The 68,798-nt window shown below is 56.8% G+C and overlaps 3 protein-coding genes across 3 annotated transcripts; 2 read left to right on the top strand and 1 right to left on the bottom strand.

The window, feature by feature from the left end:
• Positions 1 to 5,996: 5,996 nt before the first annotated feature.
• Positions 5,997 to 6,917, bottom strand: SPRY3 (sprouty RTK signaling antagonist 3; the record flags this gene model as incomplete). Its single annotated transcript, XM_084269192.1, has 1 exon — positions 5,997 to 6,917. One exon carries the CDS (start codon positions 6,915 to 6,917, stop codon positions 5,997 to 5,999), a length of 921 nt encoding a protein of 306 aa, XP_084125318.1.
• A 20,612-nt stretch (positions 6,918 to 27,529) lies between these two features.
• On the top strand, positions 27,530 to 43,356 carry TMLHE (trimethyllysine hydroxylase, epsilon). Its single transcript, XM_084269017.1, has 8 exons — positions 27,530 to 27,601; positions 32,392 to 32,558; positions 33,684 to 33,860; positions 34,606 to 34,885; positions 35,942 to 36,061; positions 39,045 to 39,281; positions 39,837 to 39,975; positions 40,765 to 43,356. Exons 2-8 carry the CDS (start codon positions 32,393 to 32,395, stop codon positions 40,894 to 40,896), a joined length of 1,251 nt encoding a protein of 416 aa, XP_084125143.1. The 5' UTR covers positions 27,530 to 27,601; position 32,392; the 3' UTR covers positions 40,897 to 43,356.
• Positions 43,357 to 49,641: 6,285 nt separating this feature from the next.
• Positions 49,642 to 58,571, top strand: LOC311195917 (uncharacterized protein; the record flags this gene model as incomplete). The annotated part of the gene is made up of 7 exons (XM_084269364.1): positions 49,642 to 49,693; positions 50,571 to 50,759; positions 53,895 to 53,975; positions 54,653 to 55,060; positions 56,202 to 56,300; positions 56,962 to 56,996; positions 57,962 to 58,571. 7 exons carry the CDS (start codon positions 49,642 to 49,644, stop codon positions 58,130 to 58,132), a joined length of 1,035 nt encoding a protein of 344 aa, XP_084125490.1. The 3' UTR covers positions 58,133 to 58,571.
• Between the last annotated feature and the right edge of the window lie 10,227 nt (positions 58,572 to 68,798).

Here is a 68,798-nt window from a genome sequence, read left to right as displayed (position 1 = left end):
CCTTTGGGAATGTGTTGAAATCTCTGTGGAGTGGCTGATCCCTCCCCAAATCTCAGGAATTTCTTACCTTGGTCCCTCCCTGTTTGCTCTGTCCTCAAGCATCTGGGACACTCACAGCAGAGAGGCACATGCTGAGAGTTTGAGGGGGGTTTTTAAGCATCAGGAGAGGGTTACCAAGAGAGATCTCATGGAGCTGACAGCCATGCCCCAACACCCAGCCCACGCCAGCGCAAGCCCAGCCACCCAGCACCCCACAGCCAGTACCAGCCCTGCTGAAGCAGGAGCCATCAGGAAGACAAGAGTGAGACCACATTCAAAATTAATATATAATTTTATTGAATAGTTGCTCTAAGTGGGCTTGTGAAGCCACCCATAGAATTACTTCTTTCATCTTAGCAGTGGTTCAGTAACATTTATTTAGCTTTTGCAAGAGAAGAAAACCAAACAGAAGAGGGTGCATTAAAATAAATAGGTTCTTTTTTTTTCCTTTTCTTATCTTTAAAATAAACTTTTCAAATAAATACTTTGGTGGTTTTTTTAATTTTTTTTTTTCTTTTTTTTCCCCTTAAAAGGTACAAGAGTATTGTCAAAAAACAGCCATCAGGTTATAAACATATATTATACCTTATAGAAAGGAACCCAAATAAAGACAGCTGGGGGGTGTTTGGTGGGGGGGGGGGGTCTCTTTATACACTGTACAGAATGCCTTTGTACCAATGAAATGGAGAATTAGAGGCTTCGGTTCTTGGTACAAGGCTCTCCTGGAAGGCAAGGGTGATCCATCTTCTAAGGAGAGCTTTGTGCTGAGGGCACCTGGGGAAGCAGGAGGCTGTGGCAGAGCATTGCAAAGGTCTGAGGGAGCGGCTGGGATGGGGTGGGCAGCAGGGAAAGGCAGGGGAAGGGGGAGAGGGGCTGCCCTGGGGTAGCACGGGGAAGGCAGGAACCTGCCGTGCCAGCTCTGGGATGACCACACTCCTCTCGTCTGAGGTGGCTGCTGGGACAGAGGGTGGGAGAAACCTCCTCTCCTGAAGGCCAGGGTAGATCACTGGGGTGGGTTTGGTCCTGAAGATGCTGAAGCCCTTCGGGGTGCTGCAGGAAGGTGGAGGGACGCCCAGTGAGACACCTCACACTGCTTCCCCTCACACAGCACCCACACGTTCACTCTATTCCATGGAGGTGTGTGAGCTCTTCCCACCCATCCAAAGTCCCTCCTGCCTGCAGACCCCCAGAAGACCAGCATTCAGTCTCCCTGGATTACATCCTCAGGGGATCCTTCTGCAGCACCACCCCAAGCAGCACAACAGATCTCACCTGCACAACCTCCACTCTGGCAGAAGGAGTTTGCAAGACACCCCAGTGCTCACCAAGACACACCCCTGACACAGGCTGAGCTCAAGAGATCACAGCTCTGGCTTATCCCACACTGACCAGATGCAGTCCCAGGCACTGCAAGCACCCCACAGGTTAGGGCTCCGGACACTCCTATTAAAGACCAAGAATGGGCTTTGGGGTGGGGGTACATCTCTTATCTACTTTCCTCACATGCTGATCACCAAAAGTCAGACCTTCCAGTACCTGAAGACCTCCTGCCTTTCCCCAGCCTCAAAACACCCAAGGGCAAGAGACAGAGCCAACTGTTTGGGTGCTGGAAACAGTGATTTTTGGGGCACGCTGTGCTCCGTACAGTTCAGCCCTGCAAACCTTGTGGCAGCTCCTCCCAGCCCTCTGCTCATCCCTCTTTATTGCACTAAAGCAGCTGCTGACAAACAGCTCGTCTGTGCTTTGGCACCTTTCTGGTTGATGACGTTGCCCCGACAGTCTTTGGGTTCACACATGAGGATGGGGAGAGCAAACCCCGTGGGACTTTATGGGGACTGAAGAGTCCCAAAGAGCTTCCAACCCTCTTTTTTTGAGGTATTTGGCTGGTACCAAGGTTTTCTAGTGGCAGGTAGACAGCTGTCCATGGACCACTTTGGCCCTTGCTTTGGGGGAGCTGGGATGGAAGGGAGACTCCACCTCAGTCTCCCAGCGACCCCTCCCACCTCACTGGTGCTGGGACTGACCACTTCTTTTCCAGTAGCAATGGAGGGGAGCAGGATCAAAGGAAGCCTTGGAGAGAATGAGCACCAGCAAGATCTCATACATGGATAGAGGCGTGGAGGTCTGGGCAGGAAGAGGAGACTCCTGTGTGAGGAGCTCAGGTCCTGATCAGGAGCTCCTGCCTCCTGCTCCTTTGGCACCTCGGTCTCCATTTCCCTGCCTAAATCTGCCTGAAATCTGCAGGTTTCCTGGCAAAGGAGCCCACAACTGGTAGAGACACAGACCAGAGAGAAACGTTCCCGTGCAAAGCAGATCCATCCCTGACAAGCCATGGGGCACAGGGAAAGGGGAGGACTCGATACCCGACTCTCCCATAAGAAAACCAAAAAGACACGTCAGGACAGAGAGAAACCCAAACTGCCAGGACAAGCAGCTGCAAACAAACATCTGGAGCAGATGTTATCTGACTCATTGCAGGGTGGGGCAGGAAAGGGGCTCACAACCCCAACCAAGGCTGGAGTCGTCTCTGCAGGGAAACCAAACTATCTGGCAGCCGGAGACGGGGAGGGAGCAGGATGGAGCTGGTCTGAAGATGTCAGGAAAAGCTTAGGGGGAAAATAGAAAACAACCACAGCTGGAGGCTACCCACAGCCTTCCTGACACCAGACGAGCACAGTGAACCAGTGCTGGCCTCCTGGGAGAGCTTTTGGCACGTCCCAACCTGTCCTTTTTGCTGAGAGCAAGGGAGCAGGAGCTCGCTGGGGCCCCCCAGACAGAGAGGGAGGCAGCAGCCCCCACATGAAGCCACCTAAGAGCAGGGCAAGGACACCTCCACACTTCTCCAACATCGTGGGGCTAGATGCAGCTTTGCATTTTGCCCTCACCAAAGCCCTGCAGTGGTCTGGCAGCCCCCAGCACCCATCTGGGGCTGTCTACCTCCCCCATGCCATCCTATGTGTCCTGTATCTCATAAAATATACCTCACAGGCTTGTCATTTCTTGGAGACGAGACGTTCAAGAGACCCAAAGGGACTCCTCAGCCCTGCACCCAGGCTGCAATTCCCAGGTAGAAATGGGACTTCAGCACCAGCCCAGAAAAAAAGCCCATTAGGTGGAAGGCTCCTGGCCTCCTACCAATTACTGAAGGTAAATATGCTGCAAGAGTAGCACGGGGCTGTGCCAGTGCCAAGCAAAACTGGCTCTGGGGAGCTGGTATGTGGACAGCCATCTCCTCATCCTACAGCTCCAGCACCCGGGGGAGGTCACCTCGCGCTCGCATGACTCGGGAGGCTGTGAAAATGATGAAGCCTCACATGTTGAGTCATTCCACCATCAGGAGAGGAAGCAATGAATTGCAAAGATACAGAGGTGGTAACTAAATTTACAAGTAGGATCCATTTAAAAAAAAAAAAAAAAGAAAAAAAAAAAAGGAGGAGGGAAAAAAATAATTAAAAAAATCCAAGTGGAGCGAGTTGGGAAATTCTGTCCATTAGTTTTCTTTGAGAAGTTTCAATGAACTATTCCACATTCCCATTCAAGTGAGGCAGTTCCTCAAATCCTCAGTGAAAAAAGGACCGTTTTCCCCCTAAAAAAAACCCCTAAAAACCAAACTGACATTCTTTAGGAAGAAGGTGTAGCACCAACAGAAAAGTGAACTGTGCAAGCAAGAGGAAGGGTGTCGCTTGGTGGAAGCCTCTCCCCAAAACACCACGTGCAAGGAAGGAGCCCAGTGAGTCCTGGCTTATTGGTGAATGTGCTTGCAGTGTGTTTTATAGCTGCTGCCAGAGACATGGACTGATCTTATGGGGTATACACACCTCTGGGGCATCCTCTGAGAAGGGCATCGCCTTAAAACCCAAGCGATCGATTTGGGCCCCAGTCGGGTCAAGGGAAAGAGGCATTGCCAGAACATGGCTTAATGAATAATGTTTTCAAGCAGGATGAATCACTCTTTCCTCTGCTCTTCTCCACAACGGAGCTGAGCTTGGATCAGCCACGATTTTGAGATAGCAAGTGCACGGGCAGAGGAATCCCATCATCTACCTCCCTCCTCACCTCCCCAGCCAGCACTAAACCTTACCCTCTCCCTGCAAAGCAGACCCTCCCCTCCCAAGGCCAATCTGCCAACCTTCCTTTCTGCCCTCTCCCGATTACCTAGGAACTAAAGGTCTAGGATTAGCAGTAAACAGACTGGGAAATCATCCTCCAGCACGTGTGAGGGTACCAGGGGGCCGAACCTTGCACTGGGCACCATCCACAGCAGTATGGCAAGTGTTATTAGCAATAGGCCTAGCTGTTCTAACCTTATATTTATATATACAAAAATAGATCCACAGAACTCTACGTAAAGAGATGGCTGAGGGAAGGCAATGGACGAGCCCTGGGCAGCAGGGTCTGGGAGGAAGCCAAGGGATGTGTTGCATATATTTCTCTGGGGTCAGGGGAAACATTTGCTTCCCTCAGCACTCACACACCTTGGAGGAGGGACAGATGGGCAGAGCAGGGTGTCAGGAGATCATCCCAGCTCCAAACTCCCACAACCAACGTCAGCAGGGTCACAGCTGCAAGCTGGCGCTGGACACTTGCAAGTGGAGATGGGTCTGAGCCCAGGACCAGGAAGAGCTCCCCACAACCATATCAACAGGTTTGGCTTATTATCATCACTGCAAGTGAAGCACGAAGCCCTGACCCCCATTTGAGTTTCCCCCCATCCCCAGCTTGGTCCAGACCCATCTCCAGTTTGCTGCCAGCAGCTGCTGATGTGGAATACCCTTCGGCAGTGCTGGCACAAGGCTGGTGGTGGTGTGACATGCCAGGGTGGGGGGCCCAAGGAAAGCGAGGTGAGAACTCAAAGGCAACTGCTGCAGGGAAGGAAGGTCAGGCTCCCATCTTCCAACACCTACTCCTGCTCTCTGCTCCACCCCCCCCGCCCAAAGCAGGACAGCAGAAGCCCCCACTGGGGACTCCCCTGGGACTGGCACTATCTGGCAGAGGAGGGGTACGAGCAGCAGCATCAGCAGATGTGTTCAGGTTATTGTATTGGTTCGTTTGTGGGGTTTTTTTAAAGTGATTTCAGTGCTGGTGGAAGGTACCAGATCAGGGACTCAAGCACGGAGCCAGTGCCTGCAGCATCTGCTGGGTGGTGGGATGGAGCTGGGTTTGTGCTCCGGAGGCAGCCCTCTGAGGCACCGAGAAATGAATGGCAATTTCAAACCAGCTTCTTGTTCTCAGCCAAATCCCAGAGGGGACCTTTCCCTCGCTGCAGTCGGGCAGAAGCGAGTGGGCTGGGCTGCCTCCGATAGCTCCTTCCCCTGCCAGAAGGTTTCTAGAGCTTCCCACACCTTCCCTTCCTCTTTGAGACAGAAAAATATGATGCCACCTCATTTTGTAGCTCACTTTCTTCTCCCAGCAACTTCCAAGCCCAGAGGGAAGCCACTGCCAGCAGTGGGACCCCGCAGCACCCCAGCCCCTTGGGGACAGCGGACCTACTGCTGTGTGAGAGGAGGGAGACCACCCACAAAAAGTGCTGGAGAAGGAGAGAGGAGGAGGTCTGGCTCCTGGAGGACTCTTGCACATGGAATGCGTTGACCTGCCTCTTCTCCCCATCAGGAAGGACTACACCGTGGGGGAGCAGCACCTCTGAAACCCTTCTGAGAGCAGAGTCCTGAGGACACGCCCCTCCCTGGGGCACCCTTCCCCACGGGCAATGGCCAGGGAGGGCACCCACAGCTCCCTGCCGCTCCCCTGCCAGGGTGTGCAAGCCCACCATTCTCCACCAGCTGGTCACCCACCTCCTTCCTGCTGGACCAGGGGACCCCCAGGTCACCCATCCCACTCCCAGGAGGTGATGGCAGGCAGGGGGGGGGTGTTGCTGCAGAGCAAAAGGAGATGAAGGAGAAGGGGGATGGAGGGGAGAGGAGGAAGAGGAGTGAAGCCTGCTTCTCCTCCCAGGAGGGTCATACCGGCTTGTCCAGCGTCTTGGGGAAAGGCGTGCCGCTGGAGGAGGAGATCTTTCTGCAGACCGTATTGGTGTGGCTCTGGCAGCGGCAGCCGGGGCGTTTCAGGCCGTCATAACCGCGCTGGCAAAGTTTGAGGCACCCCAGGGTGGGAAAGTAGCAGCAGAGGCAGGGCATGAGGAGGGAGAGGAAGCTCATGGCAGCCCAGCGGGCGCAGCAGGACCCCGGCCCGCAGGAGCAGGGGTCGTCGGCGCACGTGTCCTCGTCGTCGGTGGAGCAGTGGTAGAAGAGACCCTTGACGCAGCAGAGGCAAGTCCCGTAGTCGAGGAGGCTCTCAGGGGAGCAGAGGCAGCGCTGGTTGCAGAGCCAGCAGGAGGGCAGGCTGCGGGCGGCCGTGCAGCGCGCGCACTTGCACCGCCCGCACTCCTCGCAGATGAAGAGGTGCCCGGAGTGGAGGGTGGGCTTCTCCGACACCCCCTTCAGAGGGGATTCCTCCGCTTTCAGCTCGCCAGCTCGGGGCTGCGTCCGGATGAGGGAGTGCCCGGAGTGGGAAGGCGTGAGGCTGCTCAGGAGGCGCTGGTCGGAGGCGGTGGTGCTTTGGGAGACGGAGCTGGCCGTGCTGGAGTGGCTCATGTGCTGCTGCAAAGGTGGCATCTGGTGCTGTTGGCTGTGGCTGCGGTGCAGGTCCTGGAAGGTGGAAGACACCAGGCGGTCCTGGGACCACTCTTGCTTGTGTGGTGGCTGGGACAGGGATGGGTTGGAGCGGGCTTGCTGGAAGCAGACAGCCGGTCTCTCCACGTAGTTGTTGCTGGCACGGATGGAGCGGATTTGGTCGATGGACAGGACCTGCTGGAAGTCCTCAGCAGGTGGGTCCATCGTCTCGTCGCAGCGGAGTTCAGCCACGCTGGAAGAGAGCTGCATTTCCAGGAGCGAGGAGGCCCTGCAGCATCAGGGCACATCTAAAAATCCTAAAGGATGGAGCAGGAAGACAAGAGAAAACATGAGTGTTATGCTTTAGAATGGATCCACCCATGCAAAGCAGGGAGCAAAGGCTGGCTGGAGAGCTCCTACTGAGGACACTTGCAACAACCAAGCTCAAAGTGCTTCTGGGCATGGGGAGACAGGCTGGACACATCCAAAAGGCACGGGATGCAAGATCTGTGTCCTGAAACAGGTGGACAAAGCATTTCCCTACGCCTTTGACCTCTCCATGTCCTTCCAGAGGATTTCCCATCCCCTTGTCAGCACCAATGGGCTCCATCTGTCCTCCTTCTCCTCCCCCAGGGGGAAAAGTGCTGGCCGTCTCCAGAGGAGGGGACACTTGAAGCTGCATCTTATCCAGAGTCACAGGGAAATTGCTGGCAATGGCATCTCCTGCAGAGCAGGAGACTCTATTCTGGGGCTTCCCAGCACACCCCATGCAGCATCCTGGTACCCTGTACGCACCCAGGGGCACTGAGACAGAGGGGAGCTGAACACATTTCATTTCAGGCAGCAGCATCAGCAATAAATTGCAACTAAGGAGACACACTTGGCCAGGGACACGCCAAGCACAAGGGCTCCCCGAGTCCTGGCCGCTGCCACTGCAGCATCCCGTTTTTCCAGGCATAACCCGATGACGGCCCAGGACTCTATTCCCCCTCCATCAGGGCAGGTTTCTCTGTAACCCCAGCTGAGACACAGGGCGGAGCAGGGGAAGCAGACTTTGCGTCAGGCAAGCCCCGTCTTGCTCCTCGCACCGGGGCTGCCGTGCCGATCGCTGCTGCTCTCAGGAAATGGCACTTCCCCGAGTCCGCAGAGCTGGCAGCGGCGCCGGCTTTATCCAGAGGGAAGGTCAGGAACATCCGAGGGCTGTGGGCTGGGAGCACCCCCATGGCCCACAACTCCCCCCCCCCCCGCCAGGTTTGACCGCACGGCATCAGCGCCGTTGCCAAAGCCCTCGGGCTGCCGGACTTTGGCGCCGGTGGCTGGGTGAAAGCTCTGCCAGGGGGGTGCTGAGCAGGAGAGGGAGCAGAAGGAGAGGGTCTGCACCGGAGCCACGTCTTGGGTCTTTGGAGGGAGGCAGAGAGAAACTCCCCAGCTGTGCTGCCCGCAAAACGGAGCTGCCCAGGAGCACGCAGAGGACGGAAGCTACTCGTTGCATGCCAGCCCCCGGCGCAGAGCGTTCCCCCAGCACTCCCAATCTCAGGGTTGGATACGTGCTTTCCGTGCTCAGCCAACTTCCCCGGGACAAAGCCATTCTCTGGCAGATCAGATGAGCGATCCCTCAGCGACACAGATATTGTCACAGTGCCCGGGCCCACAGGAAGACGCTGTTTTGATGGGAAGCTCCCCACCGGCCTTGCACATGGTCAGGCGGCGGCGGTGGCTTTCAAGTAGGTGAGGGGCCACAGGTAGAATCTGCTCATGCAGCAGAGAGAGGCAGAGGGAAGATTGATTTTCATTAGCTAGGCTGACCTTGAAGAGCAGGGAAAAGCAAAGGCAACTTACTTTGACTGTTCAAGCAAGATCTGGCCTCTCCCATCCCCCTCCCCGGAAAGAAAAGGCAACTGATCTGCTGAGATTTGGGGTTTTTTTCCTGCACACGGAGCCCACCTGCCACCCCCTCCATGTGATCTCAAGCGAGATGCTCACCCCGTCCAGGGAGATGCAGACAGAGAATGAGTCACTCTCCCAGGACACCCACAATTGATTTGGACACCAATTTGTGTAACAGAAATATCAAGGTGAATTAGGAGGGCAAGGCTGACCTGGGGAAGGATGTTTAAGCATGCTGCCAGGATGGGAGTGAGCCACAGAGGCACCCTCTCATGAGCTGCTCCTCACGTGGGAAGGTCCTACTAAAGCACAGGCTGGTGAGCCAGAGCCCTCTGGACCCCTGAAGGGTACATGAAACATCTCAGTCCGTAGCTAGGACCGTGCAGAGGGGAGCAGAGAGGGGCCGTGGTGGGTTCCCGCATCCCTGATGACACAGATCCCGTCTCAGGGTGGGATCATTAGGGGATGATGCTGGCTTCCACCCAGAGAGGAACTGCTCGCATCCGGGCGGCCCTTCCCTCCGAGCTGCGTGCCAAGATTTGGCACTAGGACTTGGGCATTAGGATGTGGCCAGCGAGACTCCCATGAGGTTCCCGTGTGGGACCTGGACCAAGGTGGGACCCAAAGGGAGAGACCGAGGCAGCAGAGGGTCCCGTTGTGATGGAGGTGGTGGAACTGGGAGGTGAAGAGCAGCCAAAGGGCAGACCCACTATCACTACACCCAACCCTGGAGCTTAGGAGATGTGAGGAGACCCCAGAGCTGTGCTTAGGCAGGAGGAGATGCAGAGGGGACACTGTGGGGAGGAACAGAGAGAGCCCTGGGGAGAGCAGGCAGTGAGGAGCTGGCAATCGGGACATGCAGCAACCCAGTCACTTAGGGTCTGGAGCCTGGACACAGCATCCCAGGCAGGACAGGTCCCCCCAGCACCGACCTGGGGCCTGCATGCTCCCGGGTGTACAATCCCCAGGTGTAGGGGTTAGAGATGGACCCAGATTTCCCGGCTTGGGGGCAGAGGTCCACCTGGGACCCAAAGGGACGTGAGCCTGAGGACCTGTGCATCCTCCATGCAGCAGGGCAGAAGGGAATGGTCGGAGCTGGGCCCCTACTCCTGCCCTGACACCGTGGGGGACCCAGTGCCCCCCACTCCCTCCCAGCCCTCCCTGCTCCAGTCCAGTCCTGGGGCTGCAGCCAGTCCACATCCCACTGGTGCGACCATCCCCGAGCGCTGCTGCACCCCTCCCTGCCTACCTGCCCGCCCGGGGGGAGCGGGGCAGCGTGTCCCCAGCCTCCTCCTCCTCCTCCTCCTCACACCCTGCCTGCGAGGCAGGCATGCCAGCCCCGGAAACCGGGCGCGCTTTATGGCCGCCAGCAGCCCCAAACATATAAAGTTCGTGTGATAATGGGCCAGAGGAGGGATCGTAAAAGCAAATGATTTACAGGCTGGAGGTGGTTGCGAGCCGGGGACGAGCCGCGCAGGGCGCCCAGGTGGGGGAAAAGGGCTTTTCCCCCGCGGAGGGACCCGCTCACTCCGTCCGGGTGGATGGGGGCGGTGGCGGGGGGCTATACCCCCCCAGCCCCGCTCTGTGTGCAGCCCACGCGTGGCCGGGATTCGGGCTGGAGCCCCGGTGCACAGACCCGCTGGGTGCTGCACCCCGCATCCCCCTTCCCCCCCCCAGCCCAGCCCTCCGTGCAAGGCAGCCCACGCGTGGCTCGGGACCGGATCCGTCCCGCAGCCCCCAGCCCCACCGTGCGCCCAGCCCACGCCTTTCCAGGACCTCCGAGCCCCGCCGTGCTCGCAGCCCATTCACATCCAGGACCTCCAGCCCCGCCGCGCACACCCCACGCGTGCCCAGGACCCCCGGCCACGCACTCACCCCACGCGTGTCTCCGCGACCCCCCGCCCCACATACCGCGCACGCAGCGGGGGGGTCCCGCGGCAGCACATCGCAGCCCACCCCCCACGCGTGTCCCCTCCGCGTCCCGGCGCACTCACCCCGCCGCCGCCGTCTCCGCCGGTCCATCCGCCCCGCGGAGCGCCGAGCCCGGCCGGGGCCAGCCCCGGGGCACCGGCCGGCCCGGAGCGGGGCTGCCTTAGGGGCGACCGGCGACGGGCATGGACGCAGGGCACCGCCCGCCCGCCCGGCCCCGCAACCGGGCCGTGCTCCGCGCCCCAGGGAGCGGGAGCGGGGCCGGGCCGGGCCGCCCGCGGGGGCAGCGAGGGAGAGCCCGGGAGCTCTGCCCGGCTCCGGTTTGTGAATGCGGGCGCGTCCCCGGCGCTCCTTGTGAATGGGGGCAGCGTGGAGGATGGGAGGGAGGGAGGGATTTATCGCTGCCCGTTAGCATCTCTCCCTCTCTCTGCCGCTCGCCTTCCCGGAGCTGGAGCTCTTAACGCTTACCTAAGTGGCGTCATCCCGCTGAAATTGAATCGGCCCATTAGCAGTCCCCATAGAGCCCGGGCATCCGCTCCCCAGATAATGACTGCAACGGAGCCCGGGGCCGCGCCGGGCTGCGGGATGCGGCAGGCACTATTTAAACATTTCCGTCTGCCTCGGGCTCTGCTTCCCCCCCTGCGCCCACCGGGACAGCCCGCCCCGGGACCCCGCCGCCCCCCAGCCCTTCGTGCGCACCCCTCCCCACCTCTCCAGCCCATCTGCGGCGACCACGCCGTCCCTGTGGCGGGTGCCGAGGCGTCGGGGTATCATCCCAGCCCGGCAGCGCGGGATGGGGTCGGTTGGGTCGGAAGCGCAGCGGGTTTGGCTGCCAAGGGTTGGTACTGACTGACTGTGGGGCTCTGTCACCTCATGAGAATCACTTCAGCTGTGGATCGTGGGGACACGGTCACGGTCACCTTCTCCCCTCACACACCTGGCCAGCCCCATGCCCTCCACCCCCTGGCACCACCAAAAAGCCTGTACCGAGACCTGAATTCACTCCGGTAACGGATGCTCAGGGCAAAGGGGCTGGAAAGGGGCTTTTCTGCACCAAGAGGCACAGAACCAGTCCACACACTCCCCCAGAAGCAAACCCCTCAGACTCAAGGTCCAAGCAGGACCCAGACTTTCCACCCCAGGCATTTCCCAGAGTCTCTGCACACTCCCTCCTGGTGCCACTTTCCCTAAGGGAGCAACCAAGGATCCTTGTGAAACCCCTCAGCCCCATTCATAAAATAACTGGACCTGGTTTGACAGTCCCAAAGACATGAGGCCTCTCCTTGATGGCACCAGACATTGGCCATGGACCCAAACAGCACTCCCACCCTCATTTTACTCCTCTCAACACTTCCAGGTTGGTCACTCATCCTCTCTGGTAGCATTTGCCTCAAGAACAAAGTGATGTTACCAGCCCAGAGAGGGCTGAGAACCCATCACCAAGAAGCAAAGATGAAGCCATCATGCCCTCAGCTATCCCAGACAGGTCCCTCACAGAGCCAGAACCCGCTGCCCCAGGGCAGGCAGCTGCCAGAGGCTTGGCCATGCATGTTGACTGCCGATGGGGGGGAAAGGGAAGAGGAGGCTAAGCAACGAAACCAGTGCTCGTTGCCCTAACAGGCAGGCAGGAGCCAGGACGATCCCACTGACCTCAGTGTCTGCCTCCCAGTTGATGCCAGCAGAAGCACTGGAGCCCTCCCCGGCAGAGGCCAGTGACTCTCTGCTCTCCCCACGTGGTACCCAGAGCTGAGCTTTCCCAAGCTCATTTGCCGGCATCTCTAGGCTGAGTGTTTCTCCATCTCCACGGGATCCCACCAGAGATGCTCCTCCAGGAGGGGCTTCTCCAAGAAGAACGAATCCCTGACAGCACCCCGCAGCTACAGCCCAAGGCTGCATCCCTCTGAGCTCCCAGAGCCCCTCCTCTCCTCCCCAGGGCTCTCAGTTCCCTCTTTAAAGGCACAGAAAGGATGCGAGCTGCCCGACTCCCAGCGACTGCCAGCTGGCTGCCGGCACCTGACTCCTCACAGCACGTGTGATGTCCTCCCTTTCTCCCGGCCCAAATCTATCACTCCCACCTTGAGGTGCCGGTGATTCAGGCTTCCCTCGGCTGGCTCACAGCATCCCTAGCACAGCCTGCGTCGTGCTCAGCCAGCGCTGCTTTATTCCTCACCCGCTGCTGAGGGAGGGCCAAAAAGGCATGAATGCAGAGATACCGAGACGAGTGGGAGGGTGGGAAGCAGGGGGAGAATAGCAGCCTCCTGGTGAGTTATTGACCGCAGCATCTCTGAAGAGGAGGGCTGGGAACCCGAGTGCATCCTCAAAGCAGAGAAGTTTAGAGGAAGGGGCTGGGACAGAACCTCTGGCGGGTTTTTGGAGGGGTTTTGGCTGTCAGAAGAGGGATGTGGTTACCCGGCGGTGCACAGCCGTGGTGTGAGCCGTGTCAGAGGGAGGTGTGAGACTCTGTTAGACTTGTGATGCTCTTTCCCTACGCGGGGTCTGCGGGAGGGAGCGGCTGTGGGAGTGAGGATTTCACATCCCCGCCTTGCCCCACGCACCGCTGCCTCTGCCCTTCCTCAGCCGCTGCCTGCAGCTGGTCCCAGCATCTTAACCGCCTCTTTGGATTGATTTCCCTCTTCCTCCCACCTCTTAACCCCTTGGACACCCCTGGGGTCCTGGCCAAAGGAATAGGGAGAGAAGCAGCACCCAGGAGTTCCCCTCTCTGCCCTTATTTTAGGTGCTGTCAGCACATCGCCCTACCTGGGATGGCCAATAGCACTGGTGCTGGGATGGCAGCAGCACATCCCCATGTTCCCAGCTCCAGCCAAGCCTGGAGTCTGCAGCAGATCTCTGCCTTGGGGGAACCCCGTCCCTGGGAACCCCCACAGGCCACCAACCATTCCCCTCTGCTTCTCTCTCTCCCTCTGCTCATCCCATTCCTCCCCTGTGCATCCCTCAAAAAAAAAAAAAAGGTGAGGAGTTATTCCCCTTCCTTTCCCTCCTCCAAAAATGTTTCTCTAGCTACACACACACATTCCACTAAACCAAAGGAACCAAACCTGGAGCTTGAGGAACTTAATTGCCTTTTTCACCCAAGGAGGGGAGCTCAGCACTATTTTCTGGGCACATTGTCCAGCCGCCTCCAAGCCTGACCACCTCTGGTCCTGCCAGTGCAGACAGACGAACAATTAAGTGCTGTGAATCAGTCTGGAAGCGGGCAGCGGAGAGGAGAATATCCCAGAGCAAGGCTGAAGATGTCTGATCTCTCCTGATGCTATTAGCCAAGCTGGGTTACAGGGGGAGGGCAAATTCATCTTCGGTTAAAGATGATGAGGTGGGGATGGGGGAGGGGGGAGGAAAGGCAGGGGGAGGAAAACAAAAAGGAGGGGATAGAGAGAACATGTGATTCCCCTGATTAAATCAGCCAGAAACAACGAGGTGGTGGTGCCCTCTAATTTTTAGATTCACAGGTTTTAGGGCCAGAAGGGACCGTGATGTTCACCCAGCCTGACAGGCTGTATTATGGAAAAGCCACTTGAAGCCAGACAGTGCCACTGGCTTTTTAGGAGCCACAGCAAGCGCTGGGGAACTTATTAAAAGGCTGGGATTCTCCTGGGCTGGAGGGATGTGTGGCTCTGCTCGGGGCAAAGCCAGGGACATACGCCCCAGCAGGCTCAAGCTGAATGGATGGCAGCACTGGAGGGGAAAGAAAGCATCATTTCCCTTCCATATCCCAGAGCTCCTCTGCCCAGCAAAGAGGGATAAGCAAGCAGGAACAAAAAGCCAGCCCTTCCCTGTGTTTTCCTTTCCAACCTTCCCTAGTCCCTGGAAAGAAAACGCCCCACAAGGATTCTGGCCCCATGGCGTCCCCTGGCCGCTTTGGGGTGAAAAGCCCTCTCCGTGTGCCGTGATGCTGCTTCACAGCAGTGGGAGCAGAGCCGGAGCCTCCCCGCCAGCCAGATCCTGAGCTCCTTTACTCAGCCTGCAGCACCGCGGAGGTGTAGTCATTGACTGCAATGTGAGTTTTCCTCTGAAGATGGAGCCAGGCAGCATAAAACATCAATAAAGAGCTCAGGATGCGTCCCTTTAATGAGATGAGATTGTAACACGCTGACGGAGCTTGCCAGAAGCTGCCCATTCTGTCAGGAGGAGTAGATCCTGCTGGAGAAGTGTTAAGTGGGTCCTGCTGACTCATTGATGCAGATGGCTCCGGTCCCCACACCGACAGCGACGGCGGCGCTGCCTCCGGGGAGAGCATCCTGCATCCAGCACAGGGGCTGAGCTGGTACCCAGCGTGTGAACCCAGCCCGAGGGGGACACAAAAGCAGATGTTGGGTTGGGCTGGGTAGGGTTTTTCTTCCCAAGCGTTGGGCAAAGCATTGAGGGGCTCCCTGTGCTTCCACAGCAGCTCCTCTCCTATAGAAAACATGTTTATCCACATGAAGTCCCTGACCCAAACCCAGAAACCAGAGCAGAGATGTGACTCGAGCAGCAAGTGTGGCTCCAAACACTCAACACTGAGCCCCAGCCCCGAGCTCCTAGGGAACTGGTGAAGTCAGGTGGTGCATTGGTGATAGAGATATGGGGAGGGGGAGATGTTGGCACAAGCATTCCCAGGCTGGGACATTAACTCCATCTGCCAGTTCCCTGGAAGGTCTGGCAGAAGCCTGAGCACACATTCTGCCTGTGGTACAGGCATCCAGTGCTGGAGCTGGATCCCTCACACTGTGTCAGCTGGGCGGCTGTGGGGTCCCTTCCTTCTGCAGACAAGGGGTGAGGAGCTGCAGGCTTCTCATTCCTATCAGGAACAGGCTATCTTCTGTGAGCCAAAGCCTGAGGTCTGTGTGAGGTGCTGCAGGTGGGTGATGTGTATTTTCCCACCGGAGAATCGGGTGTGCAGCTTCCAGACCCTGTATGTCCCCAGAAAGCCCACGGAGCTCCGGTCCCTCTTGCCAGGTCTGGCCCTGCACCTGCAGAAGATGTGGTCTTCATCCAGCCTGGGTCTGTACTGCACATTCCACCCCTGGTGTGATGGGGACATGATGCTCCCACACTCACCCCTTCTGTCCCCAAGCCCCTGGGGCCATCTCTTCCCCTGGCTCCTCTGCCGCAGTGATGCTTCTCCACTACCCTCATCTCTGCCAGGAACAGTCACCCCCACACTGTTCCAGGTCTTCAGGCTTTCCAGGGATCCCAGACCCAGCTCCATCACATGCATCAGGCATCCCACCTGCAGACGCCCTGATGTGCTCAGCTCCCCACAAACCTGCCCATCCACACGCACCCAGCAGATCTTCCACCTCCCCTTCCCCTCCCAGCCTGGATACTTGCCTCAAGCATCCTCCCTCACCTGGGTACCACCCTCCCCGCTCCAGACCAAACCCTCTCATGCCCCAGGGAGCTAAACCTCATTCCCTGAGGATGGAGGTGGCGGGTTGGGGGGAGGCAGCTCCCCCCAATTCCTTTGCCTTCAGCACTTTGAGTTCCCGTTTCAATGTCACTTTAACTCCAGCGTGTGCGAGCGCAGGGAAGAAAGGCTGGGGATTAAATTGCCAGGCTGGTCACATGTTGCCTGGGATTTGGCCGTAGCTAAGCAGCACCACCCCCGCATTCACTTTTTTGGCTGGTGACTCCTCTGCTCGGCGTAAGGCAGAGCTGGGGAAGAATAGGAGAAACTGGAGGGGGAAGGAAAGGGGGGGGGGAAATTAAAAAAATAATAATAATAAAAAAAACCTCAGGCAAGTCATTGTGAATGTCAGGAGCTCCTCAGCTGCGGGTGTGACAGCGATCCTCCCCCTCCAAACTCGCTCCGGGTGAGAGCCAAAGAGAGAGGATTTCATTAGGATCTGGTAGCAGGCTATTTTCAGAGCTGACATCCTACCCACGACTAAAAATAGCTGGTCCCCTCCACGCAAAGCAGGGTTTCTTTTCTGTTAAACTTTAATAAACCTCAGCAAGGCTCAGACCTTGCTTTCTCCCCACACCTGGCTCCTTGGCTTGCTCCACTCTCTTTCAGCATCCCTCGCTTTGCCTCTTCACTGTCCCCTCATTTCTCGCTGCCCAGGTCTGGTCCCAGGTTGGAGAAGTCACTGCAGCAGGGGGAGTAGAGGAATGGGGTAACCTCCTCCCCAAAAGCAGCATCCTGCACACAGAGCCAGGGGCTCTGGGAGCCCAAGCAGCCAGCAAGGGCTTGAGATCCCCAAGTTTCTGCCAGGCACAGGCAAGGAGCATCAAGCATCTCTCTGGAGCCCAGCCCCACTCCTGCATGTTCATCAGAGATCCCTGAAAGGAGGGACTACGTGCTTGCACCCCAGGAATGTGCCAAAACACAGCAGGAGCAGGGGAAGAGCCAGCCCCAGGGCATCACCTGCACCAAAGGGAGATGCTTTGCTTGGCTTTGCTCTGCTCTGCTTTGCAGGTGAAGCTGTCCCACCTGCAGAGTCCAGCTCCCGCACTCAGCCCCGGTCCCCTCCAAGAGGGGTCTCCTAAAAAACATTGCCTAGCCTAAAAACCCCCTCCCTTCTCCATCCCCAGGGCCCTCGGAGCCACCACTGCTGCTGGCCCCTCTCCAGGGGGCTGCTCACAATTCCCTCCCTTCATTAGCACTGCCACCTTGGAGGTATTTATAGCCAGCACCTGCCCCCTCCTCCTGGCTTTTGGCAAGACAACACAAATTTAACTCCTTCCCATGCCCCTCTGGACTCCAGCCCAGCCCAGCAGCCTGACCCCCCCATGGAATAACTGACCTCTGCAGAGACCTTCCCCACTCAATGCATTCACCCTCCCTGTCCCAGCCCCAAATCTTCCTCCCTGCCCCAGTCCCAGCATGGCTGAGCCTCAAGTGCTGCTCTTAGGATGGAGTTGATCAGCAGATGCCTTCTCAGCTCATCCCAGCTTCCCAAAGCAGCACGGAAGGGATCCAGCCCTGCCAGCTCGGAGCATCTCCCAGCAGTCCACCCAAGGTGCTGGCGAGCACCAGGCTGAGCTGATGAGCCCAGTCCTGGTCATCCTGGATGTCCCCAATGGGGACTCCAGCCCAGCCCAGCAGCCTGACCCCCCCATGGAATAACTGACCTCTGCAGAGACCTTCCCCACTCGGTGCATTCACCCTCCCTGTCCCAGCCCCAAACCTTCCTCCCTGCCCCAATCCCAGCATGGCTGAGCCTCGAGTGCTGCTCTTAGGATGGAGCAGAGGTTGATCAGCAGACGCCTTCTCAGCTCATCCCAACTTCCCAAAGCAGCAGGGAAGGGATCCAGCCCTGCCAGCTCGGAGCATCTCCCAGCAGCCCACCCAAGGTGCACGGACAGAGCTTTGCACACTGTTGGGGACATCCAGGATGACCAGGACCGGGCTCATCAGCTCAGCCTGGTGCTCGCCAGCACCATGGGCTCTGCTCGCCTTCTCCCTCCGCGCCGGGTGCGCGCCGGCCCTTCGGAGGCCCTGGCTGCCGGCCAGCCAGCCATTTCCTGGTAATCTAATAGCTGCAGCAGATGAACTCAAAATGCATTTCCTGCCACCCTGCTGTAAAATTTTTATTAATGTAAGGAGAGAACGTAGCGCTGGCTCGAGCTGCCCGGGGCTGCAGCGGGGCGGAAGGCAGCGGGGGCCTTGGCAGAAGAGCTGGGGGTTGCAGGGATGGCAAGCGGTGTCCCTGTGATGCTGTGGGGAGGTGGAGGTATGGGGATGCATCCCCCACTGGCAGCGTCACAGTGCGGGGAAACTGAGGCACGGGCAAGGGCAGCGCTGCCCATGGAAGTAGAACTGGGCAGCGGAGAGAATGGAGGCAGGCTGAGCAGAGCTGGGATGCCCCAGCAGATGGGCACTGCAGTGGGAGACCTGCCACGTGTTCCTGCCCCTACAGCATCTCACCCAGCTCCTGATGGTCTCCATGGCCTGGGCTGACCCCTTCCTGGCTGGCCAGGGGAAAAAATCCCCCCTGAAGGTGCTCCTGGGTCAGGAACAGCCCACAGCAGCCAGCAAATCATGACCACCAGCCCCTGACCTGGCCTGGGGAGGGGGCAGAGGTGCTTGGTAGGGAGGACCAAGGTGCCAGAGCTGGAACACAAGTGTCCTCACAGCTCTGTTTTGGCAGCAGTCACCGTGTCCACACAGGACCCACACCCCTCAAGGGCTTTGCAAAGGACCTGCAGGGCCAGCAGCCAGCTCAGCATCCCCTCCACACCCCATTCAGCATCCCCCTCCCCATTCACTCCCAGCCCTGCATCCCACCCAGACCACGTCACCACCCCAGGACACCCATTGGGTGACACCCCTGCAGCGATGGGGAGCTGGCAGCCCCTGGGGCCGTGAAGCTGGAGCTGTTTGGGGGGCCCTTTTCCCACCCAGAGGCTGCTCCTCACACTGAGGCAGAGCTAAATTGGAGAAACACACACAATGACCTCTTGTGGAATGTAGTATGAATATTTGATAGGCCTAATGTAATCATATCCAATCGATACAGGCAGGAATATCTCTGTCCCTCCCCGCGCTCTCACTCTGCCCTGTCCCTTCCTCTCTTTTCCTCTCTCTCCCTCACTCTCCCTTTCATTAATGCATTCTCCACTTTACATTATTTATTAACTTCCTTCCTTTTTTTTTTTTTTTTATTTAGAAAAAATAAATTAAATAACAGTGGTTATGGGGAGGCTCAGCCCCTCCTGCCTAAGAGCTTTTGGGCCAGGCAAAAACTTTTCTGACCTTCTCTCAGCTCCTTGCCTTCCTCTGCTGAGACAGAAAGGCTCTGCCCCATGGCTGGGACCCCTTCACACTCCCATCCCTCTGTGCAGCCCCATCTCCCACCTCCCTGTGGGCACCTGCTCTGGTGTGAGCCCCAAAAATCCCCTGGGGATGTCCACCCATTGCACGTGGCTCAGCAGAGGATGCCCAAAGCCTGTAACTGAGCTGCTGAGGTGCAGGCAATGTCTTGGAGGTTGGGAGTTTCCAGGTCTGGGCAGAAAGGCTGGCTGCTCCCATCTCCAGCATGGCAGGGCCAGAGGATTTTGCCTGCTGCACCTGAACTGAGCCCATCTGGAGCCAGCCAAGCGGGGCGGGTGGTGGTGAGACCCATGGTGAGCTGGTGCTCTGCTCCAGGGCATCCCAGACCCAGTTCATCCATCCCTCCCTGTGCTTCCCAGGAAAAGCATCTTCCAAGGCAGGCATCAGGACTCCAATGGCAAGGTGGGGGGTGATGCCAGAGTCCCCCAGCTGCCCGCACCCCCAAAAAAATCACCTTTCAGCAGCAGCTGCAGCTCATCCAGCTGCAGAACCTGGCCACTGGCACTTGGCATGGTGGGGACCCCCCAAGCAAGAGGAATGGGGGCCAAGCATGTGATGAGGAGGGGGCTTCTCACACATAGGCACCAATGTGGGGTGAACTCCAGCCCCACACCTCCACTCCTCGACACCCTTGGGGCCGGGGACAGAGAGCAGCAGCGATGCTTAAAGCCCCTCAGTGGGCTGAGAAAGGGGAGGAGGAGGTTGAAGCTCCCTGGATGGGGCTGGGCTCTCCCCTCAGCTGTGTCCAGAGCTTCCCAGAGCAGCAGGGTATGTCCTGGCAGTCCAGGGATGCTCCCCAGGGATGCTGCTGCTCTGCACTGCCCTACCAGGGTGGGCTGAGGACAGGGGCTTGCCTGGATGGGGACAACCCCAGGGTCTGCCTTTGCACCAATGCCCCTGACCCCCCCACCTCCCAGGGCCATAAAGAGCCCCCTGGGGCTGGAAAGCCACATTCCTCTGCTCTGAGCAGACTCAAGGAGCTGGGGCAGGGCTGGGCTTGGCTGGTGGCAGTGGGAAAGATGGGGCTGCTGGGGAAAGGGACTGTGCAGCACCTAAAGCAGGACCTGCAGCTCCACAGTCAATTGGCAATGAAGTCTGAAGGAAAGGCTTGTGTTTGCCCACACTGGTCAACTCCTCCATCCCTGGAGGACATCCCCAAGCACATCATGGAAGTCCCAAAATTACATCAGTTTGTGGTTCCTGACTCAGTTTACCTCCTCTGATAGGTGCAATGGCTTGTTCTCTCTCTGGGGTCATTTGGGATGGATCCTCCCCGCTCCCATGTTATGGGAGGTGTGGGAGACCACCAGGGCACAGCCAGAGGAGGAGGAGGATGGCCACTGCTCTCCAAGACCTCAGGATCCAAAGCATCTTTGCCCAGGTGTCATCACAGGAAGGAGGGACATGATCCAGCCTCAGTGCTGGACAGAGCTTCTCCAGACTGCCAGTGTCCCCGGGCAGGTCAGAGGGACATGGGGGATTTCAGCTGGGAGTGGGTATGAGAAAATCCCAGGCTGCCTGGGGAAAGCACATCTGGATCTGTGTCAGTCTGAAGAGAGCAAAGGACCATTCATCCCCAAGGCAGGGAGGGCTGAGGGGTTCCTGCATCCCCATGCAAGGGTTTCCAGAAGGGGCTCAGGGAGGAGCTGCTCAGGGCAGAGGGGAGGAAGAACCACCCAGACCTCCCAGAAAACCAGACACAGCACTGGTGGGGACCTGGGTCACCATGACAGCTCCCCCCAGCCCTCACACCCAGCTTGCAGACACAGCCACGCTGCCACCGCAGGTGTCACCACTGCCCAGCCCCAGCTCCCCTCATCAACCAGGAAAATCGATGGCAGCTGTCTGCCCAGGGCCAGCCCGGGGAGAGGGGGGGATCAGACAGAGGAGAGGGGGGGCTGAGGCAAGGAGAGGGGAGCAGGGGACCCCAGGGGGTTGGGGAAAGGCAGCAGTGTCATGCAGCAGGAGAAGGTTTGGACGGAGGAGACCTGCAAGGATTTGTCTCCCATCCCCGGAGGGTCTGGAGGACTCACCCTGCTGATGCAGCCCCCTCCTCCCAGCCCCCCCGGCAGAGCCCCGGCTGCCGTAGACACAGGGGAACCGAGGGAGCCTCTGCTGTAATGCAAATCACTTACTGACCCTGCAGAGCCGAGGGCGGAGGGAGATTGAAAGGAGGAAGCACAGGGAAAGAGCTCCAATTAGCAGCACCAGAGCTATATGTTATCCTCTGGAAGGAGTGCCCAGGCCAGCTGGCACCGAGCCAACGCTGAGGATGCTGTGCTGCACAGTGCTGGGTGGCACCTGGCCTCACACACAGCCCTGGGACCCCCCCAACAAGAGCATCCCCACTCGCTCCCCAGGAAAGACCCTGGCACCCAGCACCTTCCTGCACAGGGAGAGGCTCCACGGCTCAGGGTGGCTGTTTTGGCAGACAGCCAGGGTTGGGAGAAGGGAGCTGGAGCCAGGAGCCTGCCAAGAGAGTGCCAGGACCATGGGAGGGGGTAGGTGACGTTGTGCCCAAGGATGGGGCAAGACCTTCCCCCTCGGTGACTCTCCTCTCTGGATCCAGTGGAGCTCTGCATCATCGCAGCTATTCCCTCTCTCTTTCCCAAGACAATGGGGTGCTGGAACGACAAGGAAACTTGCTGGGAGCCCTGGGAAAACCCTCTCCCTGGCAGACGAGCAAGAGGCAGAAGAGCTGCTGGGATGTGGGGCCCAAGGCTGGGGGTTTGGGAGCTGCCTTGGCTGGGAGAAGTTGGAGTTTCGCCAGGAGGGAGTGTGGGGGTGTGGAGGGTGACCCCCTGTATTTCCCACTGTGCTCTCCCAAGGGGGGGTGCACCCCAAGAGTATCTTCAGGACCCCTCCACTGCTGCAAAGACAAGACCACTGAGAGCAAATGCTCCATGTCTACCAGACAGACAACCCCTTCTGCCACCTTCTCCAGCAGTTCCCACCACGTCTCTCCCTCTGGACCTCCAGCAGCCTCCTTAACCCTGCAAGGATCCCAGCAATTCATGCCCTTATCCCACCCCAATGGGTCTCTGAGGGACCCCAAATCTACCCTGACATCCCTGGGCAGAGGGTCTTCCTAGGAGAGCTTCCACAGCTTCCTGAGCTGATCAAGCCCCTGTTGTGCAGTCCCCTTTCCTTTGAACTGCGTCCCCAATGGAGCAGGGAGCCAGAGGACCACAGAGGCTCCAGATCCACCCCCATCACTCACTCCTGGCACATAACACTCCCAAAATATTCACTGCTCATGGCCACGTTGAGCCCATACTCCAGCTGGGAGGAAGGGGAGACTTTGCAACCCAGTGGCTCACAGCAGGAACAGCAGGATGAGCTCCTGACCAACTGCTCAGCCTTGGAGCCCCCCAATTCCTCCCTGCCTGGGGTCTGTAATGGCCTCGGACATCACTGAATGCCCGTGGCTGAGTGGGACCATCCTGGATGAAGAGGGTGAAGGTCTGGGAGAAGAGCACAGCTCACACTGCAGCCCCTGCGTGGGTTCTCCACTGCCAGGGGCAAGCTGTGGGTCCGAGCCGTGCCATGGGTCAGGGGCTCAGAAGATGACACCAGGGCAGGGTGAGGGGAACCTGCACTGTGGGGAGAGGCTCTCCTTGCAGACATCCCACCAAGAACAGTCCCGTGAGCTGATGACAAGGCGCTGCCTGTCCGAGGGTGAGTGTGGCAGCGCAGGCAGCTGGCAGCACAGGGCCCCAGCCCCAGCTCAGCAGAGAGAAACCCTGACGTAAGGCTGGGGGAAGCAGGGTCCCGGCCTTTCCCAGGCTCTGCCGTGCTCCACACGCCAGTTCCCTGCCAGTTTATCAGCCACTGGAGCACGACCAAGGGAACATCAGCCAGGACAGAACAAACAAACATCCGAGTTTGGGCTTCCTTCCTTCCTTCCAATAACCAAGGAAAAAAAAAAAAGGGGGGGTGGGGTGTGATTAAAATAAATTTAACCCCCCCCCCAACAACTGAAACAAGTCAAATAAACAAGGCTGTGTGTTTCCATGGGGACACGATGCGTTCTCTGGAGCAGGAGTTTAGCCTCAAGGAGAGGGAACAGCAGAGCAGTGAAGCCAGTGATCATAGAATCACAGAATCACGGGGGTTGGAAAGGACCTTGAGAGCTCATCGGGTCCAACCCCCTGCCAAAGCAGCTCCCCAGCTCATAGTGCACAGGTCGGTGTCCAGACGGGGCTGGAATCTCTCCAGAGAAGGAGACTCCACACCCCCTGTGCAGCCTGTCCCAGGGCTCCCTCACCCTCACTGGGGAAAAGTTCTTCCCCATGTTGGTGTGGAACTTCTGTGCTCCAACTTGCAGCCATTGCCCCTTGTCCTGTCCCTACAGACACTGAAAAGGGGCTGCCCATTTCCCCATGTCCCATACTTAAGATATTTATAAACATCGATCAGGTCCCCCCTTAGTCTTCTTTTCTCCAGGCTGAACAGCCCCAGCTCACTCAGCCTTTCCTCACAGGGGAGATGCTCCAGGCCCTTCATCATCTTCGTAGCCTCCTCTGGACTCTCTCCTAACCTAACCCTAACCCTGTCCTTTTTATCCCAGGGAGCCCAGAACTGGACACAACACTCCAGGTGGGGCCTGACCAGGGCAGAGCAGAGGGGGAGGATCCCCTCCTTCGACCTGCTGCCCACACTCCTCCTGATGCCCCCCAGGCTCCCATTGTCTCTCTCAGCCCCCAGGGCACACTGCTGGCTCATGGCCACCCTGTCATCTACCAGGACCCCCAGGTCCTTCTCCACAGAGCTCTTCTCAAGCAGGTCACCCCCAGCCTGTACTGATACAAGTGGTTATTCCTTCCCAGGTGCCAGACTCTACACCAGTGGCCCTGTGGGCCGCCCACCACTGCGCCTGGAGGGACCCGCACAGGTCCCTGGGCTCCACAGGTCCTGGGGGTCAGGATCACTGCCACAGCAGGGGCTTTGCTGCAGGGTTTGGCTCGCTTTCTTAACTCAGTTGTGTGCTCCAGGGTTTCCTGCTGGGCTCTGATCCCTCAGTCCTTGTGAAATCAGTGACCAGCATCACTGAGATGGATGTTTAGTGGTGACTCCAGTCCTAAAAAGGGAGCGTTAGGAGGAGCAGAGAGGCTCAGCCCCTCATCACAGACCCAAAATTGCCCCTGGACTCTCAGGTCCCTAACATATGGCCACATCTCACCAGCTCAGAGCCTGACTGGAGGGGAAAGGTTGGTTTGCTCCTTCCACTTCATCACAGCAGCCTTGCAGCAGGTGTAGGTTAGAGGCAGCAACAGGTGGAGCTCCAGTCCATGGACCCTCCTCTCCTTGACCTTTCTAAAAGGTCCTCTGCGTTTTCCAATGACCATGCTGTGCTGTGCCATCCAGGAGGGGTTTGGTTGGGTTGTGTTGACTTGGGGTGGGTTGTGTCATTGTCTTTGGGTTGTGTTGTGTTGGGTCATTTGTGGTGGGTTGGGCTGCTCATGGTGGGTTGAGTCAGGTTGGGTTGAGGTGGATTGGGTCATTTGTGGTGGGCTGGGTCATTCATGTTGGGTCAGGTTGTGTTGGGCTGAGGTGGGTCATTCTCAAGGGGTTGTGTTGGGTTGAGGTGGGTCATTCTCAAGGGGTTGGGTTGAGGTGGGTCATTCTTATGGGGTTGGGTTGGGCTGAGGTGGGTCATTCTCATGGGGTTGGGTTGGGTTGAGGTGGGTCATTCTCAAGGGGTTGGGCTGAGGTGGGTCATTCTCAAGGGGTTGTGTTGGGCTGAGGTGGGTCATTCTCAAGGGGTTGTGTTGGGTTGAGGTGGGTCATTCTCAAGGGGTTGGGTTGAGGTGGGTCATTCTTATGGGGTTGGGTTGGGTTGAGGTGGGTCATTCTCATGGGGTTGGGTTGGGTTGAGGTGGGTCATTCTCAAGGGGTTGGGCTGAGGTGGGTCATTCTCAAGGGGTTGGGTTGGGCTGAGGTGGGTCATTCTCAAGGGGTTGGGTTGGGTTGAGGTGGGCCATTCATATTGGGTGGGGCTGAGGTGCATCATTCAGGTTGGGCTGTACCTGTCCAGGCAGCATTGTGCTGGGCTGGGCTGGACAGTGACATTCAGGTCAGGCTGGCCAAGCATCAGAACGAAACAGTTCCTCCACCCACACTGACTTTTCCAGAATTCTTATCCCAAGAGCCATTTCCAGGAACATCCCCCAGCTGCCTGGCCACCCTCTCTGCTCCTGCTGCTCTTGAGGAAAGCTCTATGTTTCCTGTGAAACATGAATTCCCTCTGCTAACCCACAGAAACATCCCCCAACAACTGACAGCACAGAAGCCACACGCAGAGGGAAAGAGAAACCCCCATGTGCCCCACACAGAAAGCCCAGTGTGTGACCACACCAGCAACACCCCATCCCAGAAACCCCATGATTTCTGGAATGGTCCATGAGAGGAGAACGAGCAAGCCCAGCAGAGGATGCATCCATAGGATGCAGAGGGATGTGGAGTCGCTTTCCCTCCAGGCGTGGCGATGGGCTGCTGACCTCGGAGCCCCGCGGTGCTGGAGCTGCCGGCAGGGCCCGGAGGAGCCTTTCCCAGGCTAATCCCGGATCCACAGGGCCGGATGTGGGGTCCTGTCACCAGAACCCACCAAGGGAAGGGAAGAGCACTGTGTGGGCTGTTGCTTTCTGAAAAACCACTCGTGACCCCAGGACGAGCAGGCGGGTGACCGAGGCTGCTGGAGGAAGGAGAGGAGATTTGGGTGGGGAGGAGAAAATTCCCAGATCCCAACCAGCCCTGGGAAATCCCCAGAAAGCTCCCAGGCACTATTTTTTCTTTCCTGGCACGTGGGGGTCCCACGTGCTGGGGCCAAGCAGCAGGTGTGGGTTGGCAGTGCTGCCTGTCCCTGCCCAGCAACACCCTGTGGGTACGTGCCAGCACCGGGGCCAGGGCTCAGCGGGGCACAGGAGGGTCCAGCGACCCCGGGGAGCTCCCAGGGCCCACCCTCCACACCCCAATGAGCGGCTTGTCTAAGAGAGAACCTTGCATCACAGGACACGGCGATGCTGCCGCACTGCCTGGCCCAAACGCTGCCAGCAGAGAGGGCTCATCCCTCCCTCCCTTCAGCACCCCCCCGACAGCAGCTCTCTGGCTGCAGACACCTGCCCAAGTCCCTCTTGGGCTCGGGGTCTGCGTCTGAGACGCTGTGAGCGCCGGGCACGGTGGGGGAGCGGCCGGGGCTTCCCGAGGGGACCGCGGGGTGGGGGGGGAAGGCCGAGGGACGGGCGAGAGGAGCGCGGGGCCGGCCACAGCCCGCTGCCAGCCCCGGGGAGCCAGGGCTCGCTCCCGGGCAAAGAGGAGCCGAGACACCCGTCTTCCGGGACCCCTGAGGGGCGGCAGGTCCCCTCCCGCTGCCGGAGCTCTGGCGGGGCTGGAAGGAGGCGAGAGGGGAAGCGGGTGTGCGACCTGGGGCACCGGGGGAAGGCCCCGGGGTGGCGGAACCGAAGCTGCAGCCGGCAGGCGCCGGGCTCGGCCCCGCTCGGGGTGGGCCCGCGCCCCGGCCCCGCCCAGGGAAGCGGCCGGCGGCTGGACGCGGGGCCAGGCCGCCCTCCAGCGGCCGCCTGCGGGGGTCCCCCGCCGGGCTCCGCCGCTCTGCGCCCGCTGGCGGGAGCCGCGCCTGGCGCCCCGTCCAGCCCCGTCCGTGCCGGCAGCGCCCGGAACCCGGCCCGGCCCCACGCCCCGGCACAGGCGGGTTAAGGCCCGGCCCGGTCAGAGCCAGCAGCGGGGCCTGGCAGTGCGCATGCGCCATCCTGCGCGCCGGGCCGCGCTCTATGGTCTCCCCGGAGCGCTCTGTGCTTGAAGCCGCGCGGTGCCTCCCCGCGCCCCCGGGGCTGCTGCCCGGTGCCCTCCCCGCCCCTCCCGCCCTCCCCGCTGTCCGGCGGGACGCTCCCGAGAGGCAGTTTCCGTGCTCAGAGACGGTTCCCACCGCCCCCCCCCGCCCCTCACTATCTCTATGGTGCGTGAGGCGCTCTATCCTATCCGCCCGCCCGCCTCTCTATGGCGGCGCGGCGCTCTACCCGACAACCCGCCCGGGTCTCGGTGGCCGCCGCCACTCCGGTGCGGGCCGTGCACCCCCCTCTTCCCGCTGCGCTGCCCCGGCCCGAGCCGACCCGGCAGCCACCGAGCACCCCCCGCCCCGGACGCGCTCTATGGCGGGCGGCACTGCGGCCCGGCCCGGCCCGCCCCCTCTCGGTGGGGAGGCCCCGCCCCGGGGCGGCCCGGGCAGCGCTTGACGCCGCCTGAGGCGGGCCGGGCCCCGCCGTCGTTGCCGCCCCGCGGGCTTGGGGCCCGGTGAAGCCCCTCGGGAAGGAGCCGGGGCGGGCCCGAGCCCCGGAGGAGCTGGTCACGGGTGGGTTGGGGCCCGGGGCGGTGGGAGCGCCGGGGAAGGGGTTGGGGGGGATGGGGGGAGCGCTGCGCCCGGGCCGGGGGGGCTCTGCCGGGGCCGGCGGCTCGTCGGGCGGCGTTCGCGGCCTGGTGGGCTCCGGGGGCGGCGGTGAGGAGGCCGGGGGAGCCGCGGCCGGTGCCAGCGCGGGGAGAGGCCGGCAAGGGGAGTCCCCCCGCGCTGGCGCCGGCCCGGGGACGGTGGTGGGGAGCGGGGCTCGGAGCCAGCCGGTGTCAAACACGGCGGGATCAGGTCGGGTCCGTTATCTCCGGGGAGGCTGGGGGGGGGTGGGGATGGAGCCGCTGTGAAGCTGGCGGTGCCTGGGGTGTCTTTGTTGGCTCCCTCATTCAATTGGAATCCCTTGCGGGGAAAGGCTGGAAGGGGGGTCTGCTTCCCGACAGGAGCCTCTCCCGGCTGGGGGGGAGAACAGGGGACAGGAGCCTCTCCCGGCGGGGAGGGGGGAACAGGGGACAGGAGCCTCTCCTGGGGGATGGGATGGGGTGGGGGACGGACGGACGGACAGGAGATAGGAGCCTCTCCCGGGGGATGGGAGGGGGGAACAGGGGACAGGAGCCTCTCCCGGCGGGGAGGGGGGAACAGGGGACAGGAGCCTCTCCCGGCGGGGAGGGGGGAACAGGGGATAGGAGCCTCCCCGGCTAGGGGGGGGGAACAGGGGAAAGGAGCCTCTCCCGGCTGGGGGGGAACAGGGGACAGGAGCCTCTCCCGGCGAGGAGGGGGGAACAGGGGACAGGAGCCTCTCCTGGCTGGAGGGGGGAACAGGGGACAGGAGCCTCTCCTGTGGGATGGGGGGGGAACAGGGGATAGGAGCCTCTCCCGGGGGATGGGGGGGGAACAGGGGATAGGAGCCTCTCCCAGCTAGGAGGGGAACAGGGGATAGGAGCCTCTCCAGGCGGGAGGCAGCCCCTCTGCCTGCTGTTCCCTTTGTAATTAATAGGTAAGCCAGGCCAGCTCGGGTGTTAAACCTTTTAACTGAGCCGCTGAGGTGCCGCGTTGCATGCCCTGCTTGGCCTGCCCAGTCACCTGGCTGAGCGGACTTCGCTCATCGGGTTCTGGCACAGCCCCCCCCAGGCAGCAGGAGCTCAGCTCAGCCTTTGGCACACTCCTTGGGTGGGTGGTGGGTTTCTCCACCCCCCACATTCCCTTCAGGAAGGTTTCCTTTGCTCGAGCAGCGGGACCTCAGGGTGTTTGTGTACATCTTCCAAAGCGGGTGGAAGCGTTGGATTGAACGAGATGTGCGTAGCCTGGAGAGCTGGATGTGGTGCCTGGGGTCTGTGGGCAGTGTTTCTCTGCCTGCCTTGAAAACTGCTTTGTTTTGCCTCCCCACCTCCAAAGCGTAACGCCTGTTGTGCCACTGAAACTTTCCTGTATGGAAGGATCAGGGAACTTTTACTTCCAGATGCTTCCAGCTGTGCAAAAGGACATGTGAGCAGCTGGGTGTTTGGAAAAGCTTAATGAAAACCAGATAGGGGTTTTTTTTCAGATGCCAAATGAGCTTAAAAACCCAGTCTGGACGTGCTGTCTCAGTGATGCAACAGGGCTCTCCGCAGCGGTCAGGGCACCAGAGCGGCTTCCCCCACGCCAGCGGGCCAGTGTCATCTACGTTCCTAGAAGGTTTTGGCTGACAGACCACAGATTGGTCTGGTTTCTCCTTCCCTACACGTTTTCCATGCTGAAACTATTTGGTTACTCATTTCTTTTTCCAGCTTGGGATGGGAGTTGTGGCGTTTTATCAAAACCAGGTACTGGTTCCTTCAAATGCCTCTTGTGTTGGGAGGGAGATGGACAGCGAGGGGCCAGACAGGAAGCCTCCTGGACATGCCAGCCCCTCCTGAGGCCCCCTTTTCCTTCCTTCTCCTCTTGCAGCACCTCTCCTCTCTTTTTCTCTCTCTCTTGGTATGTATGGTAGTTCCTTGAATCGCAGGATATTGGGAGTTCTCACACAGAGACCTCTGCTTGGGCAGACGTGGTAACTGGATGTCTCTCCTTGACATCCACTGGTGTTTACCTGCAGGGTAGTTTAATGTCTTCTTCCTCCTGCCCTTTCTGAATTTTGAGGGAGATTCTGTGGTGGGGTGTCCCTGCCACCCAGTGAGCTGCATGCAGTCTGGGCAGCAGAGGGGTGAGAAGCATGAAGGGGAGGTGAACAGGAGGCCTGGGGGGCCAAGAGCTGCTCACATAACTCATTCCAGCCAGGAGAGAGCTGCCAGCTCTGGTTAAGCAAATGCAAAGGCAAGATGAAATGCTCTCTCTAATCAGGTGGATTAATTCTTTGTCGATTTCAACTCCTCATTAGCTTTGGTATCTCTTGGAAAGATTTAATCTGAGGCCTCTCCAGGAGCTGTTTGTGGTGTCAGCTGCCAGCAAGAACAGCAGAAGAGCGAGAGCTGGGTCACCACCGTCACCTGTGTGTGTTCTCTGGTGGGTGCTGATACTGGAAGAGGGAATGTGTGCAGGAGGAGATAACCATGGCTGGAGCTGCCCCAGGCTGAGCCTGATGTCTGATTGGATTTGTAGCTGAGCTTTTCCCATCGGGTTTTGGGTCCTGTGTGAGGAGAAGCTGGTTGTGCTCAAACGAGCTTCCTCCTCCTTCCATTTTGTTCCCTCCTCTGGGTTAGTGGATCTCCTTGACATCCAAAAGCCAAACTGGACAGAGCCTTCCCTCCTGTGTGCCTTTCTCAAAGGATAATCCAAAGCTTTGTGAGTGGTAACACTTGGGTCAGGAAGTTAAATCATTGCTTTAAGTTTCAGAAAGTCCATCAGCATCATAGTCAGCCCCTGGTTTGCTGTAGCTCTGGGTTTTCCTCACTTAAAATTATTTTGTATATCAAACTTGGCTAATTCTTTTTCCTCTACTAAGTTTTCCAAGCTGGAGGAGGGAAGTTGGGATGTCGTGGCTCAGTCAGCATCTGTGAGGAGCTTCACAGAGGGGTTTGAGGCGCTCGCTCAGCTGTGGTAGCAGAGATCTCAGGTACCGCAGCTGCCGGGCAGCAGGCGAGGAACTCCCAGTGCCTCCTGTCCTGCTGTGTGCAGCCAGACATCAGCTTCTGTCTGAAGCCAGCTGACTTGTGGCACAGCTGGGTCCCCTGCAGCCCACTGAGGAGCCAGAGTTGCATTTCATCAGCCACAGAATTCAGGAACTTCCAAGCTGTGGCCAAACCCTCGTGGCACTCGACGGCTGCGAATTGGGCGTCTGAATCTCGCAGCGTGGTCCCCTGAGGAAAATGTCTCTGTTCCCCCCCCTCTCCTTAGAGCTGGCTGGCTGCATTTGGGTTTGTTCTTCCTTCCCATGGTGTTGTTGCCTGGGAATGTGGGTCCTCTGTGGGTCTTCCTGGTAGTGCCAGCTGCTGAGATGTGGCCGCTGAGTCAGCCACGAAGTGGAGAAGCAGGTGGGCAGCCTGAGTGCCAGTGCCTGTCCTTTTCAGATAAGAAAATGGGGAAAAATCAGAAGTCTGGGATAAGAAATGCTTCCCAAGCCTGTATCTGAGCCAGTGATACCACGGTTTTATGCACTGTAGGCCAGAGCTGTTAAAATCCTGCTGGGTTTAGACCAGAAATAGCTAAACATGATGGGGCATTTAAAACCAGTCTTAAAATCTCTAAGGGATTTGCCCTTTGTACTGAAGAGTTGTTACAAAAATCTCCCTCTGAGAAATTGCTCTCTAATCTCTACCCTGAAGTTAACCACAGTTGTTTTTTCTTCCATGCCAGCTGTGTCCTTTGGCACAAGTAGAGAACCACCTCCTCCTCTTCCTCCTCCTTCTCCTCCTCCTCCTTGTTTTGCATACTTTTTCCAGGACTGACCCAACTACTGGCTGCCTCTAGTCTGTGTGTGTTTAACCAAGGTCATGGTACCTCCCTGATCCCTGTAATTCTGTCTAGGAAAGCTGGGAATGCCAGAGAAGGAACAAGATGTGCAGTGGATGAGTTTTTGACAGTATCTTGCCCAGGAGCGTTGAACACACGCCAGCTCCTCTGGAACAGCAGGTGGATCCCAGGATTTGTTTCTTCCTGGGACTGTTTTCTGCTCTGTTTCCAGTGGTCAGAAAATACACAAGCCACCCTTGTCTCTCCTCCTGTTCCCAGCTGGTGGGCACAGGTTGGGTTAGCTTCTGTAAAGCGTTTCCTTGATCCCTCAGCAGTTAATTCCCTGTTCCTTCCATTCTGTGTGGTCTTGGGGGGCAGCTGGTTCTCATGTGTAGCTTCCCAGTCTTCCTCCAGGGCCTGTCTGCAAAAGCATCTGCTGCTACTCCTGCCCTAAACAAGGGCAAAGGCCCTGCTTTGGGGGCCATCAAGCATGGTCTGTGTGCTGCTAACCAAAGGTGGGTGGGTTGTAGGTGCTGGGAAAAGCGTGGCAGGCACCCGATGGCATTGTCACTGGCAGAATGCAGAAGTGACGCTGGTACTCGGGCTTGGTGGTGAGAGTGGTCAATATGTGACTCTCCAAACTCTCTGTTTCCTTGCTTTTCACATCCAAGTGGTGCCCAGGAGGTTGGTGACAGTCTTCTCTGGCCGGGCTGCCAGTTGTCATGCCCATTGCTTTTCTTCCTCCTCAGCAGGCCGGCGCTCACTCACCTCTCCTCAGCTAAACCACAGTTGAGGGGGGACGATACCACCTTTCCCAGAAGTGCCTGTGGGGCCTGGGGCAGGAGTGCTGATGTGGAGCCTGGGATGTGTTGTGGTAGCACAGCTGAGTCACCTCATTCTCTCTCTCTCCCCCTTCTCTCCTGGCTGTGCAGGATGTGGTGCCGGAGGCTGGCGCGTCTGTTGGCGGTGCCGTGCCAGCTGGGGGGAAGCTGGAGGCACCGCTTGCCCCATGGCAGAGGGACCATCCTCGCTCCTCGCTGGCATCACACAGCCTCCGAGTCCCTCACGTGTGCCTGGCAGCTGCACGGTGATCACCTAGGTAGGTGTGTGCTGGGCCTGTCCCCTGCTGTGGGACTTCCCTCACCTTGTTCCCCAGGAATGCTTTGGGGTCACTTTTTCTTTCTGAAATGGCCTGTGTTAGAGGGGTTCCTACTCAAGTCCATGTTTTGTGTTCCCTTGGGGAATACCCAAAGGCAGGGCCATGGTGAGATCACTGACAGCCAGGCCTTCTGCAAATCCAAAATGAATTGGATTGAGAAAAGATTTAGGGCTTTTCACACAAGGAATCTTAGACCCTATTCCCAGTTTACTAGAACTGATTATAATGCCATAGGCCAGGGCTCAGTCCTGGGTCCAGTCCTGTTCAATATCTTTATCAATGACCTTGATGAAGGGATCGAATGTTCCCTCAGTAAGTTTGTGGATGACACTAAGGTGGGAAGATGAGTCGATCTCCCTGAGGGCAGGGAGGCTCTTCAAAGGGATCTGAGCAGGGTGAATTTTTTTAAAAGAGCAGATAATGGCAGGACAAGGGGGAATGGACTAAAGCTAAAGGAAGGAAGGTTTAGATTAGATATTAGGGGGAAGTTTTTTACAGAAAGAGTGGTGAGGTCCTGGAACAGGCTGCCCAGAGAGGTAGTGGATTCTCCGTCCCTGGAGGTGTTCAAGGCCAGTTTGGATGGGGCCCTGGGCAGCCTTGTGTAGATCCAGGCCTGGAGGTTGGTGTCCCTGCGTGTGGCAGGGGCGTTGGAGCTGTATGATCCTTGGGGTCCCTTCCAACCCAGACCAGTGTGTGATTCTGTGTTTCTATGGGCTGAGACAGACAGGATCAGCTTCAACGAGGCCAAGTGCAGAGTCCTGCACGTGGGACAAAACAACCCTGTGCAGCACTACAGGCTTGGGGAAGAATGGCTATACAGCTGCCTGGCAGAGAAGGACCTGGGGATGTTGGGTGACTGCACACCAAATCTGAGTCAGCAGTGAGCCCAGGTGGCCAAGAAGGCCAAACAGCATCTTGGTTCCACCTGGTCTTCATCCTGTGGCAAGCTAGCTTAACTGCTGCAAAGAGGTGCCGAGTCTTAACAGCCTCAGCATCCTCTCAGCAGGATGATAACCCGTGGGCTCCCAGCACCACTGTGCCTCCTGAGCCTGTGCCCCTTTGCAGAGCTCAGGTATGCGGACACGCTGATGCGCTTCGACTTTGTCTGGCTGCGGGATCACTGCCGCTCCGCCTCCTGCTACAACGCCAAGACCAACCAGCGCAGCTTGGACACGGCCAGCGTGGGCCTGGGCATCAAACCCAAGGCTGTGAGAGTGGATGAGACCACGCTCTTTCTCACCTGTAAGTAGCCAAGTGACTCTACCCTGTGTGTTTAACGGGCTACTGGCCTTGCTTGGAGGGAGCTTTGTTGATGGGTCCCACCCGTAGGTCTGCTGGGAGAGAGCAGCCTTATCTCTCCATCTGTTGCTGTTTTGGGAAGAGATTTAGCTGTCAGCAGACATTTAAAATCTGCCCTTCTGAGCAGTGCTGTTCCTGTAAACACTCTTGGTCTTAAATTCGTGCCTTGGTTTTCCTCCCCCTCCTGCCCAGCCCGTGTTGGGTAGAGATGGGTGTATCTTCTGTGTCCAGGTTTGAACACAGCAGCACCACAGGCAGTGAATGGATTGGGTTGAGCAGTGGTTGGTTTTCTTTTCCTTGCCCTGTCCTGTTTGAGCTGGGATTCCTGATCAGAATTCCTGCTTTCCATCCCTTCCCCTCAGCTTCCCACCCGCTTCCTCCCTTTGGTTGTAGCGTTACCTTTACTTACAGGCTTCTCTCTGATGCTTTACTTCCCCTTGGTGTCCTGTTGATAGAAAACAAGCCCTATCAGTCAAAACACATAGCTCTGGAGTCCTTGCAGCAGTGACAATGCTGCTGGGGACTTGTGGCCTTAGCCAGATAGTGTTTTGGGTGGCATTGGTGTGCAGAGAGTCCATCACCAGCCACAATTAACAGAGTGAGGGCAGTCCTAGACTGATGATTGCACTGACCACCATCCCAGGCTGTTCAATGTGATTGTGGTGACTTGTGTCCCTTCTCCCTTAAGGGCCAGACGGGCATGTGACACGGTATGGGCTGGAGTGGCTGGTGAAGAACAGCTACGAGGGGCAGAAGCAGCGGGTCATGCACCCCCGGATCCTCTGGAACGCAGAAATCTACCGCCAAGCCCAGGTCCCGTCCGTCGACTGCCAGAGCTTCCTGGAGACAGATGAGGGGCTGAAGGAATTCCTGCAGAACTTCTTGTTGTACGGGATTGCCTTTGTTGAGAACGTCACTCCCACCAAAGAGGACACCCAGATCTTAGCAGAAAGGATCAGCTTGATCAGGTAAGTAGGGCTGCCTGGAAAGGCTGCTGGTGGAGCTGCAGAGGGCAGACTGTTACTGTCCCTTTTTGTTGCCCTCCTGTCCTGCACCTTGTGTGCTGCAGCCTGGTGTGTAACTTCTGCAGTCTCTGTCCAGCCTGCTTGAGCTGAGATGGGGTGTTAACCTGTGGCATCTGCCCTCTTTTGATGGGGGGAGGAGGGGGTGAGAACCTGGAGTTGCTGGGCTGTGGAGCTGCCTTTGGAGCGTGTGACGCCTTTATTGGCTGTGCACAGAGCAGTGGCTGAAGGGAGCAGCCTGTCTGAGAGGACTGGAGCTCTGCAGGGAGAGACGTTTCCTGTTATGACTTGAAAGGTTAGGAGGGCAGCCCTGGCCCTGGGAGCCAGGGAGACCAAAACTGGTTTGTAGCTCTTGCTCTAAAGGGAAACCTTGAGAAAATGTTTCTTCAGTGTTTGTTTAAAACATGCCGACAGCCTGGCAAGCCAGGCTTTGGGTTTCATGTTTTATCCAAGCTGCAGGAACAGTTTAACTTGCCTTGGGCTGCTGGAAGAGGAGGAATTTCTTTCCATGAATAGTCACTCCAGATAGAAAGGAGGGGCTCCAAGGAATAAACAGCCACACTTTTTCCCCAGGCACCCTCAACCCTGTAGTACTGTTTGTCCTTACTTCTGTCTGCTCCCTTCTGTGCATGTTATAGGGACGTGAAAGCACGGGATCCTACAAACAGGCAGTGAGATGGGTGGTGGGTAGAGCACAGCTGTGCTCTGGCAGCTCCTCCTGTCACCCCGTGGCTGGTACCCACTGCTGGGCTGATGTTTGGGGTGGGAAGATCTGTGGCTGTGGAGGTGAAGCAGCCCTGTTGCTGCCAGTCTTCTTGAGGGGGAAAGGGGGAACACTGGGACTGAGACTCTCCTGACAGTGTGAGTTCTGCAGAGCTGTTCTGCTTTAACTTCCTCTGCCCATAGATCAGAGGGGAGGAACCTCAAATTGGAGAGCAGGTTGGCTTTACCCCCATGCTGATCCCCTCCAGCAGGTTGCCATAACCACCCCTCCTTTTCCAGGGAGACCATTTATGGCAGAATGTGGTACTTCACCTCCGACTTCTCCCGGGGAGACACAGCCTACACCAAGCTGGCTCTGGACCGTCACACTGACACAACCTACTTCCAGGAGCCCTGTGGGTAAGTGCTCTCCTTGGTTCCCAGCCACACAGCACAGAGGGTGAGAGCACCTCACAGTGCTGCATTTCTAGTGCCATGGGCTTCAGTGTCTCCAATGCTGCTGTTGGAATGTAGTTCCACTACTCACCCAGCAATCCCAGGTCCTGTCTGATCCAGAGGAGGGGGATAGTCTGTAGACTGCTCTTTTCCCTGTGCTTGAAGCTTCAGGGTCTTCCAGCACACAGGCAATGAAGGACTCAGCTCTCACCTGGCTGCTTGGTGTTGCTGTGGTTCAGGTAGTCTTCATAGCCACAAAGAAGGCTCAGTGCTGTAGTTGTGTCTGTGCTACCCTGGAGCTTCTCTGACAGCCTGTTCTGAAGTCACCCTCCTCAGTCTCTGAAGTGACAGAGGCAACATTCAACCTCACAGAACCCAGCAGCTGACTTGGCTTTTGGGGGCACCTGGCAGGCAGCAAGTGCCCATTATCAGCCCTGCAAAAATGTGCTGGGACTTAATCCTGCTGCCTGGGGGGCAAACCCTCTTCACCCACATCAGGGCCCTGATGGCAGAGCTGGCTTAGCTGTAGCCTGTGGGGAAGGAGGGGAGAGCAGCTCACCTTGGCATCAGTGTCAGCAGCTGCCTCCACTCTCCCAAGCAGTGACCAATGTACGTGCTGTGCTGGTGTAAGCTCTGTGCAGCCACTCTCAGTTCAGACAGGTTGGAGTTTGCATTTTGGCACTGGGGCAGCCCTGTCAGGGAGGCAGAAACCAGGGTTCCCCAGCCCTTCAAAGTTCACCCACGTCTGTGCTTTTAAAAGCAGGTTGTAGCTGCTCAAATGTTTCTCAGATGCTCCTTTGCAAACTGCTTTTCTGATCTAGCCTCTGGGCTGTGGGTTCTGCACACAGCTGGAGAAGGAAAGGCAGCAGCCCTGGTTGCTGCTCACAGTGAAGTGCAAGAGACTTAAGCTTGATGTCTGGCTTAATTCATTTATTTTTTTAATGCCTGCTTTTATCTGTCAAGAGGAGAATGATGGGGAAAATGGCCTGAGGGAGAATGGAGGAAGTAGTGTTATCTCCTGTGGAACTGGGGCTGCTGGAGAAGTCATCCAGTCCACACTTCCTGCCTGAGGGCAGGATTAGCTCTTCCCAGTGAGGCCAGTGACTTTCTAAACCTCCTAATGGGAAGGATCTGTGGTTCAGAGCTGTAAAAGCAGGGGAGGATGGAAGGGGGAGATGGGTTGGCTGTATGTGGATTTGGGAGCAGCCCTTCAGCCCAGGAAGGGTGGGGTTCCCTGGGCACCCTGACTGAGCACCACTCTGGGGCAGGAAGCTTTTGGGTGGTAGCAAAGCAGCTGGGCATGAGGAGCAGAGGACGTGGGTTTCCATGTGCTCTGTGGAGCTGGAAGTATCCAGGGAGCACAGGTCCTGCCACGCACTTGAGCCAGATTTAGATGCATTCCCTGTTTTCAGGTTGCTGACTGCAGGACCTGTGTGGCTGACTTGGTTTAGGAGCCCACAAAAATCTCCCCCCAAATCAAATTTAAAATTAAAAAAAATAATTAGTAATCCCAGCTTCAGCCCACAGAAGAGCTTTGATTGAACTGCTCAGTGCCAGAGCTGGAGAGCTCGTTCCAGGCCCTTCTTTTCCACTGGGAGAAGGCAGGGGTGTTCTCAGCTGAAGTGACAGTGGGGGCTGAGTTGGGGGGGGTGGCTCACCACTGATGCCTGTGATCCTGCAAAGCCAGAGCTGTGCAGGAAGAGCATGAGGGTCTGGCTTTCCTGAGCCCCTGTCTCTGCCAGATGTCCCTTCTTCCCAGGCTGGTTCAGACTTGCTTCCAAAAACCCTCTGGCCTGCTTCTAAATGAAGTGAGGTGTTTTTCCAGAGAGATGTGTTCCCTTGACTGTCTGCTTCCCCCCACTGCTTTGCCTGAAATCAGACAAATCTGCTGAGTCTGAGGTTAAATTATTGTGAAGGGTAGAGGATGGAACCTCCCCAAACTATGGGAAAGACCACAGGTTCCCTCACCAGCCAGGGGCTGAAGATCCCACCCTTGGAAGAGCTTTTCTTAGTGCCTGAAGCTGCAGGAGGAGGTTTTGCCTTTGAGGCACCAAGAGTCCTTTGCTCCTGTGCCTGTGGACTGACTCTGTAATGCTCTCCTGAAACTGGGGTGAGGGTGTTGGGAGCACCCAGGTGAAAAGGTGCTGGTGAGGCTGGGAGGTCTGGCCACACTGCTTGCTGTGGGACTGGGAGAAGAGAGAGCAGAAGATAAAGGCTTTTCCTCAAGGTCACAGTTAATTTTCTGACAAGTGAAGTTGGTGCACAGTGACAAGTGGGAGTAGGTGGACAGAGGCAGCTCCTGGTGTTTGTTCCTAAGGGTGCAATGCCCCTCGTGCTTGGGTGTGGGACAGAGAAGCTGCAGGGGAGGAGGAGGGACAGGAGGTGGGTCGGATGGCTTCCCCCAAGGGAAGGGGTGTCCCTCTAGCTAGGCTCCTCTGCTCCAGGCTTTCCATAGGGTCTTTAATGCACAGTGGTGAACTGAATGGCTTCTGATGGCCTGCCCTTGAAAGAGAATCACCCTGGGCTCTTTCTCTAGTCCCTGGAGAGCCCAGCATTGCTTTAACCATCCTCCCTTTCCGTGATGTTCTAGGGAAGTTAGTTTTGAGCTTTTGAACCTCTGCATCCTACTACCTGGATGGACTTTGGCTCCTGATCCTACACCACCTGAGAGTCTCCCCAACTCTTGGCACTTGATTTGGGAGGCGGCGTAGGAAGCTACCCCTCCTCTTGGAAAGCAGAAGTGTGTGAGGTTGGGCCTGAAGAGCCCACAAGTACAGCAGTTTCTTGCTGGTCTGTCTCCACTCCCTCACAGGTCTTAGAGAAATAAAGTTCATTACATCTGTAATGAACCCATCCCCACCTCCCTGGATCTGCAGGGAGCGCCTTCTCCCCACAGAACAAGCAACCAAAGGGCTTTTCTGATCCGGATTCTCTCCCCCATGTGCAGCATCCAGGTGTTTCACTGCCTGAAGCACGAGGGCACGGGCGGGAGGACGCTGCTGGTGGACGGTTTCTACGCGGCAGAGCAGGTTCTCCGGCGAGCCCCCGATCAGTTCCAGCTGCTCAGCAAGGTGCCGCTCAAGCACGAGTATGTGGAGAACGTGGGAGACTGTCACAACCACATGATCGGGGTCGGGCCGGTTCTCAACGTCTACCCCTGGAACAACGAGCTTTACCTGATCAGGTAATACCAGCGTTGGGCCTCTTTGCTTATGGGGAGGAGGGAGGATTGTGACAGATGATAGTGGTTTTCCAGAACATACTGTAAACTGAAAACCAACGTATATTTGAGGGGCAGGGGTGAAACCACAGAAACTGCTACGTTTCCTTCTGAGCTGTGCATTGCTTCTCTCAGAGGAAGTGTCAGAACCACCAGTAGAAAGATGGGTGTCAGTGCTGAGCTTTGATTTCTCACTCCCTTCAGCTGCATGTCCTCATCTCGCTTTGCTTGAGAGGCAGCAGAATTCAGCCGTGCTCTGAAGAAGCCCCCAGACACTGGGCTGGTGTGCAGGGAACAAGGAGGGCACGGGCTGGTCCCCTTCAGAGGACATTAGGGTCGCTTCTAGAAACTCTGGTGTAGCTTAGTGCAAGAGGGTGTCCAGCTCTGCTCTGCACTCCCTCTCTGAGCAGCACCACCTCCCTTAAATACTACCTTAAATCCTGCAGGCTCCCTTTGGCAATACCTGGCTGTGCTCACATCACCCTGGGGATGGGTCTCTCATCTCTTCTTTGCTTCTAGATACAATAACTACGACCGTGCTGTCATCAACACTGTGCCTTACGATGTCGTGCACCGCTGGTACGCTGCTCACCGCACACTCACCACAGAGCTCAGGAGACCAGAGAATGAACTGTGGGTCAAACTGAAGCCAGGCAAGGTAGGACAAGGAGCTGGGGGTTTTGTGTGTGTGGTACAGGGAGGGTGGTAGGGCTCCCTGGGATGTGTGACTAAGGTGGGTGCTTCTGGCAAGCTCCACGTCCTGCGGTTTCCCTCTTCATGGCTGGTTGAAGGTGTCCTGTGTTAGGGTACTGCCATCTTGGGGTGCTGTGTTCCTCCTGTCCTAAAAGAATAGGAGCTTCCAGGTAAGGCAGAAATGTTCAGTTCAAACTCTGCCTCTGAGGAAGCTCATCCCAGCTGGGGGAAGGGAGGAGGATCTTCCCCATCAGTGGGAGAAGGACGCTCAGAAGCAGAGAGGCTGGGAACACTGTCCAGCCTCTGACTTATTCCAGAAGAACACACAAAGGTGTGGGGAAGTGGAATTAACTTCTGAGGCTTTATTTGAACCCATACATGGCTAGTAGGGTCTCAGGGGTATCTTCTCCATCCCAGAAGTGGCTGTGGTGCCGTTTCTTTTACTGGTGAACTGTTGCTCAATCTCTCCAATAGAAAAGCCAGGAAACAGCCCAGACCATATGCCTGGGCTTCTCTAGCTGTTGTGTTTTAACTTGGGCTTAGCAGCAGAGCTAATGTGCTCTAGCACAGCTGTTTTAAGCCAAGGCAGCCAAGCTTGGCTGCCTTGGCTTAAAACAGCTGCGCTAGAGCACGTGAAACATCTGTCTGTGGTCTCACATGGCACGGCCTTCCCTGCCCTTCCAGTCTCCATGGATCTCCAGCCCTGGGTGTGATGGTTTCCCCCTCTTGACAGCTCCTTTCTCTTGGCCTGCAGGCTCTGTTCATAGACAACTGGCGTGTGCTGCACGGCCGGGAAGCGTTCACAGGGTACCGCCAGCTCTGCGGCTGCTACCTGACCAGGGACGACGTGCTCAACACCGCACGCTTGCTGGGGCTCCAGGCTTAGCCCAGCCAGCAGTGGCACCTCCCATCACCTCCATGAAGATGTTGCACATACCTCAGACACCTCCACCCTCTCCTTGAGGCTCTTGGAGAAGGAGCAGGTGGAAGCCAAAGGTTATGGGAGCTTTACAGGACTGAATTCTGCCCCTGAGTGCAGTCGGCTCTTGCTGGCTGTGCACCCAGCCTGGTCTCTCAGTCAGTCTGTCCTCCTTGGCTCTGCCAACACCACAGGAAGTGCTCCCAGTGCCTATTGATGTGAAGTGCTCCTCTCTGATCAAGTGCCTTCAGGATTTGAAATGTTTGCCTTTTTTTTTCCTTCTTGTTCAGCCCCTCTGTCAGCTGGTGGCTCTGGCTGAGGTTTTATTGCCAGAGTAGAACAGAAATCTTCAGGGTCTTGTCTCACCCCAGCATGGGACTTCACCCCTTCTTGAGAAAATCAAAACCTATGGTCTCTAGTTGATGAAAACACCACTTCCCAAAGTGAGGGCTGTTGGCACATCTCCATGACTTCCTCCTTCTTCAGCCTACTGCACACCCTTGGAACAGCCACCGGTAGGAGCTGTGCTGCCTGTGGGATGGCCTGGGGCAGGAACCCGGTGTAGTTTGGGTATTTCTGCAAAGGTTGAGTTAGGAGGAGAGGGGGGAAGTAATGAGATCCATGTTGTCAGGAAGGAGGGATGGCTCTGTTAGATGAGGGATGTGTTTCCTGTGTTTCCTTCACTTCAGTAACTCCCCCTTTTGTGTTCTTCCTGCCCTTGTGCTGTGCTCAGCAGTGGCTCAGCACCGAGGGGATTTGCTGACAGAATTCCCTGCTGTGCTTGCCCCTTCCTCTGTTGGGAAGGAGGGATTTGTGTTAGATCATCACTCCAGGGCTGCTGGGTGGGACTGACCAAGTTTTTTTGGGGGGGTTTAGCATATTCTCCTGTGACTAACACAGATGCCTTGTGGCTCCTGGCAGCTGGGAAGATAAACTGGCACACGGCAGGGCCACAGCGTAAGGAGAGGAAGCAAATCTGATCGTTACCAGAACCAGGAGGGGATTTTAGGATTAGCTTATTTTTCATTCTCTCATCTCTTCAGTGGTGTTTGCTCCTCCAACTGGGCCTTAAAACAGGGCTGGTCCCTCTTACTCCTGGCTTCCCTGTAAGAGCTGCTGTGTCTAGGGTACAGGTACAACACAGATGTGTCTGCACTTGTTGCCCTTGTTTTGTCTGACTACTGGCAACGTAGGTCCCAGCATTGAGCTGCTCCTTGGCAGACTGAGCTGCCTGGGGCTGTCTCATGCAGTGTTTCCAGGCTGCCTGGCCCTCCTCTGCAGTCCTCAGAGGTGACAGGGGTTCCTGGGTGAAGGCTTGGCAGGAAGCTTGGTCAGAGGATAGGTGAGGAGGTGAAACATGAGCAATGGTGGCAGGTACTACAGGTTTGAAGCAGCTGGCTGCTGTTGGGTAGACTCCCAGGCCTGGAACACAAGCAGGAACTGGAGTTTTCCCTTAGGATGAGCCAGCACATCCCTGGAGCAGCCTGCAGCACGTGTTCAGCTCCTCTCTCCAGAGGTTCTCCCTGGACACCAGTTCCACCAGCACCACTTTGACCTGTCTTTGTTAATCCTGTTGAAGTAGCAAACCCCAGGGGTAGGTCCACTGTCCCTCAAGTGGCTCCCATGTCCCTCAGGCAGCTCAGGTGCTCTGGAGCTGGTTTGATGCTGGGCTCAGTGAAGCCTGGCCTTAGGCATGGGGGAAGAGGAGAGGTGGTGACAAAAAACAATGACAAAGGAGCCTGATGAGTATTTTAAACCTTTGAGCACTTTTGAGGGTGTCAGGGGTTCCTGAGCTCTTTTTGCCCTCAAGTGTAGAAGGGAAAGGTCTGGGGTAACAGGGAAAACTTCCAGCCATCCCTTTCCCTGCTCAGGGACCTCTGTTGATCAGCTGCAAGCTGGAAACCTGCCTCTGCCCTGCGCTGGAGCTTGCAGGGCTGGGGCTGAGCCCAGTGTGTCATCGTGACATCGGTGCCTTTCTGACCCAGAGCATGGTGCCTGTAGCTCTGCTGCCCAGGGCTGTGGGCTACAGGCACCAAGCTCCTCTCCTGAGCCAGCTCCAAGCCAACACACTCCTCAAGATGCCTCTCTAATCTCTGCTGGGGAAAATTCTTCACAGTGACTGTAGAATCACCTTGGTTCCTCACAGGCATTACCCAAATAATTCAGCTGCCCCAACCATGGGGAGGAGAGAGCTTGGTTTAGATCTCACAGATCTCCTCTCCCCACTTCCCAGGAGGGCTGGCTAACTTCTTCCCAAGCAGCTTGTGAGCATCACCACCCCATTCCAAGGGCTGGGACTTCTTGGTGGTTGTGGGGCCATGTCACAGAGTGGGTTCTGTTCCCTGTATCGACAACAGATCAGGTTTTGTAATCGAGCTTTTTTCACTTTCAGCCAATAAAGGACGAACTGATTCCTTCTCCTGGTCACCCACTGTCTGTGTTTTGAGACCTTTTCCCAAAGGAAGAAGTCGGGTCTTCAAATAAATGATTTATAAAGCGGTCAGCTTGGCAGAATGGGTGTTTCAGGCAGTTGTGAACTGGGAAATAAGTTTGTATTACCCATTAGAGGTGGAATAAGCGTGAGGAGCAGTAACCCGCTGCCTCTCCCTCGCCTCCCCAGCGTCTTATCTTGCTCTGGCCGCACGATGGCAGAAGACGCAAGAAATTGATATTTAAAAGCCCAGGGCTGGTCCCATCCTTCTGGCTGCAGGGTGAGCACCGAGCTGCTCCCCAGCGAGCTTCCCTGCCTTCCCAGCAAGCTTCCCTGCCCTCCCAGCGAGCTTCCCTACCGCGCCAGGGAGCTTATTCTTCCTTTTTTGAGCCCCCCCATCCCCTGGGCTCTTCCAAGGCTGGATGAGTAGGAACAGCTTTAAAGAGCTGCAGGATGCGATTGATGCCCCGTTGCGCTGAGGAAGGGTGGAGAGGGAAGTGGAGGTGCTGGGGGTCATGCAGAGGGAAGCTGAGCGCTCTGGGGGGTGGTCTGGGGGTGTGAAAATGGGTTTCGGGCTGTGAGACAGGAAGGAAGCTGGGCTGAGCAGGGGCAGAAAGGAGCAGTGAGGGCTGCAGCCCGGGGGGGGCAGTGTGTCCCCGGGGGCCCTCGGAGCCCCCAGCTCCGTCCCTTTTGCTGCTGCGGGGTGTCTCTCCCTAACCCTGTGCTACCTGAGCAGATTCCCCCACCCCACCTGCACCCCCGGTTACCTCCACCCAGCTGCCCCCCGCACACCTCTGTGTGGGGTCTTGTCTCCTCAGCATCCTCTTTGCTCCCCGTGGGACCCTTCCCCTTGGGTGTGCAGTACAGCCCACCCCCCCTTCCCCCCCCCGTTCAGCTTTCAGTGCTCCCTGGAGTCCTCAGGGAAACCAGATTCCCTCCCCAGTTTACCTGCTGGTTGCATCAGGAATCCCCAGTTTTCCTCCAGTACACCCAGAGCTTTCCTTCCCTGCTGTGCTCCAGAGCCCACCCCAGCTCACCATCATTTGCTGTGTGTCCCCTTTGCCCCCCTTCTGGTGCAGCCAGAAGCCTTTCCCTCCTCCCAGGACTTGCCCAAACCAGAAAGGAACAGCTTTGCACCCCAGGAAGCGCCGGTGATAGCAAGAGACCCTGCAAGGAGGGGTGAAGGATGTCGGTATTGCTCTTGCCACGCTCCCCTCAATGATGGGATGATTAACAGCCTTTTCTGAGGTGAAAACAAACAGTTTGAGCCTACACTTGTTACACAAAAAATGAGTATTTTCATGCTTTTAGCTTTATTTCCCCATTTCTTTCCTTTCTGGCTACTGGAAAGCATAGAAGCTATTTTATTAGGGTCCTTCAGCAAAATTAAAGCTGCAGTTACCTGCAGTTAATAATTAACTTAATTAAAGCCCCCCCCACTTTACCCCTGAGCTGTCAGGAAGACACAGACACACACAGAGTTCTGCTCTGAAAAAATGAGGCAACCCGAATGTTACAGCAAACCGAGGGGGAACCGAATCGCTCCACGGTGAGTGTGTCAGCGCTTCGAGGAAAGGCAGATGGTGCAAGAGAGTTTCCCAGTCACCAGCCTTGGTGACATACTGGAAGGTGCCACACAGGGCACACAGAGACCCCTCCTGCCCACCCCCTGCCTCCTAAACCCTCCAGTAATCCGTGGGGGTGCAGACGGAGCCGCCTGGGGTTGGGGGGGATGCGCGAGCGCTCTGCAACGCACTGAGCAGTCGGTACCTGCTCACTCTACCCAGGCTCTCCAGCACCCCACCCATTGCTGGGTACGCCTGTTTCCAGTTCCTTACTGGTCATTGACTTTGTGGGAGCGCTGGGAGCCTGGGGAATGGAATGGAGGTAAATGTATTGTGACAGGGCAGGAGTGGGGGGGTGGGAAGCAAGTTACCACCTAGTGCCCCGTTAGTGACTTGGGCAGATATAATGAAATCAAGGAAAAACAAGCTCATCAGAGTCTGGTGACAAGGGCACCCACCAGGACTTTCCAAGTGATTAATTACTCTGCTGTTAATTCACACCGACCCATGGACCAGGTATGTCCCTTGACTTGCGGTTAATTAATCCCTCAAAGCATCTCTGAAGGGTTCAGGGCTGGGCACAGCAGCAGCGAGGCTGAAGGGGCTTGGGGGTGGAGGGAGTAGACCACCCTCTGCCCTCCAGCCCAAAGAGGCAAAATAGGGACCAAAGAAAAAGGGGGGTTTACATAAAACCAGTCACCAGGCTCTCCATGAAACCTGCTGCTCAAAAGCTGTTGGGATTCTCAGAACAGCCAAACCTCAAAAGCGTTTTACAGGCAGGGAAATCGAACCTGGTGCTGAAAAAACCTCTGAGGTTGGAAACTCCTGTCTGCCCCATCCTGCCATGGGGCAGAGCAAACCCCTCTCTGCAGAGCCCCCATCCCTATGCAGGGCAGAGCAAGCCCCTCTCTGCAGAGCGCCCATCCCTATGCAGGGCAGAGCAAGCCCCTCTCTACACACCCCCATCCTGCCATGGGGCAGAGCGAGCCCCTCTCTGCACACCCCATCCTGCCATGGGGCAGAGTGAGCCCCTCTCTGCAGAGCCCCCATCCTGCCATGGGGCAGAGCGAGCCCCTCTCTGCAGAGCACCCATCCCTATGCAGGGCAGAGTGAGCCCCTCTCTGCAGAGCGCCCAGCAGCGTGCCCCACAAAATACCAGCTGGGAATCCTTAACAAAGGAGATTGAGACAAAGCTTTTGGGTTTGAAAAACCCTGGGAAAGAGGAAAGTGCCCCCGTGAGAGGCAGCAAGAGGCAAACTGCTGCTGCTGAGCAGGGAAGATGTGAAATAAAGAGAGAATAAAGATTCCCAGAAGTCAGTTACCTTCTGAGAAACAGCCCCATCCAGCACCAGCAAAGGTTGCTTTTAAAAGCCCCGGTGAAAGGTAAGAAGTTTCACCCCCAACACTTGCCTTCAACCTCAGAAAAGGAAGAAAACCCCCAGCCCAGACACCTGTGGAACACCCCGAGCACCAGTAACCGGCTGAACAGGACACAAAGAGCATCAACCCCCTGCTGCTTCCTCACTGGTGGTGCAGACAAGCAATTCTTTCAGGGGAAAGCATCTGTCAAGCAGCATGGCACAGCAAGTCTCCTGGATAAGAGATGCACATCATCTTTTATTATTATTATTGTTCTTAATATTGTTATTCCTCTGGTATTCAGGTTTAATCGGGACTTCCAGTTTTCTTTCTGCACATCTGCAGCCATCACGTGTGTCTCTCTGGGTGCTGGAGGGCTGTAGTTCTCCTTTAAGGTGGCCACAGGTGGAGAGGGTTTGAAGGCAGTTAGGCAAGGAAAGGGCAATCTGCTGTGCTGATGGGCTGGGCCTGAAATCAGCCTTAAAGCTTTCCCTGGGGAGGGGGTTTTTCTTTGCTCAAACTGGCTGGTAAGTGAGGGGAGGATGGGGCTCTGGCTCTGGCTCTGGCTCTGGCTCTGGCTCTGGCTCTGGCTCTGGCTCTGGCTCTGGCTCTGGCTCTGGCTCTGGCTCTGGCTCTGGCTCTGGCTCTGGCTCTGGCTCTGGCTCTGGCTCTGGCTCTGGCTCTGGCTCTGGCTCTGGCTCTGGCTCTCTTGTGAGCAGTGATAATGAGCTGGGCTCTCCCATTCCTGGGAGGGTGGGAGGGTTTTTTCCCACTGTTCCCAGGGTGTTCTTGAGGAGGCAGCCAGAAGTTGACTCCTGCATCTCCAAACCAGGTGATTCTCACTAGGAAAAGGCACTGTTAGATCTCAGATATGCTCACTATTCCCAGTCTAAAGGTGAAGAACTCTTTCTACCTTGTCCTCTATGAAAACTGGGAAAGACTGGGTACTTTTGGGGGTGTTCAGACGTGTTGTCTGCCCAAGATGTTTGCTTGAGTTGGAGCTGCCCCAGCATGTCCTCAGGGAACTGGTGCTAGAGAAATCCTCCCCTCAGAAGGGGGGATGTGTTTGTTGCACAGACTTAATGAGGCTGTTGAGTGTTAATGAATACAAGTAAATATTTTTGTGGGTATAACCCTTCAGAAGACCTGTAGTAAGAGATGAGAATGTGCTGCACCCCAGGTGATGGGGATGAGGGGGTCCCTGGGTGCTGCTACTGCTGCCACCATTGATGATGATGATGAGCTGACTTCTTCATACTGAAATACCAACTGGTCATGGTGCAGCAGTAATTTTTTTTTAATTTCTTTTTTTCTTTAGCTTGAGTCTTTTGCTGGTTATGTGCTGAGGGAGATGAAGTGTGTGTGTGTCATAGCTGGAAGGGGGCTGAAAAAGGGAAGGAGCTCTTCACCAGTCTCTATGATACTGCAGTTCTCCTTTGTGGGGAAACTGTAATTCATGTGCTCATCTGCTGCTTCACCTCATCCTGCTGCTGCTCTGTAAGGGGTTCTGGTCATAGTGCTGGGGGGCAGTTCCCCACGCTACAGCCAGATAATGCTGCTTTTGGCAGCTCTGAGCCCCTTTTGCAGCCCTGGTGCTCTCATTTCCTGCCCTGGCATCACTCATGGCTCTAAAAGGGGCTTTGCATGATGGTGTGTAGGTGGGGTGGGAACTGGGACCAAAGTGAAGCTCCCCCAGTCACTGGGATGTGTGGGCATGTCAAAGGCATTTCTGCTGTGGGTGCTTAGGGGTGTTGGGCTGTATTGGTTACTGAGCATGTCTGTGCCTCTGGAAGCAAAAGAAGCCTCTAAGGAGAATGTCCCTGCACTTAAAGCTTTATTCTTAGAGACAGAGACAGAGCTGGGGAGGTGAGCAGGGTGTTTCTGTGTTGGCACTGCAAAGGGATGCTCCATCTCTCGGGCAGCTGCTGTAGGTGATGGCGTGAGGATGAGCCCATCTGCTGCTCCAGGTGATGTTCCGTCTCAGAAAGACTCTTCTAGGGGAGTGGCCAGCTGAGATCCACCCCTAAATCGCAGCGATTCTCCCCAAAGCTGGCTTGCAGAGATGCCATCCCACGCAGAGAGGAGCCACTCGAGCAGGGAGAAGTGCTCAGAAGCCTGTGAGGGCTTCTGTGGCGTGACTGCTACATCCACCAGCCCAACACCGGGTAACAGGCATGGAGAGCCCTGCCTGGGGTGTCACAGGGCTTCCCCAAAGCAAACCCCAATTCTGTGGTGAGGTTGTGGGGCCTTTGAGAAGGAAGGGGATGCTTCAGCTCCCGGAGGGAGGGAGGCACAGCCACCTGCAACATTCCTGCCCCTCCCTTCGTCCTTCAGAGCTCCTGGGCTGCAGCTGGAGCCCTTACAGACCCAGTGCTTGATGCTTCCACAGCTGAGATGCCCAAGAAAGCTCTGGGGCAAAATCCACCTTCACTAAAGGCAAATTCTGAAGTATCAGCAGGCTTCAGGAATGCTGCCCAAGCCCTGTCCTCTGGTGGGGTGTGTTTGGGGTGGGGGGGCAGTACTCACGTGGGGTATTTGCTGTACCAACCAAACACTTTGCTGCTTTTAGTATTTAAATAACCCAACCCAGCAGAACCACAGGTTTCAGAGATAAGGTGTATGGAAGGGACCAGGACCATGGAGCAAGGTGTGCTGTGAGAACAGGAGCAGGCTCTGATGCAGGGATGGCTGGGCAGTACCTCGCTGCTGCAGGAGCTGGGCTGGGCTGGCCGCTCCCAGCACCCCTCCGGGTGTTTCGATGCCAAGCACAGTCCCAGCTCAAACCTGGATCCAAGGAGACTACAAAGCACAGGGGGTCCTGTGCCCACACCTCTCCTGGGTTTATTCTCTTGAGAGAAAGTGCCTTGGCAAGGAGAGCAGCCTTGGGGAAAGAGGCAAACAGACATTTTCCCTTGTTCCCAAATCTTTATATGCTTTCTCTGCCCTTTGGAAACCGCTGCTCTTTCCCTGGCCATTGCTGTCCTCTGCAGCTCCTTCATCCCCCCCACATCCCGTTCACCTGCCTGCTTTGCATCTAACCTTCCATCCTTCCCACTGGAGACTCCTGATGGACCCTGGTCACCCCAGCCCCTACCTGAGCTGCCCCCCACCGATGTAATCTTTGCAGTCTGTGAATGCAGGTATCAGACTCTGGAGCTGAGGAGAGATTGAAGAGGCACCAGTGTGCAGCCAGGCTTCAGCAGGGCTACCTCCAGCAGTGAGAAGTCGGTGGCCCAGAGCTGCTGGTTGCTGACTTCCCCCTCCCTGAGACACATCCTCATGTGGATCTTGAGGTCAACACACAGAGCTTAGTTTCTCACCACTGAGCCTTCACTGAACCTCCAGGGCAAGTGAGACATGAGGTCTCTGCAGGGATGCTGCACCCTCTGCTCCATCCTGATGCTCCTCGGTGAGTCTGGGACAAGGAACGCAGAAAGGGGTGTGGGGGTGTAAGGCTGGGATGGGGTTAATGCTTGAGCTGGTATTGTAAGGGGAAGCAGCTGCCAGTGCCCCTGAAGTGCTCTGCTGAACAACAAAGGGTGGGGAATTGGAGGAATTGGGGGGGAGGGGGGGGGGGGAACATTGCAACAAGGTATGTATAGGCACTGTGAAGGGTCTGCCAAAGCTCCCCCCAGCCCGAGAGAGCTGGAGCCAGCACTGCTGTTCCCTGCACAACTCCATCACCCAGGAGAGCATCGGCAGCACCCAGACTGAGCCCAGGCTGTGCCCTTCCTGGAGGGGAAGAGAAATTCTCTCTCAAGCTGAGCCAGTGGAGTCCACAGCCCATGCAGCCCCCTGCAAGCCCCTTCGCTGCCAGAGCTTGCGTCCCACACAAACATCTCCCCCCCAACCCCCATCCTACCCCTCAAACCTGTGGGTGCAGCAGCTGCCCCTTGCTGAGAACCAGCTTCTGTGCGGGGGGTGGGGGGCTGCAGCTGGCAGGGGCTGGGGTGAGGGATACTGCAAAGGCCCCAGGCTCTGCTCCAGGAGGGGAAGGGAGCGGGTCCAGCCCCTGTTCCTGCGCTGTGGGGGGAAGCAGGTTGCTGATCTGCCCCCTTCCTCTGCAGGGAGTGGCCTGGGTGTCCTCGTTGTTGTCCCTCAGGATTTGGTCACTGGCACGGTGGGTCAGTCCGTGCTCCTGCCCTTCTCCTACAGACTCAGCAATGACACTCACCTACCAGTGGTGATTAGGTGGAGGTTCAGTAAATTCCCAGAACTACTCATCGCCTGCACAGTGCAGAGCTGCTCCCTGGGTGCTGGGGGGGCTCCCAGCCAATGCTCTCCAGGTTGCTTCACCCACCCCACGTACCGTGGCCGTACCAAGCTCTTCCCTGAGAACGGATCCTTGCTGCTGTGGGACCTGCAGCCCAGTGACAGCGGGGTTTACACTGTCATCTTTGGAACACCTGACATGACCTGGAACATCACCCTGACTGTGCACGAGCAGCATCTCACCCCGGAGCGTACGGATGAGGGTAAGTGTGAGTCAAACCCCATTCCCAAGACCAGTGACCTCCACAAGCAGATTCTGGAGGCTGCAGAGGAGCCCAGGGTGAAGGACCAGCCTTGCCACCCTGTGCTCCATTTCTGCCCCATAACTTATCTCAGCACCATCAAGAGAAGAACTGTGGGGAGGGTGGGGAGGGGTGGTGTGTTTGAGGCAGGAGGGGCTTCATCTTGCTGTACCTCATCTCATAAGTTGCAGCCTTCAATGGCCACAGCTGCCATCAGTGCGGGCACCAGGGCAGAATCGGGACCTTTGTCTTAAGGATGGAGCAGGTCAGGCTCCACCTGAAAAACCAGATGTTCCCCTGAACATCAGGGCTGAGGGGAAGCACCTTACAGCATGGGCATTCCTGGGTGGGCAGGGCAAGCATGGAGGTCTCTTCCTGGAGCAGAGGAGAGGGGTCAGAGGAGGAGGACTCTGCGAAAGTGGGCAGAGGGTCCAGCAGCTGCTGGACCAGGGAAGGCATGTGTGCTTCATGCTGAGCTGGGGAAAGGACCCAGCACTGCACACTCTGCCTGGGAGATGCTGGGGGCTCTCTGCTGCTCTGCAGGGGACAGGAGCAAGCTTGGGGGTCCCTAGGGCTGTGTTCTGTGGGCTCCTGAGGAAGGTAAGACCCCAGGAGATATGCAGCAGAAAGGAAGGTGGGGTGTGTTGGGTCCCGGGGCAGGAGCCATCCCCTCACCTGTGGGCAGCTGCTGAGGTCTGGCCAGTGGCCTCAGACACTGGACACACAGCCAGTGCTGCAGCAAAGGCTGCCCAGCAGCTCCCCATCTGCCCCCCACAGACACTGCCACTCACATCCCTTGTTACATCTTTGGAGGCTCCTACTGCTTCATCCTGCTGTTGCTGCAGCTGCTCTTCTGGCTCTGGTGGTGGCAGGGGATGCACACCCCTCCAGGTGAGACGCCTGGGGCTGTCTGATCCCATGGGATGGAGCTGGCAGGGGATGGGGCCAGCCGAGCTCCACATCCCTGAGGTGATTCCCCTTCGTGACGCTGCTCCCAGGAGCAGACCCGTCACAGGGATGAGTGGAGCTGGAGAGCTGCAGAGCACCCCTGGGACTGGGGATGCTGTCAGCCCTGGTCTCTTCTTTTCAGAGCTCCAGTTTTGGACAACTTCTGCTTTGTGCCCACAGCCCAAGTCCCAGGAGGCATCAGACACGGGGTCCTGCTCAGTGCCCGGGACAGAGAGTGGGATGTCAGCTGCAGCACGGGGCAGCTCCGCAGCCACAGTGATGCTGCTTCCTGAGGCCTCTGGATGCTGCTGCAGAGAAGAGGATGAACATGTGGGAGCAGCTGTGGTGGCACCCCAAGAACTGCTGCAGCTCTGGGCAGCACCCATGCAGCAGTGCTGGCGCAGGTTAAATGCACTGAACTCTTCCTGGGGCTGGCTTTCCTTGTGCCACCTGCCCCAGTTGGTCCCTTGCTAGTGGGGGAGCCCTGGGTGCTGCTGAGCATCTGACTGCAAAGCAAAAGGGATGGCTCCTTGCTTTGCACCAGCAAATGTGCCCACGGTGTGCCTGCTGATGGGGCAGAGGCCCAGGGTTTCCCCAGGATAAAATGGTTTCCCCAGGATAAAATGGTTTCCCCAGGATAAAATGGTTTCCCCAGGATAAAATGGTTTCCCCAGTAGAGTCTGGTCTCCCCTTACTCCTACACCACTAGCTCAGCTGTCCCCTACAGGAGGTGGCAGGCTCCAGGCCAGCCCCATGCAGCAACAGGCCCCCCAGCCCTCCCACAGGCATGGGGGTGCCTGGCCTCCTGCTCTCTGTCCCCACAGGGGTTTGGGTCTCAGGTGAGCTTTCCCCCACCAGCACCATCTGCCAGTGATGGTACAGAGTCCTGCGCTGCTGCACCTTGTGTCACTGTCCCTTCCTGCATCAGGTCTCCATCCCTGTGATAAAGCCCCTTCCCCCAGTGTGGTATTGTTCCCTCCAGCTCAGCACCCCTCAGCACCCCCTCCTCCAGTCAAACCCTCACCCCTTCCCCACCATCTTCATCCCCACAAAAGCTGAGGCTGTGCCTGCAGCATCACTTCAGCTGCTGACCAGGCTGGTTCCCTGCAGGTGAGCAGGGAGGTGCATGGGGACCCCTCAGGGCTCTGTGGCCTATGCTGGGGTCCTGCTGCGCCTGCCCAAGGGAGCAGAGATGACCCCACACACAGCGTTGTGCAGCTGTGGAGGTTTGTAGCCCCATCCCTGCTCAGCTCTGCTCCCCCAGCACCCACCCACATCCCACCGCTGCGGTCACAGAGCTGTTGTCATGTCTGAACAGCAGCAGCCCAGATACAGCTCAAACAGGCAGATGCAGCTCCACGGCTGCTCCGGATGCTTCTGGGATGGGGCAGTTGCCTGTGAGAGCATCCAGACCCCCTTGCCTTGCTCCTGTCCTGGCTAACAGGGCAGCAGCACCTCTTACTTTGGGGAGCAGAGCGCAGGAGCTGCAGAGAAGTGCAGCCCTGAGGAGCCAGCACAGGGGGATGGTGGTTCCTGGGCTCAGAGCTGTCCCCTCGCCCACACAGCTCCTCCTCCTTCCCACACTCATCTCCCTGTGGCCGCAGCAGCGGTTCCCTGACACCCACCCTGTCACGTCTGTGCTTCCCCGTGGCTCGGCGAGAAGCATTTCTCTCCAAGCAGCCCCAGAGTTTCCCCTCCTCTCCGCCTGCCCACTCAGGGAGGGCTTGGCCAGCGCTGCCGCCCTTCCCCGAGCCCGACTCGCCCCTCGGGCTGGGCACTTGCCAAGCCCTTTCTTTGGGTGAGGACCAGCAGCGAGCGGGGCACGGCAGGAGACACCCCCACCCCCCACCCTGGGCTGCGCAGGGTGGGTGTCAGGCCAGGACCCTCCCTCCCCCCTTTTTCTCCAGGACCCACCGCCAGCGGTGGCAGCAGCCCACAGGAAGACGCCGGGGCTCGACCGCTCGCAGATAAACCTGGGGCTGCTCGCGGGGCTGAGGAAGAGTCGCTGACTTCCTCCCCTGCCGAGGGGAGGGGAGGGCTCGGAGATGCTGGCTGGCGGCCTCGGCACAGAGCCCCGCTGCTCCCAGCCCGTGCCGGAGGCATGGTGACCGGCTGGCCGGGGCTCCCACTTCAGCCCCTCTGCTGCAGCTGGGGCTGGCACCCAGCACCCTCAGGAGATGCCCTCCAGCCGGTGCCGCTGGAGCCTCGGCTCCCTCCTGCTGCTCCTGGGTGAGTCTGGGCTGAGCGGGGGGGAGTTCCGGGGGATGGGGTGCACTGCCAGGAGCATCCCAGCAAAGGGGGTGCCACACAGGGGGATGTTGCTGCGGGTCCTTGGGTGGTGACAGCTCACTGGTGGCCCCCAGGACCCTCATCCCCACTCGGTGCTAGCAGGGACCAGCACTGGTGTCTGTCCCAGGCAGGGTCCCAGTGGCAGGACTTGCTGGAGGGGGCTGTGTCTCTGTGTCCCCCTTTGCTCTGGGGACACAAGGACTGGGAGCAGCTTCATGTGCTGATCTCCGAGCAGCAGAGCCGGTGTGCTCAGGCGCCAAGGATGAATAATGGTGAGGGTGGTGGAAGTTTGGAGCCCACCTCCCAGCCCTCTCTGGGGCTGCTGCCTTGGCTCACAGCAGGCACAGCCCCCTGCAAGCCCCACGGAGGCAGAGCCCTTCCCTGCCAGAGCTTATGCCCCACACAAACATCTCCCCCCTCCAAAACCTGTGGGTGCAGCAGCTGCCCCTTGCTGAGAATCGGCTTCTGCGTGGGGGGCTGCAGCTGCTGGGGGCTGGGATGAGGGGTGCTGCAAAGCCCCCGGGCTCTGCTCCAGGAGGGGAAGGGAGCGGGTCCAGCCCCTGCTCCTGCGCTGTGGGGGGAAAAAGGTTGCTGATCTGCCCTCCCCTTCTCTGCAGGGAGAAACCTGGGTGTCCTCGTTGATGTCCCTCAGGATTTGGTCAATGGCACCGTGGGTCAGTCCGTGCTCCTGCCCTTCTCCTACAGACTCAGCAATGACACTGACCGCCCACTGCCGATTAGGTGGAGATTTAATAAATTCCAAGAACCATTCATCTCCTGCACGGTGCAGAACTGCTCCCTGGGTGCTGGGGGAGCTCCCAGCCAATGCTCTGCAAATTGCTTCACCCAGCCCACGTACCATGGCCGTGCCAGGCTCTTCCCTGAGAACGGATCCTTGCTGCTGTGCAACCTGCAGCCCAGTGACAGTGGGGTTTACACTGTCATCTTTGGAACACCTGACATGACCTGGAACATCACCCTGACTGTGCACGAGCAGCATCTCACCCAGGAGCGTACGGAGGAGGGTAAGTGTGAGCTCAGCACAGATGAGTCCTGTGCTGCCCTGGCCACGCATGCAGAAAGGATCTGGCTCCCTCTATTTGTCCCCCTTCCTGAAGGGATGAGCTGCTGTGGGGAAGGCAGAATTTCCAGGGATGTGTCATAGGGTGCTGTAGGATGATTCAGAGGGTGCTGTTAGTCTTTCCTTCTTACGGCAGGAACCTCATCCTGTCCCGTACCACCAGCTCTAACAAAATCCAAGGCATTCCTGTACCCAAGGCTGTCTCTGCTTGAGAAAGGCTCTTCTGCCAGCTGTGGGTTTACCTATAGACGACAGAGGGAGGCTGAGAAACCCAAGCACTGTGTTTGGGGCTTGGACTGGAATAAATGCAGTATTCACTGGGGGGAACAGGGTGCTCAGGGATAGATCTGTGACCACAGAGGCTGAGAAAGATGTGTTGAATGATTGCTGCTATGGCTGGGCAAGAGGCGTGTGTCACAGGGCTGGCACTTTAGCCAGCAGCACCCACCTGAGCCCAGTGTGTTTATTCACACTGCCTCACAGTGTGACAAGGCACCCTGCACCCGTCTGTCTGTCTGTCTGTCTGTCTGTCTGTCTGTGTTCATCTCTTGCAGTTCCCCAGCCTGGTTTATCACTCTTCTGTGCCCCTTCCTCCCCCCAGGCAGTGCCATGAGATGTGCACGTTGCTTGGACTGTCCTAGGGACAGAAATATCTCCCAGAACATTTTCTGGGCTGACACAGAGCCGCTGGCTGTGGACAGGGAACGCTGTGCAGCCTCTTGCCCTTCCCCATGCTTCATGGGGAGGCTGGGAGAAGGTGCCCATCACTGGCTGAGCACCAGCATCTCCCAGGTCCGGTACCCCCAAGGGCTGCAATGTGGCGGCACCCCCACGGCAGGGTGTGGGCAGCCCCTAGGGTGTACATGGCACAGGCAGGTGTGCTGGCAGGAAAGGAAACTCTCCAATACTTGAGCTGTGGGTCTGAGCAGGCTTTTTGCAATGCAGCATTTCCTTTGAGCCGCGTGCCCCTTCGCGCTGCTCTCCAGCTCCTCGTGCTGCTCTCGGATCCTGCTGTGCTGTAAAACATGGTGAAAATGCTGCAGTTGCTTGTGTGGAGAACACCCAACCTGTTTTCTTTCCAACAGCAGACAACAATGTGATAAAATACATTTATTACTGTGCACCTGGAGTTTGCCTTCTAATCGTCCTCCCGCTACTGCTCTGCTGCTACAAACAGCACTGGGGTGAGTGGATCTGCCCCGGCTCTGCACCCTCCTGTTGGCATCCTCCAGCTCACCCAGGGAGGGTTTCTTGGGTGTCAGAGGTAGCGGGGTTAGAGCTGCCCGGGTTCTGCTCTTCACAGCGGAATGAACCCTCCTGTAAGAGCATCTCTCACATCTGCCACCTCCTCACAGGCATTTCAAGTGCATAACGAGGCACAGGGGTGTTGCAGGGGTTTTCTGGGCAATCCAACCCCTCTTGGGTTGACCAGAATCGGGACCCTCAGACATATCTGGTCTGTAAAAGAGCCACAGCTTCAGGGACTCCTAAATGCATCCTCTAAGTGTGACTCTTCTGCTGTAACCGTAAAACTTGGGCTGGGGAGCACACCCTGGGGGGGTTCTACTTGAAAATAACCTAAGAAGGCACACACCTCCTCAGCTCCCACCAGTCCCATCTTCGAAACCTTTGCCCCTGAGGATGTCCCTCTGCCAGGAAACAAACTAATTTCTTCCCAAGGGGGAGGTTCTGCTTGTACTTAGAGGAAGTAGTTGGGGAAATCTCCATCCTAAAGGCAAAATCCACACCGACCCCCAGCCAAAGAGCCCATAGAGTCATCCTGGTTGTCTAGCACTGGGAGGGAGGATGGTGCAGGTAATAAAACTCTCTTTTCCTTAGGTGCAGCTCAGCAGAAGAAGAGAACCATTAAAGAACAGCAGGTATGGGGGGAAATCTGGACGCTCTCTGGCACAGGCTGGGTTACTGCTAACCCCTGGCTTGAGCGAGGTGCCCTGAGCTGCAGGAATGGGGTGCTGGAATTAAAATTAGGAAGTTAATTCATTTTTGTAAGAGAGGGCTGCAAACTGCTTCCCCTCCACCTCCCTCCCAGAGCCCAAACCAACCACAGTGGCTGAGAGACCTTGCGACAGCGCTGGCCACCGGCAGCGAGGGAGGTGCCCGACGGGTAAATGCAGAGAAACATGTAGATCATCACCCCTCCCTGCGTCCCAGCCTCATGAATTCCTGTTAGAGCTGCTCTCTGGGGTTCAATGTGGGTGATCTGGGACTCATCCCACACAGAGTTTTACCTGTGAGAAATAAATAAGACTGAGAAGAAGAGGCAAAGAAGCACAAGGAGATGAGGGAGTGAGGTGGCTCAGGGCATTTCTCTGCCCATCATGTAGTGCTGGGGGTGGCCACTGCATGGGGTTGGCAGGTGTCCCTGAAGTGTGAGAGTACCCTGAAGAATGCCATACAGATCCCACCCACCTGCAGCAGCTTCCAAAGAGGGAAAAGGGGGATTTGTAATTATTGGTTTCCCCATGAAAACATTCAAGCTCAGGGGTCAGTTCCCCACCCTGAGCTCTCAGGTCTGGAAACCACGACCAAACCTTGTCAGAGGTCCCCACCTTCAGTGTCCATTGAGCTCTCCCAGCTGCTCTCCAGGTTGTACCTGTCTTGTCTTAGAGGTCCTTAGGCAAAGGAGATGCAAACCCTATGGGATGAGCCAGTTTTGCATCCGTGGGGTGGCAGAGCAGGGACCAGTGTTCCCCAAACACTACTGTGGGTAAAACCCCCCGGGACTTACGTAGCTGCTGCCTCTACCAGCTCCTCATTTCATGCAGTCAGTAGCTCTGATCCCTCCTGATTCCTCATTTTCAGTGCTTTCTTTGTCCCTCTCTAGGGCCCTAGCGAGGAGCTGCCCATGGAAGGCCGTGCAGCAGGGACACCAGCAACCATTTATGCCACAATCGGGCAACCACCGCCGAGACCAGTGCCGGAGACCATGTACGCATCCGTAGCTTCCCCGCACCTACCGCGGCAGGACACCGGGATCTACTGCATCCTGGACTGACTGTGGGAGCTGCCTCGAGCAGGAGCTTTGCAGAAGACAGCTGTGCCTCAAAGCAAGGAGGATGTTTTGGTCACTGGTGCTGCACCCTCGGTGCTCCCCCTCCAGCAGCGCCGCACGCGGAACCTGCGCGTGACAGGGTTTGGAACAGCAGAGTCTAGAAACCCAGAGCTGTGCCTCCAACTGCAGTCTCTCTCAGATTCAAAGGATGAGCTGGTTTTAGCTTCTCCTTGGGCTGGCTTTGTCTTCTCCTTGAGACTGACAGTACCAAGATGACCAGCGTAAGAGGAAGATCCCAAAGGCCGAGGTAAATCGTGTGTCAGCTGTGGGAAGCTTCCTCCCTTGCCTGCAGGGATAACAGAGAGCATCAAGTGGATTCTAACCGGTGTCCCAGGTTCACTTCCAATAGTTTTGTCATATTAAAAGAATATATAAAGATCCTTTGACCTGAGAAGTTGTCCTTGTGTTTATCAGTATGCCCAGTGGTTGTTGAGCTGACTCCTCCTGTGATGACGTTTGCTTGGTCTCAGGATCCCAGGGCAGCAGGACCGTCTGTTGTTCTGAGATGTCCTGCTGAAGCCCAAGGAGATGGGGCTTTCTGTGTCATGGATTTCCTGGCACGTGATGCCACTTCCTCAAAAGGGTATGTACACATGGCTGGAGGAAAGCTGAGGGGTGTCATTCTAACTTAAAATTAAAAGGCCACGTTTCCCCCAGCAGCACCCCCATTTTCAGGCATCTTTCAAATGCAGACAGGACGTAATTCGTGGTTGTTTCCCCCTGGGTTTCACGGAGAGCCAGGTAGTACCTACCAACACATGGGGCACCATCACTAATATAATGCTAGGAAAGGATGAGAGCCCCCAGCATCTTCCCACCACAGCTGCTCTCAGCACGCACAGTGATGCCGGGCTGCAGGCAGGACTCCCTGGGATGGAGCATGGAAACCGTGGCTGCTGCCTCTCCCTTTTGGGCAATCCTGTATCCGCTGGGATGATGTTCAAGAGGGATGATGTTGAAGATGACGTTCAAAGTGCCAGGCACCCACCTGTCCTGTGCCTTCCCCCAGCACCTCCAGCAGCACCAGAAGCTGCCTCCAACACTCCCATCTGCTGTTAGTGATGAGAGAAACCTTTTGGAGAGACACAAGCAGTGGCACGCTCAGCTTTTTCTCTCTTCTTACCTGCATCTCCAGCCCTGCATCCTCCAACCACTCTCCCAGCACCAGGTGGAAGACCTGCCTCGTGGCCTGTCTGCTCTGCTCTTGGAAAGCCCTGCCAGGATCCGTGATGTCAGAGCCTTCCTGCAGCAAGAAGGTTTGTGGTTTGGTGAAGTCATTGAAGCAAAAAAACCCCAAACCAGCTTACATTAGGTGAAGACAGATCTGCTGCTGTGGTTACCAGGAGGCTGTAAGTAAACAGTTTGGAGAGGCACAAATACGGCTTTTGCTCCTTGGGTGGAAGCACAGGGGGGGTCGCTGGCTGGCAGTCCTCTGGGCAGAGCTGGGGGTCCATCTCTGCCCCACTGCTGAGGGACTTCTGAAACACCATCCCTGGGGAACACGTGGGGGTGAGGGAAGGATGATCAAAAGATCAATCTTGTCCCCAGCACCCACCAGCAGTTGCAGAGCCCATTGAAAGGGGCAGCAGAATAACCTCTTAGTCCCTTTCTGTGTCTGGTAAACCAGAAAATAACCTCAGCCCTGGAGCAAAAGAGAGAGCTAGAACTGAACCCCTGTACCACCGAGCACCCAGAAACACGACTGCCCCATTACCAGGACCTGTCTCTCAGAGATCCCTCCTCTTACTCCTGGCAAAAACACCTCTGGGGACCGCACGGTCTATGGCAGCACCCCAGGCTCAGCTGCTGCCTGGAAGATAATCCCAAGAGGCAGGAGCAAGCCGAGATCTGTGAGTCTGCAGGAGAGCTTTTCAGGGCATGCAGAGACTGCCCTGTTATCTCCTCTAACCTTCTGCTTTGCACAGTGGTACCCAGTGCAACCCTGGTACTGGTACCAGTACCGGTACCTCCAGTTACCTCGTACCATCTGGTGCCAAAGGCCCATGGAGGGAGAGGAAAACCTGTTGCCTTCAAGCTGCTCACGCTGGGAGCTGCTGGCTTGCTCTGGATGTCTGTGGTATGGACCTATGCTTCCTGGGGGGATTAAATCTTCCCTAGGGGACTTGGGTTGTGGTGTTACACCCAGAGCGGTGGTACCCCTACAAAGTGGCCTGACCTCGGTTGGAGTGGCTTTTTGAGCCACAGGAATGAGGTAAGCCTGGGCTCCCTGTCTTTCCCTAACAGCCTGAGTTCAGCTAAAGGAAATCTCTAATGCTTCGTGTGCTGCTGGGGGTACAAAAATGGAATTGGGGCTAAGCAGCCAGCTAGGTGATGGCAATTTCCCATTAAATGACATTAAAGTACATTTCCAGTACCAGAGGAAAGGCAGATTTCTCCCTCACTACGCCCAAGATAAACTGGTAACAGCTGAAAGTGACGTTTTGCAAGTGCCCAGAGTTTTGCTTTACTCTTCTGCTTTTTGGTAAGGTTGAGATGTAGAGAAGAGGAACTGAGTATGGCAGGGGCCAGCTGCTGCAGCTCTGTGCAAAATATAGAGGGATGGGATGGGACAGACAGATGAGGGAGCGTGGGCTGGGTGTTTACCCCACCCCGAGCTGTTGAGGAGATGGTGGGTTCTTTGGACTTGGAAAACAGACCTATTTAGCAAAATTTATCTGCTGGGCTGGCACAGCTCTGTACACAAAGGGCTTTGTGGTACAAGGCTTGACTGGGCAGCACTGTGGGGCTCAAGGAGTTGTAGCGTGAAGGTGTAATGTAATTCTGGGGCTTTGCTGACTGGCTCAGCCTCGTGAGAGCTGCTGCTGTGACCCTGCCTTTTCCCAGGGTGAAATCTGCTGTCTCTGGTGGCTTATTCCCCATCAGTAATTGGCACTGGCTTTTGAAAGGCTCTTTTCTGGGGCTGGCGTCGCTGGGGAGGATGGTGAGGAGAAGGAAGGAGGTGTTTATCAGGGCTGTCCCCTCTCTGGCCGGGTTGGGGGAGGGAGGTGGCATGGAAGGGAACAGAGAGGTTGCAATGACCTCGTCTAGAGCTACAGGGCAGTTGCCACAGCTTCCTGGACATGTCACAGAACTGCAGTTTCCATTTGTCCTTTAACATGCCCGGAGGAAGACTGAGCTTAGGTTTCTTATTTGGTTGGGTTTGGAGTTTTTTACAACCCAATTTTTTCCTTCCCCATGTTGTTTCGAGCTAAAATTCCAGTTCTGCCACATCCTGGGTGTGGTTAAGGGGATGGCTGTCTCTTGGCTGGACCAGCGCTTGGGGTGATGGGCTTAACGGGTACTTCACCACTGATACTGGGGGTGAGGTGCTGCTTGCACCCATCATTTTGTCTTCTCTGTTGTGCAACGTGCGTATCGCTTGCCAAACACCTCACCCAGGAACAAGGGGTTCTTCATTGCACCCCTGCCCCGGAGCTCCCGGGCTCTGCCTGAGCATCCCATCGGAGAGCAGAGCTGGGTAGCAGCAGATCTGTGGGTCTCTGGAGAAAGGCAAGTGCTGCATTAGCAGCCCAGACCCTACTTCGTGTGGTCACTGAAGCGATTGAAGCTCAGCGTGTCCTCCCTTGTGGGTGGCTGCAGGTGGCTTGGTGCTCGCAGACCTCAGGCGCTCACGGGCCACCTCTCAGAGCAAGCTTCCTCCTGCTAGATGTGTGCAGCCTCACAGGTCCTCTCAATGGCCTCATCATAATGTGTTCTTCCATGTCTCAAGCCATCCCAGACCTGGGTGGGTGAATGTCCTCCTTTGGGAGTGCTGCAGGGTGGGTAAGGGACATGGTGGCAAGGTCACCCCATGCTTTCCTCACCTCGTTTTTCCCCAGTAATTATTTTCAGCTCCCCCACAGGGAGGAGGGCTCCCTTGTTGAGAGAGGATCAGGTTGGGCAGCACTTAAGCAAATGGGAAGCACGTAAGCCAGGGGGCCCAGGGAGGATGCGCCCACGAGTGCTGGCAGCACCACGAGGCCATTCTTGATGATCTCAGAAAGGTTCTGGCAAATGTTAGATATTTCTGAAGCAGGGAGGAGAGCTCCTGTCCGCAGAAAGGGGGAAGAAGGAGGTCTGGGAGAATGATGGGGCAGTGGGACCCATCTCAATGCCTGGGCAGGGGATGGAGCAGCTAATCCTGGGAACCATTTCCCAGCACATGAAGGACAAGAAGGTGATCAGGAGGAGCCAGCATGGATTTATGAATGAGAAATTTGGCTTACCCAACCTGGCAGCATTCTGAAATCAGGTGAGTGGCTTGGTGGGCGAGGGGAGAGCAGCGAGTGTCATCTGCCTTTACTCCAGCAAGATCTGTGACACCATTTCCCATAGCATCCTCGCAGAGAGGCTTGACAGGGTTTGCTAAGATTTTGATAAGTGGATTTATCAGTTTGGTCAGTTGAAAGCTGGCCCAACATCTGGACCCAGGCACAGCTCTGTGTGACCCTGCTTGAGCAGGAGCTTGGATTAGATGTTCTCCAGAGCTGTGTGCCACCCTCAGCCATTCCGTCCTCCTGCGGTTTGGCCACGCTATTGCTTTAGTGGGGAGAAGTTGTGGTTGTCCCTTACACAGGGGTTGCTCAGAGCTTACGGGATGTGCATCGTGCCTGCTGAGCTGACCTCACGATGAGCACAGCACTGTCACGAGTGCAGTCACCAGCCAAGGCTGCCAGCCACCCTGATTGCTTTTTCCTCTCATTTAACCCTAGGTGGGGAATTTCAGGACACACACACACAGCCCCATGCCGAGCTCTTCACAGACACCTCCACCGAGCGCCCACACGGATACTGGTGACCATCAGGAGCACATCAGCCAGAGCAAAGGCCTCTCCACTCCTGGGCTGCCCCAGCACGCTACTGTCCAGCTCAGTAGTTCTGTGGCCAGGGCTCATGAGTCTTTCTCCACCGCCCGTGACCACTGTGGGGTGGCACTTGGTTTTCTCCATCCTGCCGATGGCAGAAGGGGGGTTAGCGGCAGTCACCTGCTGGGTGTACGTGCTTGCTGCATCCTGGGCTTGTTCCTGCTGGTGGTGGAGGTGTCTCCAACCACTGCCTGCAAGAAGGATGCTGAGGCTGACCAAAAAAATGCCATTTACCGTTTCACCCGCACGCTACTGACTTCTGGCAGGGACCGGTGGTCGCTCCCTTCGTGACTTCGGTGTTGCAGCAGCGTGACAGTGGGGAGAGGGACCTCGGGTTGCGCTACCAGACAGCCTGTGGCATGAGTTTCACATCTGCTTATGGTTGTCTGCTCTTCTTATCTCTCCCCAACCACAACAAGCTACAATGGCCCAAAGCAGTGGGTGTGCAAGCTCTGCTGCTGCACTTGCTGTGTGGTCTCTACCAGCCTTTCCGGCACTTGTGCTGCACCCTGTGCTTTCTGAGGGGTTAAAGCTGCAAGTGCCGGAAAAGCTTCAAAAGTACTTCTGAAAGGAGTCAGGGGAAGCCTAGCTAGCTGGCTAGCAGAAACCTGCCTTGGTTTTGCTTTTTCATGTATCTTAAGATGAAGCACAGGATGTTTTTTAAAGTTTCCTTCCATTACCCTGGAAGGGAATGAATGGAAGGAGAAGATTAATGGGCTGAGAGTGGCCTGGCTGATAGGAACCATTCTTTAGAGCAGTGAAATGGATATGGATGATGGGGATGTGGTGGGGGAGCAGTTGGGCAATGCTCAACTACAGCAACATCCTGAAAATAGGTGAAACATCTGCCAGGAGAAGGAAAGCTTCATCCTTCAGCATCATTCTGGAGACACGCGCAGGTGAATGGTCACCCCACGCATTGCTGTGGCATGGTGATGCATCTGTTGTGGCTGCCAAGGGCTCCCCAAGAGATGTGCTGCTCCAGGCTGGGGGAAGGTCTCAGGGAAAAGGATAGAGCCCTTGACCCTTTGCACAAGTTGCCTTTTCCTGCTTGTGCCCGTGCCTTTGCACCGCTCTCAGTTGTTTTTAGCTCCTGAAATGTCCCAGGCTGGTGTAAACTGCAGGCAGAAGGCAGCAGCCCTTCGCTGTGACAGCAAAATGCTGACAGACGTGTGATGTGACCCACAAATACCCGGCCCTGCATTGAGGAACCGAGCTGATGGGAATGGACAAACCTGAGCACTGCTGGGCACAGGGAGAAAGAGAAGTTACATTAAGAATGAAAATGCAGAGTTGGTCATAGAACATGAAGGCAGAGTCTGAGTGTGGGCAGCCTCCTCTTTAACATGCCAAAAAAACCCCCAGTAACCCAGTTTGTACTGAGCTGGTTATAAGCTCTGCTCGTCCCAAAGGTCATTGTCCTTCCTGTCTAAAAACATCTGTCCTGCTTGCTGGGGCTGCAGGTAGATGATGCAGGCGCTGCCTCAGCTCTGGCCAAAGGAGAAGCAGCCCGGCCAAGGTAGAGGAAACTTCTCTCACATCCGACACAGCCTGAGGAACACCAAAACTCAGCGTGGTGTGTGAGGTGCAGCTGGGTTTCACAGTGGCCAAGGTGGGAGGAAGGAGGAACGACCCAACTTCTCGGCCAAGCCTGTAGAGCACTGGGGACCTCTTGGGGAGGAGATGTGCAAGGTCAACGTCACCTCGGTGAAGCCAGATCTGCAACGCCACCTACAGCTGAGATTGCCTAGGTAATAGTGTCGGGAAGGCTAAATTTGGGGATGGAGGCAGCAAAATGAGGCCCGATGGAGTCATATTTATTTAATTGGCATCGTTATTTGGGAGGAAGCAGGTGGAGAAAGAAAGGGTCAAGAAATGGGCTTGACCACTGCTTACGGGATGGATGCTTTCCCTGGCTGGCAGGGCTGATGGAGTCAACAGGTACCACTGAGTTGGTGCTCTGGAGCTGATGACATCTACATCCACCTCTCTTTTCCCAATGCTTTACATACAGCTGTCCTGTCCCAGCATCCACCCGCTCTGGTTTTGGTGGTCTGTGGGAGTCAGACAGAGCCAGCCACACTCAACTGGGCAGGAAAGCTTTCCCTGGAGCTCGACCCCCACCAAGAGTCTCATCCCTCTGCTTTTCAGCCTAGGGTATGAAGCTTAGTTCTCAAGGGGTCTTCTGATTCCAGGAGTATCTCCCCCTTAAACTCAAATCCCCTTTCCAGAAAGCTTGTGGGGACATGGATGATCCTGATCCATGTCTGCCTCCTCCCAGTGGGATGAGTTTTCGGAGCCCGCATGAGCCCATGGCCACTGCTAGAAACAGGCTGGAGGATGAGTTCAACCTCTACTCTGCTCAAGGATCCTCTCCTGGGCTGGGCTGGAAGATGGCAGAGCTGGGGATGGCTCTTCTGGCCACAGGAAACGACCCAGTACATCCCCTGTAATTCACATTGCTGCAGGAATTACTGTAGGAGAAACCTCCTAGAAGCAAAGGCAGGCAGATTGCTCCCCCTGCTTTGGCCTGGCAATCAGACATGGCATTGCTACAGCAATGGGGTGCGTTGCAGCTCTGCCATGTACCCCTCTGGGGTCCAGGGAGGGGGACTGAGCTCTGGGAGCCGTGGTGCAGGGAGCGACTGGGAGGCTCTGCCTCCCCACACTGCCCGCTCGCTGATGCTGGCCGCTCCCCGGGGCTGTGACCAGCATCAGCGAGCGCCGGGACGAGAGCTGGGAGCTGCCACCCGTCACTGGGAAGCCTCCTGGGAAGGTCTGCGGGCAGAGGGGCGGGAGAGGAGGCAGCGAGGAAGGAGAGGAGCAATCAGCAGGGAAAGAGAGAGGCTGTAGCCAGTCCAGGCTGGAGCCATCCACGGCACTGCCCTCACGAGCAGCCAAAATCCCACCCTAAGGACTGCGACAGCTCCTCACACGGTACAGCCTGACCTGTTATTCTCACTACAGCATTGGCTTTTAAGGGGCTTTTTAAAAATCGTGGCAGTTTTTGAGCCATTTATCCTCAACAGATGCTGACAGGCCATCCCACGGGGCTGCTGGTGACCGGCTGGGTGCTCCTTGCAGGTAAATTTGTCCCTGGGTTGGGCGAGGTGCTGATGCCATGGGGGGTCCTGGACAGATCCTCTCCTATTGCAAGCCCACGGGGAGCCTGAGGCTTCAACCTGTGTGGGAATCTCTGGTCCGTAGAAGTTAAGACTTTTAACCTGGGGCAAAATGCTTAAACTGAAAGGGAAAGGTGCCTCTGCTTTGCTGTGCAGAGACTTAGGAGGTAGCTCAAGAGCCAGGCACAGTGCCAAGGCTAAAAATGATTTATTTGGGGCTTATCTATGTAGTAATATGAAATTTATTGCAGTTATGTTCATGTGGCTGGTCTCACTGGGGTTGTTATGGATGCACTTGAGGCTCAAATGCACAAGGATTTTCAGAATGAGCATCTAAGATAGAAAAGAAACCCATTACAGTGCACTTAAGGTTTTCAGCTGCTGTGGTGTTAGCGAGCTCTGAGTGTCTTGAGGGTGAGCTTTGGGTATGGCAGTTGTCAAAGATGCCTGTGCTGAAATGCTTTTACCTTCTACCAGGGGTACTGCACGTTCTGCATAGTGTTTGCCTAAAGCAAGGGGTCTGTTGCCCAGCACATCTTACAGTCTGGGGGCATGAGGGCACAAAAATAAGAAGCAATAGCTGTTTCTCCAGGTTATGAGTGAAATGAAAATCATCAGCTGAGCATGATGTACGTGGACTGTTAAACCTATTTCCTTTCTCACCTGTGCTGTAAAATCACTAGATCACCAGTCAGAGCATAAGGGATGAAAGATGGGGTTGTTTGCAGAGGCAGCAGTGTAAATGCAAGTGGGCATCTGCTTATCAGAGCCGGAACTGAGACACGGTGGCGAGAGAAGAGCAAACTCGGTCTGGGCAGATGGCGGGTCTGCACCGGTAGCAACCGGCTCCCCGAGCATCCCTCCTGTGCCCATCTGAGCATCCCTCCTTGTGCCCACCTGAGCATCCTTCCTGTGCCCATCCGAGGGTCCCCTCTGCCCACTGAGCATCCCTGGCTGCCCACCAAACATCCCTCCTGCCCACCCGAGCATCCCTCTGCCACGCTGCAGGCAGCCCACTGGCACTGGACAGGGTGACTGTGGTTGCTCGGCAGTGGGTGTCTGGGGCCAGGCTGGGATCGCTGCCAACAGTGCCTGTCTCGGTGAGGCTCAGTCCAGACGCTGCTGTGTGAGGCCTGACAGCTCTGGCCAGCACAAGGGGACCTTTACCTGCTGCCTGCTTCAGAGCAGGAGCGCTCAGATTACTATTGGCAACTACCTGGACCGCTGCCCAGGTGGATAAACACCCTTTCTTTCATTCCCTCTTCCCAGGGCTGCCTTCCTGCTTTAAGCCCCTTGACCTCACCTTTATTTTGTAAAGACTCCCCTTTAGGACACAGTCTGTGGTGGTCATGTCTGCCTGGCTTTCCTAGAAAGCTTTTTCTTTTCCAAGGGCTGGGAGTTCTCAGCTACCCACAGCAGCTCCCTGGAAGACCTTAAGCGCCTCTTAGAGCCCAAGTCGTGACAAGCCCAGAAATTGCCATGTATTTGGAGTGACAGTCCTGCTCTGGACCATGTGGACCCCCACATGGGACCATGTGGATGCTTTCAGCCCCAAAAAAGACCCTGAATTGGGAATGAGCCAGGGAATTAGGTCAGGATTAGAAAGTCCCTTCTGGGCACAGAGCCGGAGGAAATACACACAAAACCCAAGCAGAACAAGATTGCAGCCCTGCAGCAAGATACCTCCAAGTGCCCTGAGCTGTTTAGGCACCTGTATTGGCTCTGGCTGGGATGTCTCCCTGCCTGGCAGCATGATGGGTGATGGCTTTGTGAGAGGCTGTGACCAAGCAGTCCAGGTACCACAGCTGTGTCCTTGGCACAGGGGGTACCAGAGCCTTTCCTGAGCCATGCCAACTCGCTCTGTCTCCCCAGACCATCTTCTCTTCCCCTGCCACCCAGGGCTTCTGGCGCCTTTGAACCAGGCTGCAGAAGTGGTGGGAGCCCTCAAGAGAAAAGCTGCTGCTGTGGGATCTTCGGTGCTGCTTCCTGGGCCGGATACCATCACGCACAACTACTCCATGCAGTGGGAGTACCTCAATGGCACCGACTCCCACACCATCCTGCAGTATTACAGGGGTTCTCATAACCCAACCATCCATGCACCTTACACAGGACGAGCCATTTTCCATCCATCCAATGGATCTCTCTTGCTGGAGGATGTCCAGGAAAGTGACAGTGGCATCTACAAAGGGACTGTCATCGTGGGAGATGGGGAGAGCCTGAAAATCCTGCTGGAAGTCCTCAGTAAGTGGTGGGTATGGGAGGGAGGAGCAGGGCGATGGATGCCAATGGAGCAGTGGTGTTACCTGACTGTATATGGACCATCAGCCAGGCAAAGGGATTTGGAGAGGGGCTTTGAGCTAAGTCTGATGGGCCAGTCATAAGTGCATTTAAACCTGCCAAGACATCACTGGTGAGGCTTTGGGATGAGGGTCACAACCTTCCCAGTGGAGGAGATCTGGTGGTGCTACCCAAGGAGACCTTCCAGGGTCCAAGGGCACCTGGCTGGGACACAGGGCTGGTCTTCCCCCCAGAAAGGCCATTTTCTCCCTTCTCCTCTACTCCCAGGGAGGGACTGGTGGGATGCTGTGTGCCCACCGGACCTGCAAAGAGAACCCCCAG

This window comes from Gallinula chloropus (genome assembly GCF_964237585.1).
Source record: "Gallinula chloropus genome assembly, chromosome: 11".
Classification (NCBI taxonomy): Eukaryota; Metazoa; Chordata; class Aves; order Gruiformes; family Rallidae; genus Gallinula; species Gallinula chloropus.
The sequence above is the reverse complement of the archived record's forward strand: the minus strand, read 5'-3'. Positions and strand labels throughout refer to the sequence as shown.

What these genes read in the sequence shown, in the direction of transcription:
- TMLHE (XM_084269017.1), top strand. Translation starts at nt 32,393, where the DNA reads ATGTGGTGCCGGAGGCTGGCGCGTCTGTTGGCGGTGCCGTGCCAGCTG. An exon ending in TACTTCCAGGAGCCCTGTGG is followed by an intron (nt 36,062 to 39,044) that starts GTAAGTGCTCTC and finishes CCCCATGTGCAG; the next exon opens with CATCCAGGTGTTTCACTGCC. An exon ending in AACGAGCTTTACCTGATCAG is followed by an intron (nt 39,282 to 39,836) that starts GTAATACCAGCG and finishes CTTTGCTTCTAG; the next exon opens with ATACAATAACTACGACCGTG.